Genomic DNA, 72,089 nt, shown 5'->3' with positions numbered 1-72,089 from the left:
TGCTGCGAAGCAAATCAGCCTGAATTGGGCTAGATTTGATTAAAATTGTGTTTGGTACAAGGTGTTCAGTGATAGATTTCTAATGATTCCTGAACTGATTTTCGTTGGATTGGTGGCAAAAGAATCAGCTCAGCACCTACTTTCTAATGAGTATAAAATGAAGTGTTGATTATTTAAGATGAATTTACAATCTTGATTGAAGTCACATGAACTGATAAATTTTTAACGCATTTTAAACCTGAAAATTACAAGCTGCGTTAAATCAGTGTAACATAGGCAAACACAGTTGGAATAGATTTAAAGATGGAATAGCAAAATTCTGCCAGTATATAATGCTTGTAGCTTACTGATCCAGCAAAAGAGGTATTTCATTAAATACGGTGTGTCAGAAACCAGATTTCACCTCATTCAAAGCCGTCAAGCAATGCTAGCTCTGCAGTGAATGTCGTTAAGTGTCGACAATGAAAATCAGCTTTGTAATTTCTAAATGCCTGATCTATTCTCATCCAAACACTATAATGGTGTGGTTTTAGTTTCCAACAGCAGTCACATACAGAACTGTAGACTGTAGCATTATGTGTGACGAGAAAGACAAAAATGACGTAAGCTTAACGTCAGTTGAAATCTTTACACTGACGAACGATTAAACTAAAATCAAGTATGCTTTTCAGTGATTTAAGTGTGTGTTTAAGCACAACAAATATAATATTACAGTGAACAATACAGAGACTTCATTTAATAAATGTTTAGGAGCAGTTGTTTAAAAAGGGGCTTTGCATTTACAGTTCGAATGGCGTCGTGCATTCTGCGTGAGTCGTTGAAAACCGGTGTGTTAGTTGCAAAAAAAGCGTCTGCTATTCAGCTCGTGCGTGAAGCAGTCATTGAAGCCAGCTGAGCACTTGGTTACAACTAATACAAATATTAATAACATTTGGTATTGTGCTCATAATTATTTACAATGGCTTTGTTTACACCAGCTGACTGGTCAGACATACATTATGAGGAAGAGAAGAAAAGGAGAACAAAGTAACACAAGGGATACAGTATTGTACAATGTAGACATGCCACAAGTGAGTGGGCATTTATCCCAAACGCAAATAGGACAAATTAGGCTTGTTGACTCAGAGAGATGCACCTTGTCTGCCGACTTACATCAGAAAGTGTTCATTATGATGTTCAGAAATACAGTTAGGTGGGTCAACAATCGTTTGTTTGTACTTGTGAATGATGAATGGAATTCAAATGTTGCAGATTGTGACGTTTGACGACTACGGAGTCAGCGGACATGCCAACCACATCACTGTTTCCAAAGCCATCAGGTTTGTGGTCTACTGGCCTTGAAGAGACAGACGTGCTGTGAGTGTTGATGCACAGAGACAGACGTGTTGTGAGTGTTGATGCACAGAGACAGACGTGCTGTGAGTGTTGATGCACAGAGACAGACGTGCTGTGAGTGTTGAAGCACAGAGACAGACGTGTTGTGAGTGTTGATGCACAGAGACAGACGTGTTGTGAGTGTTGACGCACAGAGACAGACGTGCTGTGAGTGTTGAAGCACAGAGACAGATGTGCTGTGAGTGTTGATGCACAGAGACAGACGTGTTGTGAGTGTTTGATGCACAGAGACAGACGTGTTGTGAGTGTTGATGCACAGACATGTTGTGAGTGTTGATGCACAGACGTGTTGTGAGTGTTGATGCAGAGAGACAGACGTGTTGTGAGTGTTGATGCAGAGAGACAGACGTGCTGTGAGTGTTGATGCAGAGAGACAGACATGCTGTGAGTGTTGACACACAGAGACAGACGTGTTGTGAGTGTTGATGCACAGAGACAGACGTGTTGTGAGTGTTGATGCAGAGAGACAGACGTGCTGTGAGTGTTGACGCACAGAGACAGACGTGTTGTGAGTGTTGATGCACAGAGACAGACGTGTTGTGAGTGTTGATGCACAGAGACAGACGTGTTGTGAGTGTTGACGCACAGAGACAGACGTGTTGTGAGTGTTGATGCACAGAGACAGACGTGCTGTGAGTGTTGACGCACAGAGACAGACGTGTTGTGAGTGTTGATGCACAGAGACAGACGTGCTGTGAGTGTTGATGCACAGAGACAGAAGTGCTGTGAGTGTTGATGCACAGAGACAGACGTGCTGTGAGTGTTGATGCACAGAGACAGACGTGTTGTGAGTGTTGATGCAGAGAGACAGACGTGCTGTGAGTGTTGATGCACAGAGACAGACGTGTTGTGAGTGTTGAAGCACAGAGACAGACGTGCTGTGAGTGTTGACGCACAGAGACAGACGTGTTGTGAGTGTTGACGCACAGAGACAGACGTGCTGTGAGTGTTGATGCACAGAGACAGACGTGTTGTGAGTGTTGAAGCACAGAGACAGACGTGTTGTGAGTGTTGATGCACAGAGACAGACATGTTGTGAGTGTTGACACACAGAGACAGATGTGCTGTGAGTGTTGACACACAGAGACAGACGTGCTGTGAGTGTTGATGCACAGAGACAGACGTGTTGTGAGTGTTGACGCACAGAGACAGACGTGTTGTGAGTGTTGACGCACAGAGACAGACGTGTTGTGAGTGTTGATGCACAGAGACAGACGTGTTGTGAGTGTTGATGCACAGAGCAGATGAGACGAAGAGAGACTCAGAGGGTGGATGGAGGGAGAAAAAAAAGAGAGAGTTCAGATGGAGTGGAAGAGAGAGAAAGCATTTGTGCATGGTAGAGGAGAGACAGAAAAGAGAGAGAGAAAGCATTTGTGCATGGTAGAGGAGAGACGGAAAAGAGAGAGAGACACATGTGATTCCAGTATCAGCACCTGGCTGAATTAAGAGTGGGGAGTTTTCTGATCTTCCATGTCAGCATTATGCCTTACGTTCCATCCCATATATATGCCTTACGTTCCATCCCATATATATGCCTTATGTTCCATCCCATATATATGCCTTACGTTCCATCCCATATATATGCCTTATGTTCCATCCCATATATATGCCTTACGTTCCATCCCATATATATATGCCTTACGTTCCATCCCATATATATTGCCTTATGTTCCGTCCCATATATATATATGCCTTACGTTCCATCCCATATATATATGCCTTATGTTCCATCCCATATATATGCCTTACGTTCCATCCCATATATATGCCTTATGTTCCATCCCATATATATATGCCTTATTTTCCATCCCGTATATATGCCTTACGTTCCATCCCATATATATATGCCTTACATTCCATCCCATATATATGCCTTACGTTCCATCCCATATATATTGCCTTATGTTCCGTCCCATATATATATATATATATATGCCTTATGTTCCATCCTATATATATGCCTTACGTTCCATCCCATATATATATGCCTTATGTTCCGTCCCATATATATATATGCCTTACGTTCCATCCCATATATATATGCCTTACGTTCCATCCCATATATATGCCTTACGTTCCATCCCATATATATATGCCTTACGTTCCATCCCATATATATGCCTTACATTCCATCCCATATATATGCCTTACGTTCCATCCCATTCATTGCGATCAATTACTGACGCATGCGTTTTCTGTATCGCACATTGTAAAAAGAAATTACAAGGACAGTGGGTCTTTTCATACCTTGGTCCTGTCACCTGCAGTAAACTTCCCTTCCAAATCATGCTGAAACAAAATCTTCATTCAAATCTGGCCTCAAAACTCATCTATACCAATCTGTTTTTATAGTAACATGTGTGATAATAGTGTGTGTGTGTGTGTGTGTGCGCGCGTGTGTGTGTGTGCGCATGCATGCGTGTGTGTGTGTGTGTGTGTGTGTGTGTGTGTGTGTGACACATTTCATTTCCTTGCACATAAGTCGTTGATTATAATAGTGGCTTGTGTTGTTGATTTTTGTGACCAGTTTTTTCCCTTATTGATGTGTATTTTTAGAGCTGTGAGCCCCTTAACTAAGGAGGTAGAACATGTCATATAAAAGCATTGTGATCATTGATTATGGTGATGATGGTGATGATGGATATCATTACATGATTTTATCACAAGAAAAAACTTACTGGGTTGATGATTTTACTCCTCTTCTGTCCCTGGATCTTGTTCTAACACTGATTAATTGTGATCATAATGCTGTACAGAAGGCAAGGAAAATACATAATTAATCTTTTTGTTGTTCTTGAATTTCAGAAACATCTTCCGGGATGGGAAAAATTTTAAAGGTGAGCATTTTATTCTGTGAGTGTGTGTGTGTGTGTGTGTGGTGGTGGTGGTGGTGGTGGTGGGTGGGTGGGTGGGTGTGTGTGTGTGTGTGTGTGTGTGTGTGATAGTCTTCTTCTTGTCTTCATTGTTGTGGACCATTTTTAAGAATGAATGAATACAGATGAAAGAGGAAGATCAGAGAGGAAGGACATTACTGACGTGGCTTGCACAGCCATCAGACAGGTCCACACACCCAGCACGACTATCAGAAAGAGACTAGCATCAGCCAGCTAATGTATGATAGTCAGTTGTGTCCGACTATGACCATCAGAAAAGCAGAGGTGGCAGCTGCTGTCCAGACTATGTGGGCTAGAATTTGATCATAATGGAGAGTGTCTTGCCCAAGTTACATCCCCACTCTCTCGGTCAAGAGGGTTTTAGGACAGTCAGCATTGGGGATGCTTCCCAAAGGCCAACTAGCCCCAAGGCTGCAGCACTAAGAGCCAATGCAATCTTGCTTCCTAGTTTGAGAGTCACAGTCCTTCATAAAAGACTAAGCTGTAAATGATGGAGAAACCATTGATCATACAGCTCTTACTTTGCTGTTGGCCCAACTGTAAGCTTATGTCAATCTGTGGTATAAACTAAGTGTTGGGTCAACATCACCAACTATCCTAGCAGAATGAATGTATTTGACAAAGACATGGGATGGTGGCTTGGTGTCCCTTCATCTTTTCTCCATTTACCTGTCAGTGGAACTCATGCAGTGCATGTACAACAGACAGACTGACAGACATGTGAACATGGAACTGATGCAGTGCATGTACAACAGACAGACAGACAGACATGTGAACATGGAACTGATGCAGTGCATGTACAACAGACAGACAGACAGACATGTGAACATGGAACTGATGCAGTGCATGCACAACAGACAGACTGACAGACATGTGAACATGGAACTGATGCAGTGCATGTACAACAGACAGACTGACAGACATGTGAACATGGAACTGATGCAGTGCATGTACAACAGACAGACTGACAGACATGTGAACATGGAACTGATGCAGTGCATGTACAACAGACAGACTGACAGACATGTGAACATGGAACTGATGCAGTGCATGCACAACAGACAGACTGACAGACATGTGAACATGGAACTGATGCAGTGCATGTACAACAGACAGACAGACAGACATGTGAACATGGAACTGATGCAGTGCATGTACAACAGACAGACAGACAGACATGTGAACATGGAACTGATGCAGTGCATGTACAACAGACAGACAGACAGGTCAGAGTATGGTTAACTGACAGAACAAGTCGGCACAACTGGCAAGACGCTGGCAGGCTGAAGTAGTGGTCCTCCGAACCGAACGTAGAAACGTTGGTGCACCTGTCGCTGGTACCATGAGGCAGGTGGTCTAAAATAACGTGAGCTGGAGACCAGCGGAAGATCCAACGCCACGAAGACGAACACTGGACACAGCCTCTTGGTTAGAACAGCATCCAGGAAAACTTTGATCAGACAACAACAACAAAAGAAAAAAAATGCAACCACTGGCCTACGCACAGCGAGTTGTGTGAAAAAACAACAACTAAAGGTGCCTAACATAGAAACGAAGATACACTGAATGCTGATATTCCCATCTGGCGGACACTTGGTCATCTACAGAGGGAAACAGAACAAAAAAAACCAAACAACCCAACAACTGCAGCCGCCTAACGCCGCTCTCCTCACGACCTTCTCCAAGGACACTCTCCCCGAGATCCATTAGACACCTCTGTCATTCTACAAATACGTCATACACCAAAACTTTAAGAAAAACGTCACACATAAATTGTGTCACACAAAACATTGTTACACAACCATGGCACGCCTCTGGCCCTACAACCAGCTACAAAGAGAAACATGCATGATAAAAAGCCTGTGCACAAAACAACAGTAACACACCCGCCTCAAAATTAAATCCCTGCGGTACACTGCATCCTCCAACTTCGCCTGCTGAAAAGGGGACGATATGGATTCAAACCCCCATCTGAACAAAAATATATAATAAAATACTGCAACCACTGGGTCGTCCGTGGCAGTAACCTGTAAGGGGGAGGTAACTAGCTGCAACTACTTTCATTGTCTCCCCTTCAGCAGGGCAGTGGTTTTCACAGGACGGGGAATCCGACCCCTGCCGCAGTCTGCGCAGTGGGTCACGGTATAGTTTGTGTAATTAAAAGGAGAATTTGTTTTCCTGAAATTACGTTTAATCTTACATACTTACCATGACCCACAGTACTGTATTGTACTGTGTGACTCCTTTTGTCACAACAGATTTCTGGGTGTAAAATTCAGGCTGCCCTCCCCAGGGAGAGTGCATCACTACACTGAGAGCGCCACCCATTTTTTGGTATTTTTTCTGCCTGCAATTTTATTAGTTTTCCTGTCAGAGTGGATTATGCCTGGCACAGACCTTTTGTTGCCTTGGGTTCTTTTACATTCGCTAAGTGCATGCTTAGTTTGTCATCTTATCCGAATGACTAGTGTCCAGACCACCACTCAAGATCTAGTGGAGGGGGTGAAAAATACTGGCGACAGTAAGATTCTAACCAATGCGCTCAGATTCTCTCACTCCTTAGGCGGACTGGCTACCTCTAGGCCATCATTCCACTTTGGCAGGGTAGATTAAACATGGTTTTAGGAGAAAAAAGTTCTTTTTATTGTGTTAATGTTGTTTCTGTGTGTGTGTGTGTGTGTGTGTGATTCTTGTCGAGCATGACGATCCGTGTTCGTGGTGATCGGCAGGTGTGGAGTCTGTGTTGTACCTGGAGAGCATCAGTGTGTGGCGGAAGTACCTGGGCATTCTGGACCTTCCCTTCACCTTCCTCCTCTCCTCACACACCTGTCTCCTCTCACCTGCCCATGTTTTGCGAGGCCAGGTGGGTGAATACTTTAGTAATTTCTTCTTCTTCCTCTTCTTCCTTTGTGGGCTGCAACTCTCACCTTCACTGCTATGTTCATGAGTGGGCTTTTACGTGTATGACCGTTTTTACCCCGCCATGTAGGCAGCCATACTCCATTTTCGGGGGTGTGTGCATGCTGGGTATGTTCTTGTTTCCGTAACCCACCGAACACTGACATGGCTTACAGGATCTTTAACATGCATATTTTGATCTTCTGCTTGCGTATACACACGGAGGGGGTTCAGGCACAAGCAGGTCTGCCCATATGTTGACCTGGGAGATAGAAAAATCTCCACTCTTTACCCACCAAGCTTTGTTACCGAGATTCAAACCCGGGACTCTCAGATTGAAAGTCCAACACTTTAACCACTCAGTTATAGCACCTGTCACTTAGTAAACTAATAACTGTAATGATAATGTGCTTTTCTTTGAGTGTTTACCCTGCGGCCTCTAATGCACTTAACCAACATGTGATATGAATAAGATTCAGAATTTTTTTTTTTTTCTAAAAAGGTTAAGATATAGACTCATTTATTTTATTTTATTTTTATTTTATTTTAAGTATAACGTCACTTACAACTCGCACCTTCCGCTTCCTTTGATTAATGTAAGCAAGCACTAAAAGGAACTGTTCTGAGAGTCTGCCAGGCTGCAGAGATAAAGGCTGCTGCAGTGATGGTCATGACACTGGAGCAAGCTTTCCAGTGGAGAATACATGACTGTGACCGTGTGGGGTCCCTGCACACAGTTCCCTCCCATGTTAGCCCACAACAGGCACAGCTCTGCTTCGGAGCCACCCAGGGCAACCACATTCATGTGCCTGTCAGAGGGTTCTTCTTCTTCTTCTGCGTTCACTCGTATGCACACGAGTGGGCTTTTACGTGTATGACCGTTTTTACCCCGCCATGTAGGCAGCCATACTCCATTTTCGGGGGGGTGTGCATGCTGGGTATGTTCTTGTCTCCATAACCCACCGAACGCTGACATGGATTACAGGATCTTTAACGTGCGTATTTGATCTTCTGCTTGCATATGCACATAAAGGGGATTCAGGCACTAGCAGGTCTGCACATATGTTGACCTGGGAGATCGTAAAAATCTCCACCCTTTACCCACCAGGCGCCGTCACCATGATTCGAACCCAGGACCCTAAGATTGACAGTCCAACGCTTTAACCACTCAGCTATTGCGACCGTCGTCACAGGGTTCAAACCCAGACTGTGATGCTAACCACTTGGCCAAAGTGGCTGTACAACACTATGGACACAGCTAAACCCGGCTACATTCATCAGGTTCTACCTGAGTGATGTTTTTACGGAGGAAGGTGGCAGAATGGTTAAGACACTCAGCTGCCAATACAGTGAGTCCATGAGGGTGTGGGGTTCGAATCCAGCTCTCACCCTTTCTCCCAAGATAGATTGGAAAATCAAACTGAGCATCTAGTCTTTCAGATGAGACGATAAACCAAGGTCTCATGTGCAGTACGCACTTGGCGCACTGAAAAAGAACCCATGGTAGCAAAAGTGTTGTCTTCTGGCAAAATTATGTAAAAAAAGAAGTATAGGGACAGCCATTTTTGGACCACCTGGGTTTTTTTTCTCTTTACTACTGGGGAAAAAAAATCCTTTTGTGTGTGCAGAGAGCAATGGTGGCCCACAGGAGTCAGCTGGAGTGGTTCCGGATGGTGTACATCGTGCTGTCACGCTACATGGTCGTCAACTCCTTCACTGCAGAGCACCGCACAGTGCCCTTACCTGTGGAGAGATAATAATGATAATAGTCATGATGTATGTTAGTCATGTCCGACTACCACCATCAGAGCAGCAGAGCACCGCACAGTGCCCTTACCTGTTGAGAGATAATAATGATAATAGTCATGATATACATTGTGCTGTCACGCTACATGGTCGTCAACTCCTTCACTGCAGAGTACCGCACAGTGCCCTTACCTGTGGAGAGATAATAATGATAATAGTCATGATATACATCGTGCTGTGTTTTTCTTCAGTGTGTGTGTGAGTGTGGTGATGTGACAGATGTTTTTCTTCAGTGTGTGTGTGAGTGTGGTGATGTGACTGATGTTTTTCTTCAGTGTGTGTGTGAGTGTGGTGATGTGAAAAATGTTTTTCTTCAGTGTGTGTGTGTGAGTGTGGTGATGTGAAAAATGTTTTTCTTCAGTGTGTGTGTGTGTGGTGACGTGACAAATGTTTTTCTTTAATGTGAGTGTGGTGATGTGACAGATGTTTTTCTTCAGTGTGTGTGAGTGCGGTGATGTGACTGATGTTTTTCTTCAATGTGTGTGTGTGAGTGTGGTGATGTGACAGATGTTTTTCTTTAATGCGAGTGTGGTGATGTGACAGATGTTTTTCTTTAATGTGAGTGTGGTGATGTGACAGATGTTTTTCTTCAGTGTGTGTGAGTGTGGTGATGTGACTGATGTTTTTCTTCAATGTGTGTGTGTGAGTGTGGTGATGTGACAGATGTTTTTCTTTAATGTGAGTGTGAGTGTGGTGATGTGACAGATGTTTTTCTTTAATGTGAGTGTGGTGATGTGACTGATGTTTTTCTTCAGTGTGTGTGAGTGTGGTGATGTGACAAATGTTTTTCTTCAGTGTGTGTGAGTGTGGTGATGTGACAGATGTTTTTCCTCAGTGTGAGTGTGGTGATGTGACTGATGTTTGTCTTAAGTGTGTGTGAGTGTGGAAGCACCATGGTGGAATTGGTCAGGTGTTGGACTGCAGTTTTTTGGTGTTTTGTTGTTCTTTTCTATCAAAGTGGATTTTTCTGTAGAATTTTGCCAGGGAAAACCCTTTTATTGCCATTGGTTCTTTTATGTGCGGTAAGTGCATGCTGCACACGGGACCTCGGTTTATCGTCTCATCCGAATGACTACAGCCCAGACAACCACTCAAAGTCTAGTAGAGGGGGAGAAAATACTGGTGACTGTGCTGGGATTTGAACCAGTACGCTCAGATTCTCTCGCGGGCGCTTTACCTCTAGGCCATCACTCTACATGTCCCTTGTGTCCTTGGGAAAGGCACTTTACTCCTGATTGCCCTCACTCCTGTCCTTGGGAAAGGCACTTTACTCCTGATTGCCCTCACTCCTGTCCTTGGGAAAGGCACTTTACTCCTGATTGCCCTCACTCCTGTTCTTGGGGAAGGCACTTTACTCCTGATTGCCCTCACTCCTGTCCTTGGGAAAGGCACTTCTGATTGCCCTCACCCCTGTCCTTGGGAAAGGCACTTTACTCCTGATTGCCCTCACCCCTTTCCTTGGGAAAGGCACTTTACTCCTGATTGCCCTCACTCCTGTCCTTGGGAAAGGCACTTTACTCCTGATTGCCCTCACTCCTGTCCTTGGGAAAGGCACTTTACTCCTGATTGCCCTCACCCCTGTCCTTGGGAAAGGCACTTTACTCCTGATTGCCCTCACCCCTGTCCTTGGGAAAGGCACTTTACTCCTGATTGCCCTCACTCCTGTCCTTGGGAAAGGCACTTTACTCCTGATTGCCCTCACCCCTGTCCTTGGGAAAGGCACTTTACTCCTGATTGCCCTCACTCCTGCCAAATGGCAGTTCTGTTGGGGAAGGTTAAAACTGCAGATGGGGAGGAGTAGGCCCCGCCTTCCTGTGACCAGCCCTGGACACTGTGGGTGTGAATTCACTGCCTCCCTGTGTGCAGCCCTGGACACTGTGGGTATGAATTCACTGCCTTCCTGTGTGCAGCCCTGGACACTGTGGGTATGAATTCACTGCCTTCCTATGTCCAGCCCTGGACACTGTGGCTATGAATTCACTGCCTTCCTATGTCCAGCCCTGGACACTGTGGGTGTGAATTCACTGCCTCCCTGTGTGCAGCCCTGGACACTGGGTGTGAATTCACTGCCTTCCTGTGTCCAGCCCTGGACACTGTGGGTATGAATTCACTGCCTTCCTGTGTGCAGCCCTGGACACTGGATATGAGTTCACTGTCTTCCTATGTCCAGCCCTGGACACTGTGGGTATGAGTTCACTGCCTTCCTGTGTCCAGCCCTGGACACTGTGGGTGTGAATTCACTGCCTTCCTATGTGCAGCCCTGGACACTGTGGGTGTGAATTCACTGCCTTCCTGTGACCAGCCCTGGACACTGTGGGTGTGAATTCACTGCCTTCCTATGTCCAGCCCTGGACACTGTGGGTATGAATTCACTGCCTTCCTATGTCCAGCCCTGGACACTGTGGATATGAATTCACTGCCTTCCTGTGACCAGCCCTGGACACTGTGGGTGTGAATTCACTGCCTCCCTGTGTGCAGCCCTGGACACTGTGGGTATGAATTCACTGCCTTCCTGTGTGCAGCCCTGGACACTGTGTGTGAATTCACTGCTTCCTGTGTCCAGCCCTGGACACTGTGGATATGAGTTCACTGCCTTCCTGTGTGCAGCCCTGGACACTGGACTGCCTTCCTATGTCCAGCCCTGGACACTGTGTGTGAATTCACTGCTTCCTGTGTCCAGCCCTGGACACTGTGGATATGAGTTCACTGCCTTCTTATGTCCAGCCCTGGACACAGTGGATATGAATTCACTGCTTCCTGTGTTCAGCCCTGGACACAGTGGATATGAATTCACTGCTTCCTGTGTTCAGCCCTGGCGTCTTGTGCATGAAACCTTACTACTGTAGTTGAGAACTTCGCCATAGTTGGCAACTACATAGTTCCCAACTTCTGGGGGGGGTTTTTTGTTTTTGTTTTTAATAAATATTTTGAATTAAAATAATGAATTTATATACAAAATAAAACGGTGGTCGACCCAAGAAAGTCCGGGTAAAAAACAAAAAAAACTTCTGTTGTCGGAACGTCGGTATGCTTGAAATTTTACAAGAAGCTTACAACAAAGTCAGGTGCACTATTTTTATCTTTGGGAATACACAAAACTGTCAGCCAACAGACATGCGCACAGATAGTTTTTCCAGTCATTTCCTGCTTGCAGATGAAGAAACTCAAGACAACGAAAATCATTAAAAAAATAATTATATATTGCATCAAAATGCAGTAAGTTTGGAAGTGCTGCATACAGAATACAGGATGACACAAACAGCAAAGACTGCAAACGTTTGAGGAAGAAAATGTGGGCACAGATGCCGTGAATGCTGTTGACTGACAGGCAAAACTGGCAAGCTGGCAAGTTAAACTTTCAAAATCAATGATGAGTTGTCTTTACAACATGTCTTAAATTTGAAAATAGCCTAATTAATGTGTGCTTGTTTCACAACAGCAGGGGTGGTAATATAAGAGCTTCTCGTAGTGATTTGAATGACACAAAGTATGGAGTATGGATTAAAATGTCATGGAAACATCAAACAAAATCATTATGACTCAGATCAGTGAATTGGAATAAACGAACTTGAGGAAACTGAAATCTGAACAGAAGATCATTTTAGAAACAACCATGAATCTTTGACAGAAATAAGATGCTTTGTAATGGGATCAGTGGGAGGAGGGGCAGTTTGATTATATGAAAAGGTAATCCTTCTCCGTGTGAAAAAAAACCAGCCACCATCACTTGCAGTTGCACACTGATAAATTCTCACAAGTGATCTACAGGAACTAAGAGTTGAACCTGCTGGAAAAAAAAAAAAGTTTACAAACTCGTCCAGCTCAAAACAAAAATGACTTAAGAAATAAAACAGAACAGAGCACAGTTTCTATATAAAATTTTGTGTTTGATGATACTTTGTTGGTTTGGGTTTTTTTTTGTTTTTGTTTTTTGTTGTTGTTTTTTTTGCTGTTGACTATCCAAAATATTAAATAACTTATGACTTCTTCCTCTTCCTCATTCGCCTCCCATTGGATAAGCAGCCCGGTGTCCTCGATGAAGGCTGCCATCCGTCGCAGTTCCTCCAGGGTGCTGTACAGTTTGGCTTCCACTGCTGTCAGTATTGGCCAGTACTTCCTCCTGGATGCTGCATGCGTCCTACAGTTTTGAAGGATGTGGTCGGTTGTCATTGGTCCCTCACCACAAGGGCACTCTCCACTCTGTCCAATGCCAAATATTGTGTGCATGTGGTGGAGCAGGCGGCTGTGTCCAGTCCTCAGGCAGAAGATCTTGACCTGTTCCTGTCGTTCCAGCAAATGGTATCTGTCTTCTGGGGTTATATTTGGGGTGCTGGAGGCGCCACTTTATTCCTTGCTGTGCCTTGATGATTGTCTTGATTTCATCGTATGACACCAGTTTGTTGGCCTGCTCCTTCTGTGCACCGTCTTTTGCCAGAATGTCCACTTTTTCGTTGCCTCTGATGACAGTGTGCTGGTACCCATTGTATCACCACTTTCTCCACTCTGGTACTCAGGGCAACAAGGGTTGAAGTGAGATGGTTCTGTTCTTTGCAGCGGGAGTTCTTCAGGGCTTGGAGTACGAAGAGAGTGTCTGAGAACACCACCACCTGCCCTGTTGTTCTTGTGGAGTTCTGTGAGACTGTTGTGGCTGCCTCACAGAGGGCTTCTCGCTCAGCTCGGAAGTTGGTGGAGTATTTTGCTGTTGGGATTGCAATTTCTTCATCTCCGTCTTTGTATCGGAGGAAGATTCCAGCTCCACCATCCTTCGTTGCTTCTATGGCAGAGCCATCTGTAGACATGGGTCCAGTCTTCCTGGGGGTACTGGTTGCAGATGTACTCCATGGCCAGGGCTTTCGTTTGAGTGTCTGACTGTGTTCCTTTCTTTTCCACTCCGGGAATGCTGGTGACGACTGTTGGGAACACCTGTCTCTTCCAAGATGGGTGGGTGACATTTGCCGGGATAGGCTTTGCTTCGTGTTCCATCAAGACTGGGGTTTGTCTTTCAAGGCGTCTTGACTGGTGGATGAAGCTACCTCTTTTCAGCCAGCTCTTGGTGGGTCTGCTCATTCTGTTGTTCATTGGATGGTTTTCAAGGTGTTTGAATTTTGCTGCCTGGATGAGGATCTTTGTGTCCCTTCTGTCCTCCAATGACTGCAGCCCAGTGGTCTCCTCCATCTTCAGGATTGGGGTGGATCTCATGGCGCCAGTTATGACACACTGAGCTTGGTTCTGTATCTTGTTGAGATGGTCGAGGTTAGACTTTGCAGCTGATGCCCATGCTGATGTCCCGTACTCAACTACAGGTCGGACTCTCCCCGTATAGAGTCTCTTTAGGATACGTTCATCAGCCCCCCAGTCCGTCCCTGCAAGTTTCTTCATGATCGCCAGTCTCAGCTTGGCCCTGCTACAGCATCTGGTGATCTGCTGTTTCCAAGTAAGCCTGTGGTCAAAGGTCACTTCCAGGTAGGTAGGTGTGGGTTCCTCTGCAAGCCTTTGGTTGTTCAGTGTCAGTTTCGCCTCTTGCTTCTTGTTGGATAGGCTGAAGACTGTGCAGGTTGTTTTGCTTGAGTTGACAGAGACAAGCCATTCCTTGGTCCTGTTGCTGATCTTGTTGAGCATAGTCTGGAGGCGTACCTGTGCTGTAGTGGTGTACTCTTCAGAGTACCAGGTCATCTGCATAGATCGCTCCTCTGACCCCTCTTGGCAGTTCTCTGATGGTGTCATCTATGAAGATAAGGAACAGCGTTGGTGAAAGGACTCCTCCTTGTGGTACTCCCTGTCTCAGCACCTTCTTCTTGCTCTTCTGGCTCTGAATCTTGACTCGGGCTTGGCGGTTGTGTAGGTACTGGCTGATCCAGGTGTACATCCGCCCAGACACACCACATTGCCGTAGTTTGAGCCTGAGTCTATCATTCCAGACTTTGTCGAACACCTTCTCCATGTCAATCCAGACAGCAAGCGTGTTCTTTTCTTGGAATGCGTCCTCAATTCTTTGAACGATGAATGTGATCTGGTCTTCTGTTGATCTGTGTTGGCGGAAGCCTGCCTGTTCAGGGTTCAGCAGCTGATACTTTTCAAGGTGCCAGACAAGCCTAGTGTTGACAAGTCTCTCCATCAGCTTTCCTAAGCAGCTTGTAATGGGTTCACTGTATTGGCAACAGTGGAGTCCCCATAATGTTGATGCATGATATGTTGAGGACTGGATATGTGCTTGAAAAAATAATTTCCGTGGAAATCAAGAAAATGTTTGATTTTGGTCAGTTGATAGTGGTTGGTTTGTTTCGTGGGTTTTTTTGTGAAGGATTCTGGGCATCACGTGGCAAGGCCGTGTACCAAACAAGAAAGTCCTTGACCAGGCAGGTATCTCCAGCATGTTTGCACTCCTGACCCGGCGCCGTCTGCGGTGGCTCGGCCACGTCAGGCAAATGGATGACGGGCGAATCCCCAAGGACATCCTTTATGGCGAGCTCGCCGCTGGTTCCAGACCTGCAGGAAGACCTGTCCTACGCTACAGGGATGTCTGCAAACGAGACATGAGGGCAGGCGACACGGACCCAGCAGGTTGGGAGGTGGTGGCTGAAGACCGCTGACAGCTCGAGAAGGACCGTAAAGGAATGTGTCCAGAGGTGCAAGGAGAAGAGAGAACAGCACTAGGAACAGGGGAGAGAGTCGTAGACGGCAGAGGGCAGAATCCTCTGAGCCAGGCGTGATTTTCACCTGCGGCAACTACAACAGAGCCTGCCGATCCAGAATTGGACTGTACAGCCACAGCAGGCGTTGCAGCTCAACAACTTGACTGAACCAGGCGCAGAGTTCCATTGTCTCCCGAGACAGACAGACACCAACAAGGATGTGTGCTTGAAAAAAGCAATTTCCGTAAGTGGAGATCAAGAAAATGTTTGATTTTGGTCAGCTGCCTTTTTGTAGAGGAATTTATGTGAGGGTTCCAAGAGAGATTAATGTCATTTATAACTCCCAGAACTTCACTCATCTGTTCAAATAGTTCACTTTAAGTTGGATGGAAGGCAAAGAGAGAAGGGCAGGGAGACAGGCAGACACAGACGTACGTTATGACAGATGATTCGACAGTCAGTGGGAAATGATCACACATTCTATGAATTAAATGAAATCACACACTCCCCCCCCACCCCACATCTTTCCTCTTTCCATCTCTATGTTTGTCTGTCTTTCTTTTAGTGCCTGTCTCCACCCCTTCCCTCTTTTTCCTGTTTTTCTAGGGGAACGAAATGTTTTATCCCACTTCATTTTTATCAGTTTTTTCTCCCCCCCCCCACCTCCTTTTTTTTCTCCTCGAGACATGTTTTTAAATTCTACAAAGTGATAGGAGTTTTCTGTAATATTCTTCCCCCAACCTGAGAAAGATTTAGATTTTTGGTTTCGGGTTTTTTTTTCAATTTTTACTGGAAATGTTGGGTTTTTTTACGTTTTAAGAAATGACGTTAATTTCTTTTTTTTTTTTTTGTTGTTGTTGTTGTTGGTTTAGTTGAGTTTTGTTTTACGTCTTTCTCCTCCACCTCATCCTCCTTCTGTTCTTCATGTTAAAGTTTTTGTGTCTGTTTTTTGTGACGGCATGGTCAAAAGACGCTTGTAGCTTATCCTTTTATCGTCAATAAAACAAAGTTTGAGTTCTATCAGTGAACAGATCCATGTCAGTCTTGACTATTTCACTTAAACCGTATTTTTTGTGTGAAAGGGTTAATGCTTCGTTCATTGCAAAATCAAAAATAGAAGCAGCGCAACTATTGTCTGAAAACTTCCAGGGTTTCGAGTACTGTTGTGCAAGTGTCAAATTTTGGGCTTGACATTTCACTCCCACTCCGTGCCATGTTCCTTTATTGCCTGAAAATGTTCTCCCTGTGAATTGTGCATGCATGAGCATTGTTTGACTGTGTTGGCAACATCCCCTGGGTTGTTGCCTTTTTTATTTGAATTATATTTGATTGGAACCCTTTTGATGATTATTTTCATTTCAAGATTTGGAACCCCTTTTGGAAGACTTGATTTGGAATCCTTTAGAAGACTTGATTTGGAATCCTTTAGAAGACTTGATTTGGAATCCTTTAGAAGACTTGTTTTGATCACTTTGATCTGGAACCCTTTTGGAAGACTTGATTTGGAATCCTTTAGAAGACTTGTTTTGATCACTTTGATCTGGAACCCTTTTGGAAGACTTGATTTGGAATCCTTTAGAAGACTTGATTTGGAATCCTTTAGAAGACTTGTGATGATTACTTCGATCTGGAACCCTTTTTGGAAGACTTGATTTGGAACCCTTTTAGGAGGCTTGTGATGATTACTTTGATTTGGAACCCTTGATTTTGGAACCCTTTTGGAAGACTTGATTTGGAATCCTTTAGAAGACTTGTTATGATCACTTTGATTTGGAACCCTTTTGGAAGGCTTGTGATGAATACTTTGATTTGGAACCCTTTTGGAAGGCTTGTGATGAATACTTTGATTTGGAACCCTTTTGGAAGGCTTGTGATGAATACTTTGATTTGGAACCCTTTCGGAAGATTATGGTTGATTGCCATGTGCTACCTGAGAGGTAGGTGAGGTGTGTATGTGGGTGACGTGCTTCAACAGAAATAAAACATCAACACCAAAACAGTTTCTCAGTTTTACGCAGAAGTGAAAAAGTGATCAATTCATTTTTAACACTTGCTGAAATGAGTGCAACAGTCCACAAGATGGACAGACAGACACACACCTCACACACTAACTGACAAAAATACAAATCATAACCTTTCTTCCATTTCAGAACTGGAAACAAAAACAGCAAAAGCAAAAATACAACTGTTACACATTTTATTGAAAGTACTTTACTGAAGATGTTACACATTTGCTTGAAAGTACCGTACCCTACATGATGAAGAACCATGGTTTCCTCCTCTCACATTCCTGGCATGCACACACATCTTCCAGCCTTTTCCCTGTCTGGAAAGAAAGCAGGAGAAAGACACAAGCGCACAGTAATCACATTGTACCCATGGCGTAAAGCCACCTCCTGCTTCCACCGCAACTGTTCTTTAACACTTACTGCTTCCACCACAACTGTTCTTTAACACTTACTGCTTGTCCCAAAACTGTTCTTTAACACTTACTGCTTTTCCCACAACTGTTCTTTAACACTTACTGCTTGTCCCACAAGTGTTCTTTAACACTTACTGCTTTTCCCACAAGTGTTCTTTAGCTCTTACTGCTTGTCCTACAAGTGTTCTTTAACACTTACTGCTTTTCCCACAAGTGTTCTTTAGCTCTTACTGCTTGTCCCACAACTGTTCTTTAACACTAACTGCTTGTCCCACAAGTGTTCTTTAACACTTACCACTTGTCCCACAACTGTTCTTTAACACTTACTGCTTTTCCCACAAGTGTTCTTTAACACTTACTGCTTTTCCCACAACTGTTCTTTAACACTAACTGCTTTTCCCACAAGTGTTGTTGAACTTTCTGACTGACAGGCCTGAAGAAAGAGAATGGACAGTGTAACAGCCACGGGATGAAGCAGATATGACAGTGAAAATATCAGAGTATGAGAAAATGTTACATCAACATTCTTAAAGGGTTGAAAAAAACAACTACTGAAAACAGAAGATTAATCACTGAGTAAGACTGAATCTTCCCCAACCAGAACAAAGATGTAAAGAATGTTTTAAAAAATTACATTTATTATCTATATTAATAATTACACTTATCACCAGAACAAAGATGTAAAGAATTAAAAAAAAAACACAAAAAAACAAACAAAAAAAACAACCAATACACTTATTGTCAATGAAATGGTGTTGTCTTCTTTTTTCTCCTTTTATAACATGTGGAGCACAAAAATAATATATCACGCGATACAGCTACACAAAACCTTTTTAACTTAAATCTGCCTGGATAGTTGAACAAGAAAATATAGAATAACGATAAATGAGTAAAAACCTGTACATATTCGCTTGCTATAGATAGTGATATACTATAAACTCCTTTCAGAAAATACAGACAATTCCAAAATTATGAGCCCAAACTTATGATGCTCACGACACCTGAATGCCAACACAAAACCACCACAGTAAAGTCCTGACAGATTGATACACTGAGGATTTATTTGACTACCACAGTGTCACTACAAATATCATAATAAAATGACGTGGAGCTGATGACCAAATCACAAACAGCTGCACAATAATAACATTCACAAAGCTTCCACCTCTTTTCTCCTTTTTCAAGTTTCACAAAACACAACATAGAAAAATTCTGAAGGTGTTTTTATATCTGACCTGCTGCATGCTCTTTCATGCACACAAATATGATTCTATGGAATTTGGAACATGTTCTATACCTTGACAAAGTGACCTATGACCTACCTTCGCTGTGCATGTTTTTTTTTGTTTTTTTTAATTATATATTGATCTTTTTCTTCTTTTGTCTTCCTCTGGCACTCTTTTCTGATCCTCATCACAAATATACAGCAGAATTTCCCCGGAGGGAACCACGATAACACATCACAGTTTCTCTCTCACTCTCTCTCTCTCTCCTTGCAGAAAACATGCAGGTGAATGTATTGTGGGTGGTGCTCCATACGTGCTGCAGCATGGAACAGGCCAAAGACTGGAGGAACCGGAGCCTAGTAGCCTGGTGCTGACAAGCTCTTGTCCATGAACTTCCGCTTGGCAAAGCACAGCCACCACTGCAAGATAATGAAGAAAAACAGAGGATAAGAAACTTTCTCTTTCACCACCAAGTTTCTGTAAGAAAAACACTCCCTGGTGCCAAACATTTCAAACTTGATGCTGTCAGTCACACAGTTTGGTTCATGTCACAACACCACAGTCCTTATTGTTCACTTCAAACTTGATGCTGTCGGTCACACAGTTTGGTTCATGTCACAACACCACAGTTCTTATTGTTCATTTCAAACTTGATGCTGTCATCACACAGTTTGGTTCATGTCACAACACCACAGTCCTTATTGTTCATTTCAAACTTGATGCTGTCATCACACAGTTTGGTTCATGTCACAACACCACAGTCCTTATTGTTCACTTTAAACTGATGCTGTCAGTCACACAGTTTGGTTCATGTCACAACACCACAGTCCTTATTGTTCATTTCAAACTTGATGCTGTCAGTCACACAGTTTGGTTCATGTCACAACACCACAGTCCTTATTGTTCACTTTAAACTGATGCTGTCAGTCACACAGTTTGGTTCATGTCACAACACCACAGTCCTTATTGTTCATTTCAAACTTGATGCTGTCAGTCACACAGTTTGGTTCATGTCACAACACCACAGTTCGTATTATTCACTTCAAACTTGATGCTGTCAGTCACACAGTTTGGTTCATGTCACAACACCACAGTCCTTATTGTTTATTTCAAACTTGATGCTGTCAGTCACACAGTTTGGTTCATGTCACAACACCACAGTCCTTATTGTTCATTTCAAACTTGATGCTGTCGGTCACACAGTTTGGTTCATGTCACAACACCACAGTCCTTATTGTTCATTTCAAACTTGATGCTGTCAGTCACACAGTTTGGTTCATGTCACAACACCACAGTCCTTATTGTTCATTTCAAACTTAATGCTGTCGGTCACACAGTTTGGTTCATGTCACAACACCACAGTCCTTATTGTTCATTTCAAACTTGATGCTGTCAGTCACACAGTTTGGTTCATGTCACAACACCACAGTCCTTATTGTTCACTTTAAACTGATGCTGTCAGTCACACAGTTTGGTTCATGTCACAACACCACAGTCCTTATTGTTCATTTCAAACTTGATGCTGTCAGTCACACAGTTTGGTTCATGTCACAACACCACAGTTCGTATTATTCACTTCAAACTTGATGCTGTCAGTCACACAGTTTGGTTCATGTCACAACACCACAGTCCTTATTGTTCAATTCAAACTTGATGCTGTCAGTCACACAGTTTGGTTCATGTCACAACACCACAGTCCTTATTGTTCATTTCAAACTTGATGCTGTCAGTCACACAGTTTGGTTCATGTCACAACACCACAGTCCTTATTGTTCACTTCAAACTTGATGCTGTCAGTCACACAGTTTGGTTCATGTCACAACACCACAGTCCTTACTGTTCACTTCAAACTGATGCTGTAATCACACAGTTTGGTTCATGTCACAACACCACAGTCCTCTTATTGTTCATTTCAAACTTGACGCTGTCATCACACAGTTTGGTTCATGTCACAACACCACAGTCCTTATTGTTCATTTCAAACTTGACGCTGTCATCACACAGTTTGGTTCATGTCACAACACCACAGTCCTTATTGTTCACTTCAAACGTGATGCTGTCGGTCACACAGTTTGGTTCATGTCACAACACCACAGTCCTTATTGTTCACTTCAAACTTGATGCTGTTGGTCACACAGTTTGGTTCATGTCACAACACCACAGTTCTTATTGTTCACTTCAAATTGATGCTGTCAGTCACACATTTTGGTTCATGTCACAACACCACAGTTCTTATTGTTCACTTCAAACTGATGCTGTCAGTCACACAGTTTGGTTCATGTCACAACACCACTGTCCTTATTGTTCATTTCAAACTTGATGCTGTCAGTCACACAGTTTGGTTCATGTCACAACACCACAGTCCTTATTGTTCATTTCAAACTTGATGCTGTCAGTCACAGTTTGGTTCATGTCACAACACCACAGTTCATATTGTTCACTTCAAACTTGATGCTGTCAGTCACACAGTTTGGTTCATGTCACAACACCACAGTCCTTATTGTTCATTTAAAACTTGATGCTGTCGGTTACACAGTTTGGTTCATGTCACAACACCACAGTTCGTATTGTTCACTTCAAACTTGATGCTGTCGGTCACACAGTTTGGTTCATGTCACAACATCACAGTCCTTATTGTTCATTTCAAACTTGATGCTGTCAGTCACACAGTTTGGTTCATGTCACAACACCACAGTCCTTATTGTTCATTTCAAACTTGATGCTGTCGGTCACACAGTTTGATTCATGTCACAACACCACAGTTCTTATTGTTCATTTCAAACTTGATGCTGTCAGTCACGCAGTTTGGTTCATGTCACAACACCACAGTTCTTATTGTTCACTTCAAACTTGATGCTGTCAGTCACACAGTTTGGTTCATGTCACAACGCCACAGTCCTTATTGTTCATTTCAAACTTGATGCTGTCAGTCACACAGTTTGGTTCATGTCACAACACCACAGTCCTTATTGTTCACTTCAAACTTGATGCTGTCGGTCACACAGTTTGGTTCATGTCACAACACCATAGTCCTTATTGTTCATTTCAAACTGATGCTGTCAGTCACACAGTTTGGTTCATGTCACAACACCACAGTCCTTATTGTTCATTTCAAACTTGATGCTGTCAGTCACAGTTTGGTTCATGTCACAACACCACAGTCCTTATTGTTCATTTCAAACTTGATGCTGTCGGTCACACAGTTTGGTTCATGTCACAACACCACAGTCCTTATTGTTCATTTCAAACTTGATGCTGTCGGTCACACAGTTTGGTTCATGTCACAACATCACAGTCCTTATTGTTCATTTCAAACTTGATGCTGTCAGTCACACAGTTTGGTTCATGTCACAACACCACAGTCCTTATTGTTCATTTCAAACTTGATGCTGTAATCACACAGTTTGGTTCATGTCACAACACCACAGTTCTTATTGTTCATTTCAAACTTGATGCTGTCGGTCACACAGTTTGGTTCATGTCACAACACCACAGTCCTTATTGTTCATTTCAAACTTGATGCTGTCAGTCACACAGTTTGGTTCATGTCACAACACCACAGTCCTTATTGTTCACTTCAAACTTGATGCTGTCGGTCACACAGTTTGGTTCATGTCACAACACCACAGTTCTTATTGTTCATTTCAAACTTGATGCTGTCAGTCACACAGTTTGTTTCATGTCACAACACCACAGTCCTTTTTGTTCATTTCAAACTTGATGCTGTCATCACACAGTTTGGTTCATGTCACAACACCACAGTCCTTATTGTTCATTTCAAACTTGATGCTGTCATCACACAGTTTGGTTCATGTCACAACACCACAGTCCTTATTGTTCATTTCAAACTTGATGCTGTCATCACAGTTTGGTTCATGTCACAACACCACAGTCCTTATTGTTCATTTCAAACTTGATGCTGTCAGTCACACAATTTGGTTCATGTCACAACACCACAGTCCAATTGTTCACTTCAAACTCGGTCAAGGGGGGAGGCTGGTCACTGATGTCCACCTCAACTAAATCTCATTCCACTCAGTCTTGAAGTCACTGTCTTCCATGTGTACAAGACACACACACACACACATACACACACAAGAAACATGCACCCACAACACTCGCTCACATCGACACACACACAACACAAACTGACGTACCCATAACACACATGCACAAACATCATTCTCTCTCTCTCTTACACACACACACACCCTTTACTGATGTGTCTATGAACCTTTCATTTAGTTTTCATGACAAATAAATCTGATTCTGATGACAATTCACACATCCACAGTACACACACACACACACACACACCTTGCTAGGTTTGTCTGTCTGAGAGTCAAACACTTTACACCCAAAGCACACACACACACCTTGCTAGGTTTGTCTGTCTGAGAGTCAAACACTTTACACCCACACACACACACACCTTGCTAGGTTTGTCTGTCTGAGAGTCAAACACTTTACACTCACAGCACCCCCCCCCCCCCCCCCACCTTGCTAGGTTTGTCTGTCTGAGAGTCAAACACTTTACACCCACAGCACACACACACACCCACCTTGCTAGGTTTGTCTGTCTGAGAGTCAAACACTTTACACCCACAGCACACACACCCACCCACCTTGCTAGGTTTGTCTGTCTGAGAGTCAAACACTTTACACCCACAGCACACCCCCCCCCCCCCACCTTGCTAGGTTTGTCTGTCTGAGAGTCAAACGCTTTACACCCACAGCACACACACACACCCACCTTGCTAGGTTTGTCTGTCTGAGAGTCAAACACTTTACATTCACAGCACCACCATCCCCCCACCTTACTAGGTTTGTCTGTCTGAGAGTCAAACACTTTACACCCACAGCACCCCCCCCCCCCCCCACCTTGCTGGGTTTGTCTGTCTGAGAGTCAAACACTTTACATTCACAGCACCACCATCCCCCCACCTTACTAGGTTTGTCTGTCTGAGAGTCAAACACTTTACACCCACAGCACACACACACACACCTCCCCCACCTTGCTGGGTTTGTCTGTCTGAGAGTCAAACACTTTACATTCACAGCACCACCATCCCCCCACCTTACTAGGTTTGTCTGTCTGAGAGTCAAACGCTTTACACCCACAGCACACACACACACACACCCACCTTGCTGGGTTTGTCTGTCTGAGAGTCAAACACTTTACATTCACAGCACCACCATCCCCCCACCTTACTAGGTTTGTCTGTCTGAGAGTCAAACACTTTACACCCACAGTACACACACACACCCACCTTGCTAGGTTTGTCTGTCTGAGAGTCAAACGCTTTACACCCACAGCACACACACACACCCACCTTGCTAGGTTTGTCTGTCTGAGAGTCAAACACTTTGTCCAACAGACGGTTCCCCGTCTCCTGCCTCAGCTGCTGCAGGTAAGACCTCATCGTGTCTGCTCACCAACAAACACTTCAGTTAATCACAGCATAACCAAGAGTATCAGGAAAAAACAACAAAAAAACATGCAAAAAATCATATGGATATCTAAAAAAAAAAATGAATGAGCAGTGAACAGATTAGTGAGTCTACTGAAAAAAACAACAAAAATTCACACAGCAGTACAAAAAAGCCATTATACTATGGCAGTGAAGGGGTTAAACATGATCATGCAACAAGATTTCTTTTTATCGATTTCAACAATTAGAAAGCAGGCTCTAAAAGAAAAAAAAAAAAAACAACAACAAAAAAACAAAACCCAACTAAAAGACAGCACAGGTTGAAGTCCCCAAGGCACCTACCATCTTCAGCCCTGTTGGCAGGTTTGGAGTACATGGCGTTGAGGGGGAACCCCGACTCCCCAGGAATTGGGAAGTTGGAAATGCCCAGCGTGTACATCTCCTTCTCCCCCTGGTTACGGGAGGAGCACTGCAACACAAAGACCACAAACCGTTCAAACCTGTCTAGTCCTGGATTCACTCACCTTGACAACCATTCTTTTATTTCTTCTTCTTCTGCATTTGTGGGCTGCAACTCCTATGTTCACTCATGTAGTGAGCTGTTGTGTGTATGACCATTTTTACACCAACATATAGGCAGCTATACTCCATTTCTGGGGGTGTGCATGCTGGGCATGTTCTTGCTTCCATAACCCATTGAACGCTGACCTAGATTACAGGATCTTTAACAAGCTACCTAGCCCTGACTGGCGAGAACCTTGCCACTCTTGCTGCAAGGTGGAAACAAGTGTGCCTCATGAGAAGCTTGCTAAACTAGCGTGTAAGAAATGTGCTTCTGTCTAGTCCTTGGTGAGTGACTTAACTAGCGTGTAATAAACGTGCTTCTGTCTAGTCCTTGGTGAGTGACTTAACTAGCGTGTAATAAACATGCTTCTGTCTAGTCCTTGGTGAGTGACTTAACTGGCGTGTAATAAACGTGCTTCTGTCTAGTCCTTGGTGAGTGGCTTAACTAGTGTGTTAAGAAACGTGCTTCTGTCTAGTTGTTGGTGAGTGACTTAACTAGCGTGTAAGAAACGTGCTTCTGTCTAGTCCTTGGTGAGTGGCTTAACTAGTGTGTAAGAAACGTGCTTCTGTCTAGTTGTTGGTGAGTGACTTAACTAGCGTGTAAGAAACGTGCTTCTGTCTAGTCCTTGGTGAGTGGCTTAACTAGCGTGTAAGAAACATGCTTCTGTCTAGCCCTTGGTGAGTGGCTTAACTAGCGTGTAAGAAACATGCTTCTGTCTAGTCCTTGGTGAGTGACTTAACTAGCGTGTAAGAAACGTGCTTCTGTCTAGTCCTTGGTGAGTTACTTAACTAGCGTGTAAGAAACGTGCTTCTGTCTAGTCCTTGGTGAGTAACTTAACTAGCGTGTAATAAATGTGCTTCTGTCTAGTCCTTGGTGAGTTACTTAACTAGCATGTAATAAACATGCTTCTGTCTAGTCCTTGGTGAGTGGCTTAACTAGCGTGTAATAAACATGCTTCTGTCTAGTCCTTGGTGAGTGACTTGACTAGCGTGTAATAAACATGCTTCTGTCTAGTCCTTGGTGAGTGACTTAACTAGTGTGTAAGAAACGTGCTTCTGTCTAGTCCTTGGTGAGTGGCTTAACTGGCGTGTAATAAACATGCTTCTGTCTAGTCCTTGGTGAGTGGCTTAACTAGTGTGTTAAGAAACGTGCTTCTGTCTAGTTGTTGGTGAGTGACTTAACTAGCGTGTAAGAAACGTGCTTCTGTCTAGTCCTTGGTGAGTGGCTTAACTAGTGTGTAAGAAACGTGCTTCTGTCTAGTTGTTGGTGAGTGACTTAACTAGTGTGTAAGAAACGTGCTTCTGTCTAGTCCTTGGTGAGTGACTTAACTAGCGTGTAATAAACATGCTTCTGTCTAGTCCTTGGTGAGTGACTTAACTAGCGTGTAAGAAACATGCTTCTGTCTAGTCCTTGGTGAGTGACTTAACTAGTGTGTAAGAAACATGCTTCTGTCTAGCCCTTGGTGAGTGGCTTAACTAGCGTGTAAGAAACGTGCTTCTGTCTAGTCCTTGGTTTACTCACCAGACACCTAGACAACCATTCATTTATTTCTTCTTCTTCATTTGAGGGCTGCAGCTCATACGTTCACTCATGTATGATGTATGTGTATGAGTGTTTCTACTCTGGGTTCAATTCACGCTCTCGCCCTTTCTCCCAAGTTTGACTGGAAAAATTGTCTAGTCATTCAGATGAGATGATAAACTGAAGTCCTGTGCTTATAAAAACAAATCACAGCTCGTGCAGACATGTAAGTAAATCACTGTCCCAACAATGACAAAGGTGGGTAAAGTCAACGTAAAAGGTCAATCACAGTCTCAGAAACTGAGCTGGCAAGCTTTTTGACAGCAAAGAGCGTTTGCAAGTGAGAGAGTGAAGTTCTTTGATGACGTTCACTCCTTTCAAATTGCACGTGGGCCAATTAAAGTGTCTGCTGTGCATCCGGCTTGCCACTTCTTCAAACAAGTCAACCAGCTGATTCAGCGTGAAAAACAAAAAGCACGTGTTTCACGTCCAGTGCAGGTTCCACCCTGCCTTTTGTGAAAATCGTGGAGCATTGGCGGTTGTCGATTTCCAACAGTCCGCACTGAAATGTGAGAACACTCATTCCTAAAAGCCACGCCCCCTTCATGAACTCAGGCTGGCATTCGACCTATCGTCTTACATCACTCCTCTCCCTCTCCTCCCCTTCTTCCAACGCTCGCTGCACATATTCTGTCAGTCATAGCCACTTGTTAAAAAATGCTATCTGATTGGATAGATGGACTAAATCAACATCAAATGGGCTGTCAATTTTGTCACTGTCGTCAATCACCTTCGTTTTCAAACCAATCATCAGACAAGAGATCCTTCTCCATCGTGAAAGCTGTCCATAATCACAAGCAGAGCTTTCAGAACTGTGGAAATCTGCTGACTGTGACCACCTCCTTTACTGAACATAGTTTTCAATGCCTTTTTTTGCACATGATTCAACCCCCTTTTCCACGCACGTATCACGTGGTTAGTTAGCAAATTATTATCGAGTAGAAAGGGGTCTTCCACCTGATTATGTTCATTTAAATATGATTTATATAATCCAGACACATCAAACTAACTGATCAGACTCTGTTCATGTGAACTGAGCCCAACTCCAATGAAGGAAAAATCGGAACATATGCAGGACGTCAGTGGACGTCTATCAGGTACTATGGCAATACTTTTTGTAGGATGTCAGCTGACATCTTATAGGCACTCGACTGGTTAAAAAAATTTATATGCAGTAACACGTCATTGACTATTTAAGAAATTCTTTTAATTCGGCAGTAATAGAGATGTTGCCATCACATCAGGCTTTCCCACATGTTTAGTCAAGACCTGCACTGACCAGTGCCGAGTAGACAAAGTGAAACAGTCGATTCAGATTTTCTTTTCTGTTCATTCTAGCTAATCCAGTGTCCACTGTAGAATATTCATGTGCACTAAACACGTCAATAATGTAGTTAGTGTCACTGTAGGTGTTCTGTCCATGATTTGTATTTCTTTGCTTTTAATTGCGAACAAGAAAAACGTGGTAATGGTGTCTCATTACAAGACGTTCGGACAGCTGCAAAGGGATAACAGCATTTTTGGAATCCAGAACCAGCATCAACAAAATAAGCCATTAATGATTCGGAAATACTGTTAAAATTGGGAGAAGTACAAACTATTATTGGTATGGCTATGAAGATTTTTTTCCTACGATGTTTAAGCCAAATTTGGTATTGGCAATTCCTGAGAAAATGGCAATGTTAAAGTTTACCATGGACACACAGACACACACACACATACACACACAGACAACCGAACACCCGGTTATAACATACACACTTTGTTTGCACAAGTGAGTCAAAAACCTGATAACAAAGGAAATGCACCCTGCATGCAAAACCCACTGAAAACCTATCAACAGCAACATCACTGCACATTCTGTCACCTTGACAAGAACCACACCCACAGCAAGCAAGGATTAATAATCTGTATGACGTCAGTTGCAATTATGTCATCATGTCAGCTTTCTTCTTCCTGTCTGTTGCTGCTGCGATGTTAAATGAAATGGTCGCCAGCATGACATATATTGTCAAGAAATGGATGCACATTTGCTCTCTCTCTCTGTGTTCTGTATTATCTTGGGAGGTGGGGGAGGAATTCCTTACTGAACTCAAAGTTTCTGTATAGTTTCAAGAGTGGTATAGTCTACCTACCGTTTTCAGATCGTGGGTGAAAAACTTCTGTGGAAATTAAGGCTTTGGGCCCAGGCGTTAAGAATCTAGCCTGCAAAAAGACAGAAATTAAAAAACAGGAACCACACCCACCTTCTGCAGCTTCTTCAGGCACTCGCTGATGTACAGGGTGATGTAGATCAGAGTTCTGTCAGCCTCACTCTGAAAGCAAGCACACCAAGGGGGGTAACGCCAATAAAATGCGTAAAAGTTGAAACAGCAGCGACGGGCACTATAGCCGAATGGTTAAAGTGTTGGACTTTCAATCTGAGGGTCCCAGGTTCGTATCTCGATAACAGCGCCTGGTGGGTAAAAGGTGGAAACTTTTCCGATCTCCCAGGTCAACATATGTGCAGACCTGCTTGTGCCTGAAACCCCTTCATGTGTATACGCAAGCAGAAGATCAAATACGCACGTTACAGATCCTGTAATCCATGTCAGCGTTCAGTGGTTTATGGAAACAAGAACATACCCAGCATGCACACCTCCGAAAACCGAGTATGGCTGCCTACATGGAGGGGTAAAAACGGTCACACATGTAAAAGCCCACTCGTATACATAGGAGCGAACATGGGAGCTGCAGCCCACAAATGCAGAAGAAGGAACAGTAGCTAACATGCTAAAAAACCAACAAATGGTTATTACATTCCCTCACATTGTTCACACACACTGGGTCCATGCTGGTCTTTAACTGCAGTATATAAAAGCTTACAAAAAAAAAAAAAAAAAAAAAATCTTTGAAACACCAAAGGCCAATTGTGTCAGGAACCCACATGAAAGCCAAGTTATTCTGAGTGCCGGCTTACGCCCCTTGCTCGAATCATCATCTGCTAGAAAGATGAGAACTGAGTTTTCAGTCTGGCAAAAATCCTTTCATGATCAGTCAAAAATACCTTTCTCGAAATTTGTTTTTAACAAAAAATTCTTGTGTGTGCATGTGTGTGTGTGTGTGTGTGTGTGCTTGGCATAGAACTTACTCTGTGTGTGTGTGTGTGTGTGTGTGTGTGTGTGTGTGTGTGTGTACACAAGCTTTTATATAATATATATCACCATTGGTAATGACTGTTTTTTTTCTTTGGTTCATAATCCAAATTATTTTTGACATGTTTTATGTTGAATTTAGTCTTTCACACTCTCACATTGTCTGTTCTAGAAGCATGATGCTTTACATTAGATTTGTTTGCTATATCTGTATCAGTGGTGACCAAAGAGATTTTTCTTTTCTGGTTTTAATAATGATGATAATGGATACTTGATGAGGCCTGGCTTTAATGATGATGATAATGGATACTTGTTGAGGCCTGGCTTTAATGATGATGATAATGGATACTTGATGAGGCCTGGCTTTAATGATGATGATAATGGATACTTGTTGAGGCCTGGTTTTAATGATGATGATAATGGATACTTGTTGAGGCCTGGTTTTAATGATGATGATAATGGATACTGGTTGAGGCCTGGTTTTAATAATGATGATAATGGATACTTGTTGAGGCCTGGTTTTAATGATGATGATAATGGATACTTGTTGAGGCTTGGTTTTAATAATGATGATAATGGATACTTGTTGAGGCCTGGTTTTAATGATGATGATAATGGATACTTGTTGAGGCCTGGTTTTAATGATGATGATAATGGATACTTGTTGAGGCCTGGTTTTAATAATGATGACAATGGATACTTGTTGAGGTCTGGTTTTAATGATGATGATAATGGATACTTGTTTAGGCCTTTCTTCCCAAGGGGGAGCCCAAAGTGCTTTACAATGATCATTAAACACACACACACACACACACACACACTCACACACATACACACACACACACTCACACACATACACACACATGAAATTATTTACAAAAGGAAGAAAATGACAATCATTTAACACATAAAACCTAAAACATATTCAAAGACTATGCACTATTACATTATTTAATTACAAATACACAGACAGACACATATTACATTATTTAATTACACACACAGACACAGGCGAACACAGATACACAGAGTTTGCATGGCTTAAAATAACTGTCATTACAAAAGTACAGACATGTGTTCTCAGACCAGATTTAGAAGACTGAAATGAGAGAGGCAAAGATCATGAGGTCAACTGTTCCAGACAGATGGAGCTGAATGGGAAAAGGAACAAACTGGAACAACACAGACATTGCTGCTATTCTTCGTCTGAGAACAGCTCCCCAGAACAACACTGACACTGCTGCTATTCTTCGTCTGAGAACAGCTCCCCAGAACAACACAGACACTGCTGCTATTCTTCGTCTGAGAACAGCTCCCCAGAACAACACTGACACTGCTGCTAACAGCTCCCCAGAACAACACAGACACTGCTGCTAACAGCTCCCCAGAACAACACAGACACTGCTGCTATTCTTCGTCTGAGAACAGCTCCCCAGAACAACACAGACACTGCTGCTATTCTTCGTCTGAGAACAGATCCCCAGAACAACACAGACACTGCTGCTAACAGCTCCCCAGAACAACACAGACACTGCTGCTAACAGCTCCCCAGAACAACACAAGACACTGCTGCTATTCTTCGTCTGAGAACAGCTCCCCAGAACAACACAAGACACTGCTGCTATTCTTCGTCTGAGAACAGCTCCCCAGAACAACACAAGACACTGCTGCTAACAGCTCCCCAGAACAACACAGACACTGCTGCTAACAGCTCCCCAGAACAACACAGACACTGCTGCTATTCTTCGTCTGAGAACAGATCCCCAGAACAACACAGACACTGCTGCTAACAGCTCCCCAGAACAACACAGACACTGCTGCTATTCTTCGTCTGAGAACAGTTTCAGTTTCAGTAGCTCAAGGAGGTGTCACTGCGTTCGGACAAATCCATATACGCTACACCACATCTGCCAAGCAGATGCCTGACCAGCAGCGTAACCCAACGCGCTTAGTCAGGCCTTGAGTGAAAAAAAAAGGTGAATAAATAATAGATAAGCTTACATAAATAAATAAATAATAATTATGATATAAAAAAGGAACAGCTCCCCAGAACAACACAGACACTGCTGCTATTCTTCATCTGAGAACAGCTCCCAGAATGCCTCACCTTGATCTCATAGTTACGGAAGAAGATGTTGGCCTTGAAGTAGTAGATAGCTTCATCAATGATGTCGGAGTCACCCACTGAAAGTGAAGTGCACCATGACATCACATGTTTCAATGACATATGTCACTACACGTTTTATTGACACACGTCATTACATATGTTTTAAGGACACACATCACTACTACTGTTTTAGTGACATGTCACTACACATATCTTAATGACATACATCACTACACATATCTTAATGACACACATCACTACACATATCTTAATGACACACATCCCTATACTTGTTTTAGTGACATGTCACTACACATATCTTAATGACATACATCACTACACATATCTTAATGACACACATCACTACACATATCTCAATGACATACATCACTACACATATCTTAATGACATGCATCACTACACATATCTTAATGACACACATCACTACTCATGTTCTAATGACACACGTCACTACTCATGTCCTAATGACACACGTCACTACTCATGTCCTAATGACACACGTCACTACTCATGTCCTAATGACACACATCACTACTCATGTGCACCCTTCTTACTCAGCTTATTCTTGTTAGCGTCGCAGATCCTGAAAGGAACTAGTTCTTCAATGTTAAGTTATTTCTTAAATTTCTGTAATAAATGATATACTAATATTAGCACAGTTGCAGTGAAAAATTTCATTAAAAAATTACTATCAAATTACAGAATGCTCAGGAAAAAAAAAAAAAAAAAAAAACCCCAACAACAAAGCCCCTCCCCCCCCAACCCCCCTCACCCCCCCAAAAGCCCTGTCAAAAAACAAGGACTAAAAAGAACCCACACCCAGATCAACCAGCATAATAATGTGTTAATGTGTAGTGTGTACATGTGTGCATGCCCTAACCTGCACCCAGATCAACCAGCATAATAATGTGTTACTGTTAGTGTGTACATGTATGCATGCCCTAACCTGCACCCAGATCAACCAGCATAATAATGCGTTAGTGTGTACATGTATGCATGCCCTAACCTGCACCCAGATCAACCAGCATAATAATGCGTTAGTGTGTACATGTGTGCATGCCCTAACCCACACCCAGATCAACCAGCATAATAATGCGTTAGTGTGTACATGTGTGCATGCCCTAACCTGCACCCAGATCAACCAGCATAATATTGTGTTAGTGTGTACATGTGTGCATGCCCTAACCCACACCCAGATCAAACAGCATAATAATGTGTTACTGTTAGTGTGTACATGTGTGCATGCCCTAACCCACACCAATATCAACCAGCATAATAATGCGTTAGTGTGTACATGTGTGCATGCCCTAACCCACACCCAGATCAACCAGCATAATAATGCGTTAGTGTGTACATGTGTGCATGCCCTAACCTGCACCCAGATCAACCAGCATAATATTGTGTTAGTGTGTACATGTGTGCATGCTCTAACCTTCACCCAGATCAACCAGCATAATAATGCGTTAGTGTGTACATGTGTGCATGCCCTAACCTGCACCCAGATCAACCAGCATAATATTGTGTTAGTGTGTACATGTGTGCATGCTCTAACCTGCACCCAGATCAACCAGCATAATGTGTTAGTGTGTACATGTGTGCATGCCCTAACCCATACTCAAAACAACCAGCATAATAATGCGTTAGTGTGTACATGTGTGCATGCCCTAACCCACACCCAGATCAACCAGCATAATATTGTGTTAGTGTGTACATGTGTGCATGCCCTAACCCACACCCAGATCAACCAGCATAATAATGCGTTAGTGTGTACATGTGTGCATGTCCTAACCCACACCCAGATCAACCAGCATAATAATGTGTTAGTGTGTACATGTGTGCATGTCCTAACCCACACCCAGATCAACCAGCATAATAATGTGTTAGTGTGTACATGTGTGCATGTCCTAACCCACACCCAGATCAACCAGCATAATATTGTGTTAGTGTGTACATGTGTGCATGCCCTAAACTGCACCCAGATCAACCAGCATAATATTGTGTTAGTGTGTACATGTGTGCATGTCCTAACCCACACCCAGATCAACCAGCATAATAATGCGTTAGTGTGTACATGTGTGCATGCCCTAACCTGCACCCAGATCAACCAGCATAATAATGTGTTAGTTTGTACATGTGTGCATGCCCTAACCCACACCCAAAACAACCAGCATAATAATGCGTTAGTGTGTACATGTGTGCATGCCCTAAACCACACCCAGATCAACCAGCAAAATAATGCGTTAGTGTGTATATGTGTGCATTAGGTGTGCGTGTAAACAAAAATTTCATTTATATATATAAATATTTTTTTTATGGCAAATGTTACTAATTGTTGAAAAGTGAAAATAAAAGGACAGATGAACTATATAAATCAATCCCCCCCCCCCCCCCCCCGTTTTGTATGAATATTGTTTGTTTCTTTTCTCTTTTTTTTTTCTGCCTCTCATTTTGAAATTTTTTTTTTGCCACAATGGTTATCTTACTGTTCAAATGTGCTTATCTGGTTGTTAAACACTAAATATGAAAATCATATCTGTGTTAATAAACACAACAACAACAAAAAACCCTGATCTGAATAAAAACAACAACAAAAGTTAATAAAAACCTTTTTGGTGGTAGATGAATCCTCTTTGTTTAGTGGGATACGACGTTTGGAACCATAGGCCCATTGCCTGTTGACATCACTTGACAACGGGCCTATGGTTCGAAACTTTGTATCCCACTAAACAAAGAGGATTCATCTACCACCAAAAAGGTTTTTATAAACTTTTGTTTTTTTGTTTTGAAGAATCCTGCAGTCAATTTTGTCTTCTTCTTCCTTGATCTGAATCTTTTCACCGTACAAGAAACGTTTTATAGCATATAAACAGAGAATGCATTTTGTTTATTTTGTAAAAGAAACATTTTTAAAACAGTATCTAAGTCTTTAATTATCTATAAACAGTATAATATAAAAATCAAAATCACCATCAGCTTATGATTTCTGCAATAATCAAACCACACCAATGTATCATCAACATTACATTACTATTCCACACAAATCTCATTATCATAATTCACAAACAGTGACCTCCCCAACCTCATCCCTGCCCAAACAGCAAGCACATTATATCATACATGTAGTACAAACAATGCCCTGTATGTCACAAGCCATCAAACGGTTATTTAACAAAAACCACCACCACCACCACCAAAAAAAGCCAGTGATTTTGGAACTTACTCTCTTTGGGTGCAGGGCCCTTGTAAGAGGTCTTCAGGGGCAGAAGAGCCATGTTACCCACCAGCTTTGGGGGGTTGGTGTACTGGGAATGGTAGGCCTGTTTGAAAGAGAGAGGAAGAAAAAAAAAAAAAAAAAGAAAGAAAGAAAGCAAAGAAAGAAAGAAAGAAAAAACAATTAATATGACAAATTCAGCCATGCACCCAAGCATTGCTGAAGCAGTGAAATTCTTTCATTAGGATTAGAACAGTTTCCACGTTCCTACATATATCAATGCATGCACTGCTAGCAAAGGGAACTATGTTGTACAGCATTTCCCTACATATATATCAATGCATACATTGCTAGTAAAGGGAACTATGTAGTAGTACTAGTACAGCATTTCCCTACACATATATCAATGTATACATTGCCAGCAAAGGGAACTATGTAGTACAGCATTTCATAGAGGAGGGGAATCTTATGCCCGAAACAGCATGCCCCCGATTCTAGCCCCAACATCACCCAGTCGTCGCGTCTCACTTCACACAACTGTTGTGTGTGGGAGAAAAGCCCTACTTGCCGGGGCTGAGCGACTGGAGGATCTGAAATGTGTCCGAGTCATCGGGGGTGTGCAGGGGACAAAGACCCAAGAGTGCTGCTGGGTGGGAATTGACCACGAGGCAGCCTTTTCTTCTCCTGAACAGAGAATAAAGGGCTGAATCACGCCCCATTGTGACATCATGTCTAGCCTATAACATGAGTATAATATTGGCTGTGAGAGAGAGAAATATATATATATGAATATCCACAGTAGTGGCATATCCCTTAACAAAACTATCCTCCACTTGGGATAACTTTGGGTCCAGCCTGAACTCCAATCCCCCACAGTCCCCTTCCTGACTGTGTTAGAGTTCGAGCTGTTCCACCTCAATGTGTCAACAAAGATGAACTGGCCTGATCGCAAATGGGAGAACCCACGCGTCCCGTGACCTGAGATAGTCTCCTGTGAGAGCACTATCCCAACCTCACGGGTTCGGCAATCGCCGGAGTGGTTAGCGATGCTCCATGATGGGCACAGGTTATTCCCAAGTATTGCGGCAAGTCCACACTTAACAAAGTCAGGAATGATCAGCAACAACCAAAGGAGAGCAGAGAGCGAGACCAAGTGCACAAAACAAAACAATGAATAAAACGTCACAAACAGATGCAAACGATGTAAGATATATGAATCCTAAGACGAAAACGTCCTGGAAAGCCGCAACAAACAATAAACATGCATGAAAATATCATTTCAATAATGTCACTTATCTGAAAAATGGCTGCCACTGAGAATGACTGTTTATCTCGTGCCAGAAATGACATTTCATTGGCTAGCAGACGGTGGTCTAATACTAATGGCAAGATGTCGTATCACTGAGTTGCCGCGATAAATTTTGGCCAAGAAGAGCAAACAGATAGGCCTGGTTTGCATTAGTTTGACATGGTACAGTATATCACTATATGACACCAAATTTTTGTTTACCTTGTAGCACGCATGATCTGCGTTACTGTGTAAGTCAAAATGCTAATACTATTACTTTATCAAGGAGGTCTATATTCATGTGGCTTGTAGCCCTTGAAGCCAAAGACAGATGAAGCCCATGCCACAACTTCTTCGCTTGGAAAGAAAGTCTGATTTCATATCAAAGGAATCTACCATGACATTGACAAGGAAGTAATAAAATGAAGTGCATTCTATCTTCCTGTGTATTTGTGTGTGTGAAGTGCAACACAAACTCTATTCATAGGAAATATCAAATGAAAAACATTAATAATAATAAAATAAACTGAGATGAACAATAGAATAAACCCCAGGGCAGAAACAGCTGCTGTGTTGCAGCTGTGCACACCATGGACTGACTGGAAATCTACACTTTCAATGTCATATAATAAGAGTGTAATGCATGTTTACAGGGCTTTTCCACCAGATCCAATTCAAGAGAACACAAACTTTCAATACACATCTTTCTCAGCATCACGTTAGCTTCTTAGTTCCTGGATAATACAGCACAACCTGCCATACTCTCCCAAAGTGAAATGGATTCAAATACACATCATCATCACTGTTGCAAAAACTGACATATTCAACTATTACTTCCTTATCCCCCACCCTCTGTTTGAGCAAACTTTCCAACAGCTGAATTACCAATGATAAATAAATAGAAGATTCAGTTTCACAGATCTTCTTTTTTTTTTCCTCATCGCTATTGGTTGGCGAAAGACTGAAAGAGTGACTATATCAAGGCACTTTCAAGATCATCTTCATCATCAAATGAGCATCATGGTGTGACTGATATTTGTGGTAATGACAAACGAGCATCCCCACATCCCCCTCCTAAGACTATTATCCGAATCCCTAACTCTCAAATGTACAATAAGATAAGTGAAATAAAGATATGGGACAACTGTTTAATAAGGAAGGGGCAATTTTTTGCTGAAGGAAACCAGTTAAGTATGAGTCATTCCTTCGGTGTTTTAACTTGCATGCGAACCAATACAAATGTGAACCAAAATTTATGAGAACAAAGAATAGTTAGAATTTCTATCTGGTACTTTAATGTGACACCTGTAACAGCATGCTCGTGCCACTAATGTGTAATAAAAACTTACCGGCATGTTGGTGCGATTTTTCGGTCAGGCAAGCAGACACCCTCTTTTCCAACTTCCGCTGCCTGACTTCCTGGTTGTGTCACGTGATATGCAGGAGGTCTCGTTTAGAGACATTGAATTGAGGATTATTTTCATAGTATTGAATAGTTCACGTAGTTTTGGTTCTTGAATAATAGATACTCGGAAAAACTCGCAAAAGAACATATCTTATATGCATATATATGTGTATAAGTGACTGATACTTTCTTTTTTTTTTAAATATCATACACATTTTCAAGCTTCTCCCTCAACATGGCGATTCTAACAATGCACATGTATAGATGAGGGATCACTGCAGTTTCTCGAACGGGGGCTTCAGTGGATACAAAGTCAGAGGAGGCGACTGTTAGATTTTTCTGACATGCGTTACGGCCAGTTGGTTATGGGACCCGCAGGTTGCGGAAAGGTAAGATCCCCCATGCAGTGGCAGAATAATCAACATTTGTGGTCAGTCAATGGAAGGAAGAAAAGAAGGAAAGAAGAAATACTTTAAATAACTGCATCAGTTTCAGTTGCTCAAGGAGGCGTCACTGCGTTCGGACAAACCATATACGCTACACCACATCTGCCAAGCAGATGCCTGACCAGCAGCGTAACCCAACGCGCTTAGTGAGGCCTTGAGAAAAAAACACAAAAAAACCCAAAAACAAACAAAAAAAACAACAACAAAAAACCAGGGGAATAAATAATAGATAAGCTTACATAAATAAATAAATAAATGAATAATAATTATAATATAGAAAAAGGTAGTTGTAATAATAATAGTAATACTAATAAAATGATTTTTAAAAAAAGAAAAAAAAAGAAAAAGACAACAATGGTGATAAATAAGCGAATAAATGTCAAACATGAAGACACACATTCACACGCACACCCACACATGCACAACAGAAATCCACCAAACATGCAGTTTCACAGATATGAAAGCACAGTCAAATACATATAAACGTACATGAGCTCCAACACACACACACACACACACACACACACACACACACACACACACACACATTACCTTGCACCTCCTCTACCCCCCTCCTCCACACACTCATTTCTAGTCTACGCTCCTCTACCCCCCTCCTCCACACACTCATTTCTAGTCTACGTATCGCAGCTTCCACGGCACACACACACACACACTCACACACACAAACACACACTCACAGAGATGAACACTTACTTGTACAAGCACACACACATACGCCCATATCTCCCACCCCCAACCCCACACACATATATACAAAGATACACACACACACACACACACACACACACACACATATATACGTTCCAATATCCTGTTGCTCCCACAGTGTAGGCATGCATATACTCACATACCTCATCCTCTACCCCACCTCCCCCCGCACTCCCACCTCCTCACACACACACACACACACACACACACACACACACGTACACAGATCTCTCCTGACACTTGTGTACACTTACACTCTCGCGCATTCACAAACGCACTCAAAAGCACAGACCCACACATCCACACAAACACACACGCACAGAGGCTGCCACTGACTGGCCGCAAGAGGGATGGGAAAAGATCTCTGATGCCAAAAACGTGGCGTCTAGTGTGTTGCTCAGTCTATTGTATTTGGAAAGGCCCACAGAGACTCTGTTCCGTTTTGAAGAAATTTGCGCAATGTTGGTTTGGAAATGATGCCGATATTTGTTTGATTTGCAAAGCATCGTGCTCTACCTTTCATGTTAGACTTGCGGCCGCTCCCTCTCTCTGCTTTTATTTCTTTGAGGCGATCGATGGTGTGATGGCCTTGTACCTGTTCTTTTTGGTATTCTTTGATTTTTCTGAGGATTTCCGATTTTCCTAGATGTAGGCCGCTCGTTGGTGTTGCGTTACCAGCAAGTCTGTCAGCTCGCTCATTTCCCTTAACACCTGCATGTCCCGGGCAGTATGACCATGTGAGTTTTTTAATCTGAAAGTTGCGCATTGCCTTATGCCACTCTGGGCTTCCCATTCCGTTTTCAGTTTTCTGTATGAGGTTCATTGAGTCGGTTAGAATCATGGCATGTTGGTTTCCGGGCGTATGGATGGACGATAGCCACTGGAGGGCATGTGTCGCAGCTTCAACTTCCATCGTTAGGCTGGAGGTTGTGACTTTGTAGGCAGCATTCTCTTCCCAAACTGTTTTTCCATTTTGTTTCGCAGTGAATCCCCAACCGGATTGGTCTTTGGTGACTGAGCCATCTGTGTATATGATGATGTCCTGCATCAACTTCGGACTAGTGATAAGTTGTGTGAAAGTGGTGCATAGGGTTCAGTAAAAGCGACTGTGAAGTTGGACTGGTGAATTTAAAACTAAAGACCTATTTAATATTGCCGTTCTCCCGTATGGTCTGTTTCGTCTCTAGTTGGGGCGAGTGAGTGTGACTGCTGATTGGAGTCCTCAGGAGAAGCGGCGATTTTAATTTTGACAAACCACTGACTAATTTGTGAGTGCGTTTGTTCTTAATACTATTAATAGTTTTCCTAAAGTTTCTGTGGTCATTAAAGAAAATCGAACAATGAAGTAACACTGAAAAACTAAAGTGAAACTGAGAAAACATGATAAAATAATATAAGTAGTGCTGTAACTGGTGAGGGAGGGAGAGGGATGGGAAGACAGAAAAATAAAAGGATGAACTGACAACATTTCAGAATGGACAGGAAGACCATTTGCAGAGACCCAGGATTTGACACACAACTGACAGAGGTGGAGGAATCTGGGGAACTGTTTTGTGTAGTCCCCCATTGAGTCTTCACAGAGTTAAGGGTGAAGAAGAAGAAGAAGAAGAGTAGTTCTGAACCTGATTGATTATGCTTTAAAAAAAAAAAAAAAATTGTGTGTGCAGTCCACGTACTGTAGTAACATGGTGAAGCACTGCGAAGTATTGAAACGCACGGTACAAGTTATCAACCTGGACCCTGCTGCTGAGCACTTTGACTATCCTGTTTTTGCAGGTGAGCAACTTCAGTATAAAATAGCATCTCTGTCTTCTGGAAATTCTGTGCTGGAAATTTCCTCTTTTCTATTGCTCTCTTTGTTTCTGCCTTTTTTCTTCTGTCACTGTTGTCTGCTGTTTTTGGCTTCCCAGCCTTTTCTTTTTTTTTTTGAGCAGGCCTTGACACTTTTTTTCTCTCTTTTTTGCAGTCTGTGATGTACAATGATTATCTGAGCTGTTTTGCTCTGGTAACTACGGACTAGGTAGTGAAATTGTAAACACTGGAATGGGCACTAGCTGTCCATTCTGCAGTATCCCATAATATGGCCTTTTTATGTTTTGTTTTTTGTTTGCTTGTTTTGTTTTTTGTTTGGCTCTGAAGAATTTTTTTGTTTTTTTTTAAAATCCTCTTTTACGATTCCTTTGTTATCTGAGGATGATAAATTGAATGGAAGGACTGACGTCCTCTACAGGGCATAGTCTTACGTGCCCTAAGGAGCTGATTGGTTTAGATTGTGTGTCATGAACTGTGTTTTGTGGGTTTGTCTGAGTGATTTTTTATTTTTTTATGTGACAGTTTTGTTTTGATGTGGTTGAGCGTTTGTATGGTTTGGCAGTGTTGATACCTAACAACCCTCTGTAGTCAGCTTGACTATGAGCAACAATTAACAAAAAAATAAGGTGAGCATCAAGTCACTGTAATATTGTTGTGTAATACCAGAATTTTTTTATCCTGTTTTTGGAGGTGAGCAACCATCAGTCACTTTGTTTATATTGTGTAATAACGCAATTTGATTGTCCTGTTTCTGCAATGAGCAAGTCAGCAACCATCACTGTGTTTATATTGTGTAATGCCACAATTTGATTATCCTGTTTTTGCAGGTGAACAACCATCACTGTGTTGTTACTGCACTGCTAGAAGAAAAAATCTGTTGCTTCTTCACAGGGAAAATGAATTTTGGATTGGTCAGTTGTGTCAAAAAATTACCCTGCAGTCGACTTTGATTTATAGGACTGAAGATGAGAAATAAAAATCTCCTTTTGAAGATGAGATCGATCTGAGAAAGTATGTTTATGTTTTAATACTTATCTATATCAATATCTATATCTATCTATCTATCTATCTATCTATCTATCTCTCTCTCTCTCTCTCTCTCTCTCTATATATATATATATATAATATATATATATATATATATATATATATATATATTGTATGTGTGTGTGTGTGCCTGACGAAATCCCTTGGTTGTGAATAGTAAAGAAATTGAATAAATCAGTGACACACACACGCGCGCACGCACACACACACACACACACACACACACACAAGCATACATATGTATATGTAACATGTGTGTGCGTGCCTACACACATACATGCCGTCATATACACATGCACTCACAGTCACACACACGCTGTCATATACTGTTTTATGTAAATATAGGAAATGATAGGTTTACTAGCAGAATGTGACATGATCTTGGTGAGAGAGTGACTCAGTGACTACTACTTCTTTGTTCGTGGGCTGCAACTCCCATGTTCTCTTGTATACATGTACATGAGTGGGCTTTTACCTGTATGACCATTTTTACCCTGCCATGTGGGCAGCCATACTCCGTTTTCAGGAGTGTGCATGCTGGTTGTGTTCAAACTTCTTGATTTCATAGCCCACCGAACACTGACTTGGAAAACGGGATCTTTTACGTGCATATTTGATCTTCTGCTTGTGTATACACACAAACGACAAAGGGGGTTCAGGCACAAGCAGGTCTGCACACATGTTGACATGGGAGATCAGAAAAATCTCCACCCTTTACCCACCAGGTGCCGTTACCGAGATTCAAACTCGGGACCCTCAGATTGAGAGTCCAACGCTTTAACCACTCGGCTGTTAAGCCCGTCTCAATGACACCTAATACCAGTGACTTGGATTTGCAGATATCCGTGAGTTGATTCACATTGATGATGCTATGGAGGATGATGCTCTCCACTTTGGACCCAACGGAGGTCTGATCTTCTGCATGGAGTGAGTATTGTATTGTGTTTTATTGTATTGTAATGTATTGCATTGTACTGATCTTCTGCATGGAGTGAGAATTGTAATGTATCTTATTCAAGTTATTGTATTGTAAGCGTGTTGTGTTATGCCGCTGGTCAGGCAACTGCTTAGCAGATGTGGTGTAGCGTAAATGGATTTGTCCAAATCCGGTGACACTTCCTTGAGCAACTGAACTGAACTGAACTGTATTGTGCTGTATTGGGATGTGTTGTAGATTGTGTTGTTATATTGTATTTAGCTGTTTTATTCTGTGTTTTGTTGTATCATATCAAAACCTACAGAGCTGTTGTGCTGACCACCTTGTACTTCAGTGAAACATTGCGATGTATCGCCGTCACATTCAACAACTTGAGCAGTTTCACCACAGATGCCTACGAAAGATCCTTGGCATAAAGTGGCGAGACAGGGTCTCCAACCTCCATGTCCTAGAGAGGAGTGGCCTGCCCTGCATCGAAAGCCTGCTGATCCAGTGCCAGCTACGCTGGACAGGACACGTCCGCATGACAGACAGCAGGATCCCGAAGATGCTACTGTATGCCCAGCTGAAGGAAGGCCACAGCAAACTTGGAAGACCCTGCAAGCGCTTCTAGGACACCTTGAAGACAAACCTCAAAGCAGGTGACATAGACATCACTTCCTGGGAAACTGATGCCCTTGACTGCCCTTGCTGGATGATGCTGTGCTCTAGTGGCATAAAGACGTTTGAAAACAAGAGAACGCTGGCCATTAAGGAGAAGCATGAGTGAAGGAAGCAGGGCTCAACTTCTGGAGATGTTTTTTCCCTGCAACACCTGTGGGAAGTGCTGCACATCCAGAATCGGCCTCTTCTCCCATATGAGGACACACCGACAGATAAGCCTGCCTGCCTACTCATTTGTCGGTCCGATGGGAGACTCAATCATTGTAATCTGTATTGTTTTGTATCGTATTGTAATGTACTGTGTTGAATTGTATTACTATTATAATTTGTATTGTGTTATATTGTAATATTGTATTGTATCATATTAATAACATTTTTCCCACAACAGATTTCTCTATGTGAAATTTGGGCTATCATTTTTTTTTTTTTCAGTTATGTTTCTGCTTTCCGAAAAAAATATTCTCAATATATGTATACATGTGGTAATAATAGATTTGATTTTGTGTTGATATTGATACAGTAGAATACAATACAATTACAAAACAGTATATCTATATTAATCCATTTGGAAATTAAATTGTCTCCACAGGCTTGTCACTCACCTAACATAATCTCAGCCCTTATTTGTTTGTTTTATTTCTTCATATGCTGTTATGAACAAGTAATTTGATATTAACCCTCTCACTGCCAGGGAAATAAGATTTCACTGAAAGTGAAATCTGTTTGCCAGGGTTTTTAAAAAAACAAAACAAAACAGGTATATATTAAAAAAAATTTTTGTGCTCTTTGTTATTGGAGAAAGACCCATAAAAGTATATATTTCTGAAAGGCAATTGAATGAAGAATACAAAACACACGATGTTTTCCAATTATATATATATATATATATTTTTTTTTTTTTTTTTTTTTTTTTTTTTTTTTTTTCAGTGACATGCTGTTGTTTTGAAATCAGTGTTTTGTTATTTGTCACATTTTCAGCTTGTTCATAACAAACATTAGGAAATTTGCACTAGAATATCATATTTTCTGGAGAAATGGATAATAGTAATACCTGAACTCACAAATTATACTAGGACAAACACAATGAAAAATAGAGACAGATACACAGTGCCTTGTGACATCTCCAAGTGATAACATGGATGTGAAGCCACTCCCCCTCAGCCTCCACCCCCTCTCCTCTTCACCCCTGTCACACGGTCACTTTATCCAGTTCTCATCAGACCGCGTTGGCTGTGTCCTGCTAATTCCGTCATTCTGTCAGCTGCTACAGCTGTACAGCCAGCATCACTCACTGACAGTTGTATCTTGGCCAGTCTCTTCATTACTGCCTTTATTTTCTATCAGATTGTGCGATAAAAGTTCATTTCTGTCTTCTTCGAATTTAGGCTTCAATTCATTCTGAACATCAGCTAAAGAAAGCAATTTTGGCTGATTTAGTGCACCACAATCGCATGTCTTGAGTAAGGTGTCCGACATTTTGTTGAGTGAGCGAGGAGAGGAGCCAGGCTAACACTGCGGCAGTAATCCAACCAAAACGTTCAAATAAAGGACTTCCTCATGACGTAGATGGGTTTCTAGCTATGAATAGAATCTAGAAAGATTCCCCAAGCTATAGCTACCAGTATTTTTGTCAGTGAACTCAATGCAAACCAGGGAAAAGTCAGAATATTTCGATGGCAGTGAAGCGTACATGCTTGCACTGATGAGTTATCTCATCATATAGGCAGCCTAGGGGTTAATGTTAGTGTTGTTCATCAGCTGACAGGCAACATTGTGAGCACATAAGTTTTAAGCTTGTTGATGCTTTTTTGTGTTTGCTTTTATTTGTAATGTGTGTGAACTGCTGAACAAGTTGATTATATTATTTTTTATGATTTTTTTTTTTTTTTCTCATTTGTTGTACTTTTGGCCCCTTAATCCCCAACTACCCCACATTTTTGAATACTTTATTTAAGGCCAGACACGGTAGTACTAGTAGAAAAACGTATGAAATAAACTTGAAGTTTATGGCTTTCTGTGACATGGTATGCAAAGATATTGGACTAAACATGTCAAAAAAGGTCATTTTGTGCAATTTGTCGTGACGGTTTCCATGGAAACGAATCCAAAATCGCCGACAAACCAAAAAATTAAAAGCTAAGAACTTCAGTACCTTTATAGATGTTATTTCTGTTTGTTTTATTTGATTTATTTGTATTTGTTCTTTATTATAGTGCAGTGGTATTTTGGAATTTGAATAAATACATTTTTTTTGTTGTTGTTGAAATGTGTATAAATCCCTTGACATAATTTTTTTTAAATGAGTGTATATTCATTCTTTCACAAGTACTATACAAACCACCGCACTGTAATAAAGATGAATACATAAACAAAGAAAGAAAGTACCAAGTTTGAACATGCTATCTTTTAAAGGTTTTGAGCATTAGCATTTTGAAAAATGGTAATATGAGGACAAAACACAAAACTCAGAAAACAGGAAAAGAAAGAGATGTGCTTGTACTCACAAGAAATCACACATGTTGATGCTGTTTGAAACTTTATTTAAGTGAATATAGTACCCAGGTGAAACGGACTATAAAGATTAGATGTTGAAGAAGCAAATTATGCGAAAAAACAAAAATCACAAAAAATCATGATTTTGGTCAAAATTTCACTACCATGTCTGGCCTTAACTATTATCATATTCTTGTTTTCTTAACTATTATCATATTCTTGTTTTTATTGTATTACTTTGCTGCACTTTCTTTGTTTGCTACTATCTTGTTTTCTTTTATTGTATATTTATGATGTATTATAGTTTAAATTTTAAAAAAATCTGTTTTGTTCTTGTTGCTTTGTCCAGGTACTTGATGCAGAATTTGGACTGGCTGGAGGAACAGTTGGATGAGATAGAAGATGACTACATTCTGTTTGACTTGCCAGGTAATTGCACAGCATATACATAGCAAAATAGTGTAGAATGTTCAGACTGTGTGTGTGTGTGTGTGTGTATGTGTTTGTGTGACTGTGAGTGTGTGTGGGTGTTCATGTGTGCATGTGTATGTGCATGTGTGTGTGCATGCTTGATCGATGAAATTGAAGATGACTACATTTTGTTTGAATTGCCAGTTAGGTGCACAACACATGCACTGCATATTACTGTCAAGTGTGGAATGTTTAGTGTGTGTGTGTACTGTACACTGCTGTCACGGGTCAGATAGAGCTGTCCAGACAGAGCTGTCCACTGCTGTCACGGGTCAGATAGAGTTGTCCAGACAGAGCTGTCCACTGCTGTCACGGGTCAGATAGAGCTGTCCAGACAGAGCTGTCCACTGCTGTCACGGGTCAGATAGAGCTGTCCAGACAGAGCTGTCCACTGCTGTCACGGGTCAGATAGAGTTGTCCAGACAGAGCTGTCCACTGCTGTCATAGGTCAGATAGAGCTGTCCAGACAGAGCTGTCCACTGCTGTCACGGGTCAGATAGAGTTGTCCAGACAGAGCTGTCCACTGCTGTCACGGGTCAGATAGAGTTGTCCAGACAGAGCTGTCCACTGCTGTCACGGGTCAGATAGAGCTGTCCAGACAGAGCTGTCCACTGCTGTCAGGGTCAGATAGAGTTGTCCAGACAGAGCTGTCCACTGCTGTCACTGGTCAGAGAGAGCTGTCCACTGCTGTCAGGGTCAGATAGAGCTGTCCAGACAGAGCTGTCCACTGCTGTCACGGGTCAGATAGAGCTGTCCAGACAGAGCTGTCCACTGCTGTCAGTGTCAGATAGAGTTGTCCAGACAGAGCTGTCCACTGCTGTCACTGGTCAGACAGAGCTGTCCACTGCTGTCAGGGTCAGATAGGGCTGTCCACTGCTGTCACGGGTCAGATAGAGTTGTCCAGACAGAGCTGTCCACTGCTGTCACGGGTCAGATAGAGTTGTCCAGACAGAGCTGTCCACTGCTGTCACGGGTCAGATAGAGCTGTCCAGAGAGAGCTGTCCACTGCTGTCACTGGTCAGACAGAGCTGTCCACTGCTGTCACAGGTCAGACAGAGCTGTCCACTGCTGTCACAGGTCAGATAGAGCTGTCCAGACAGAGCTGTCCACTGCTGTCACGGGTCAGACAGAGCTGTCCACTGTTGTCACAGGTCAGATACAGCTGTCCACTGCTGTCACTGGTCAGAGCTGTCCACTGCTGTCACGGGTCAGACAGAGCTGTCCACTGCTGTCATGGGTCAGATAGAGCGGTACACTGCTGTCCACAGGTCAGACAGAGCTGTATACTGATATCACAGAGCTATATTCTGTTGTCACAGTTCAGACAGAGCTGTCCACTGCTGTCATGGGTCAGATAGAGCAGTACACTGCTGTCCACAGTTCAGACAGAGCTGTACACCGATGTCACAGGTCAGAGAGAGCTGTACACTGATGTCACAGGTCAGATAGAGCTGTACACTGATATCACAGAGATATACACTGCTGTCCACAGGTCAGAAAGAGCTGTACACTGATATCACAAGTCAGAGAGAGCTGTACACTGATATCACAGAGGTATACACTGCTGTGCACAGGTGAGATAGAGCTGTACACTGCTGTCCACAGGTCAGATAGAGCTGTACACTGATATCACAGAGCTATACACTGCTGTCCACAGGTCAGATAGAGCTGTACACTGCTGTCCACAGGTCAGATAGAGCTGTACACTGATATCACAGAGCTATACACTGCTGTCCACAGGTCAGATAGAGCTGTACACTGCTGTCCACAGGTCAGATAGAGCTGTACACTGATATCACAGAGCTATACACTGCTGTCCACAGGTCAGATAGAGCTGTACACTGCTGTCCACAGGTCAGATAGAGCTGTACACTGATATCACAGAGCTATACACTGCTGTCCACAGGTCAGATAGAGCTGTACACTGATACCACAGAGCTATACACTGCTGTCCACAGGTCAGATAGAGCTGTACACTGCTGTTCACAGGTCAGATAGAGCTGTACACTGATATCACAGAGCTATACACTGCTGTCCACAGGTCAGATAGAGCTGTACACTGCTGTCCACAGGTCAGATAGAGCTGTACACTGATATCACAGAGCTGTACACTGCTGTCCACAGGTCAGATAGAGCTGTACACCCACATCCCAGCAATGCGCCAGCTGGTGGAGCGACTGCAGCAGTGGAACTTCCGGCTGTGCGGGGTGTTCCTGCTGGACGCCCAGTTCCTGATCGAGCCGTCCAAGTTTGTGTCGGGCATGATGACTGCCCTGTCAGCCATGGTCAGCCTGGAGGTGCCTCACGTCAATGTCATGTCCAAACTGGACCTGCTGTCCAAGAAGGACAAGAAGGGGCTGGAGAGGTCAGAGGGGTCAGGGGGTCGTTGGGGTTGGGTGGGGTGGGGGTGTGTGATACTGTATTGATAGGGGGTCGGATTTGTGGGTATTTTTTATTTTTATTTTATTTCATTTTATTTTTGTGGGAAGGGGGTGGCGGTTGTCTGTGGGTTTTTTGTTGGTTTTTGTTGTTGTTTTGTTGTTGTTTTTTATGTGTGTTGTTGTTTTTTGGAGGGGGCAGGGGGGGGGGGGTACCAGAATCAGAGACGTTTTGTTTTCTGTGCTTCATTCCTGTAAATGATGGGGTGATGAGTGATGATGGGGGTGATGAGTGATGATGGGTGTGATGATGGGGGTGATGAGTGATGATGGGGGTGATGATGGGGGTGATGAGTGATGATGGGGGTGATGATGGGGGTGATGAGTGATGATGGGGGTGATGGGTGATGATGATGGGGGTGATGATGAGGGTGATGATGGGTGATGATGGGGGTGATGGTGAGGGTGATGATGGGTGATGATGGGGGGGTGATGATGAGGGTGATGAGGGGGGTGATGGGTGATGATGATGGGGGTGATGAGTGATGATAGGGGTGATGATGAGGGTGATGATGGGGGTGATGGGTGATGATAGGTGATGATGGGGGTGATGAGTGATGATGGGGGTGATGGGTGATGATGATGGGGGTGATGATGAGGGTGATGATGGGTGATGATGGGGGTGATGATGGTGGGGGTGATGATGAGGGTGATGATGGGGGTGATGGGTGGGTGATGGGGGGTGATGGGTGATGATGAGGGTGATGATGGGGGTGATGATGAGTGATGATGAGGGTGATGATGGGGGTGATGATGAGTGATGATGAGGGTGATGATGGGGGTGATGATGAGTGATGATGGGGGTGATGGGTGATGATGGGGGTGATGATAGGTGATGATGAGTGATGATGGGGGTGATGAGTGATGATGGGGGTGATGATGGGTGATGATGGGGGTGATGAGTGATGATGGGGGTGATGATGGGTGATGATGGGGGTGATGATGGGTGATGATGGGGGTGATGAGTGATGATGGGGGTGATGAGTGATGATGGGGGTGATGATGGGGGTGATGGGGTGATGATGGGGGTGATGAGTGATGATGGGGGTAATGATGGGTGATGATGGGGGTGATGGGTGATGATGGGGGTGATGAGTGATGATGGGAGTGATGATGGGTGGTGATGGGTGATGATGGGGGTGATGGGTGATGGTGGGGGTGATGATGGGTGATGATGGGGGTGATGGGTGATGATGGGGGTGATGGTTGATGGTGGGGGTGATGATGGGGGTGATGGGTGATGATGGGGGTGATGATGGGTGATGATGGGGGTGATGGGTGATGATGGGGGTGATGAGTGATGGTGGGGGTGATGGGTGATGATGGTGGTGATGGGTGATGACGGGGGTGATGAGTGATGATGGGGGTGACAGAGACTGAAACAAATTGTGTTGCAGGTATCTGGATCCTCCCAGCTGTAAGCTTATGTCAATCTGTGACGTAAGCTGAGCGTTAACCCAGAGACTGAAACAAATTGTGTTGCAGGTATCTGGATCCTGACCTGCACAGTCTGCTTGGGGAGGAGTTTGATGACGCCAAGTTTGGCCACCGCTTCAAGGCCCTTAACCACGCCTTGGCCTCCATGGTAAGGTCTTGCCTGCGTTCACACAAAAGTGAACAAAATTATTCAGATTTAACTCTCTCCATACGAACGGCAAAAGAGAAGACGTTAACAGCGTTTTACCCCAATTACCACCATCAAAATATTGCAAGTGGAAGGCTCTTATACTGAAGAGGTGAATGTTGACAAAGAATACCACAATTCTGACGACGGAAGCTAAAGGTTGGGTCATTGAGACACCCACTGGACATCCGAGGGGTCTGTGTAGAGGAGAAGAGAGGACTGGCCATACTGAGTGAGTTAAACATCGGATACCCAGAATGATAGTGGAGAGTTGGCGATATATATCTATTTTTCTATTCACTGGTTTTCATGATGGGTGCAGTAGCTGAGTAGTTAAAGTACTGGACTTTATAACAGAGGGTGGTGGGTTGAAGGGTTCCATCTTTGTATCGGTGCATTGTGGGTAAACACAGGAAATTGATTCCGATGGATAGTCAATGCGATTAAAGGCGCATATGCAGGTGCAGGGTTGAGACTTTATGCCTTAGCCAGAGCACACGAAGTCAGAGCATGGTCCTCTTCTCTTCTCTTAGCCCACTCAGCACAGCTACAAGACATCATGGATGCTGCCTACTGGAAAAAACCTGCTACATTCATCGACTTCTACCTAAGAGACAACCTTTGACACAAGGCAAGAATGCCCAAGGATCAATAGACAGAAAAGGCAAAAAAACTTAGCCGTATGAAGAGCACAGGAACAGGAGTCAGGATGGCTGACATCAAAAGAGGGCGCTAAGAAGGGTGGCAAAGGGGAGGTAACCTACTTCTGGGAGGTTATCAGCCGTAGTTACTTTCGTTTTCCCCGCATCAGTGGGTAGTAGTTTGCACAGGACAGGAATGTCAGACCCCTGCCGGAGTCTGCACTAGTGGGTCACGGTAAGTATGTCAGATAAACGTAATTTTAGGAAGAAAATTTCCTTTTTGTCAGATCTCCCATTTCCATTATTATTATTGTTGTTGTTATTACTATAAAGCTCCATTTAATGGAGGAAAGTGTAAGTATCCATCATAATTATTATGTTATTACAAAGCTCCATTCAAGGAAGGAAAGTGTAAGTATCCATCATAATTATTATGTTATTACAAAGCTCCATTTAAGGGAGGAAAGAGTAAGTATCCATCATAATTATTATGTTATTACAAAGCTCCATTTAAGGAAGGAAAGTGTAAGTATCCATTATAATTATTATGTTATTACAAAGCTCCATTTAAGGAAAGAAAGTGTAAGTATCCGTCATAATTATTATGTTATTACAAAACTCCATTTAAGGAAGGAAAGTGTAAGTATCCGTTATAATTATTATGTTATTACAAAGCTCCGTTTAAGGAAGGAAAGTGTAAGTATCCATCATAATTATTATGTTATTACAAAGCTCCATTTAAGGAAGGAAAGCACTCGAGTATCCATTATTATTATTATTATTTCAAAGCTCCCTTTAACCAGTTTAAGGGAGGAAAGCGCTCAACAAGTATTTATTATTATCATCATTATTATGATTCTTATTATGTGTCCACCCCCAACCCCCTCTCAGGTGGATGACTACGGACTGGTGCGGTTCCTTCCCCTGGACCCCACGGACGAGGACAGCGTCAATGATGTGTTGGCCCAGGTGGACACTGCCATCCAGTACGGGGAGGACATGGAGCACAGGGAGCAGCGGGTAAGGCACACAGGAGTCTGGGTTCGGTTCTGTTCTCCACAGGGAGCAGGTTGTAAGACTCGCATGGGTCTGGGTTCTGTTCTGTTCTCCCATTGACTGATGCTGACGGGTGTATTTGTCAGTGAAGGTCTGTCACCTCACTGAGATAGCTTTGAGCTTACAGATCAGGGTGTCAGTGAAGGGCTCTCACCTCACTGAGATCAGACATAGTGTTACAGATCAGGGTGTCAGTGAAGGGCTGTCACCTCATTGAGATCAGACACAGCTTACAGGTCAGGATGTCAGTGAAGAGTTGTTACCTCACTGAGATCAGAGTTTACAGGTCAGGATGTCAGCGAAGGGCTGTCAACTCACTTAGATCAGACACAGCTGACAGGTCCGGATGTCAGTGAAGGGCTGTCACCTCACTGAGATCAGACACATCTTACAGGTCAGGATGTCAGTGAAGGGCTGTCACCTCACTGAGATCAGACACAGCTGACAGGTCAGGATGTCTGTCAGTGAAGGGCTGTCACCTCACTGAGATCAGACACATCTTACAGGTCAGGGTGTCAGTCACATTTCAGGAAATCTTCTTGGGAATGGGTTCTGCTCTGTTCAACAGTATTTTATTTACTGCACGGTGCATGTGCATGTACATTCACTCATATGCACATTCACACATGCATGCTCATTCACCCACATGCACGTGTATGCATTTAATTATATGTATGCACATTCACACACACACTCACACATTCACACACATTCACGCACACACACACATTTATGTACACACCAATGGACACACACAAGCACATTCACACATACATGCATATTCACACACTCAAGTACACACACTCATTCTCTCTCATACACACACACACACACACACTCATTCTCTCTCTCTCTTACACACACACTCACACACGCACATGCACGTGTACTTGCACACACAGACACACACACGCACCCTCATAGTCATACACACAACACATACACACACACACTCATTCTCTCTCTCTCTCGCACACACACACACATACATGCACGCGTGCACACACACACACACACCCTCATAGTCATACACACACCACACACACACACACACACACACACACACACACACATCACATACTGTGCTGGCCATATTTCAGGACCCGGAGGAGCCAGACGAACCTGAAATGGACAGCGGCATTGATTGACAGCTGTCACAGCCAGTGGGTGGAGCTGACTTTCCAATGAGCAATGCATGCTGTGGCGAATGGGCAGACTATCAGATGGAATGGACAACTGGGAAAAGTGATCTGAGTGAAAGATGGAAAGATTGGTCGCTGAAACAGTGTACAGATTTGTGAGACTTGGTTGTGAATTTGGGTTCTGTATGAAATGAAAATAAATGAGAGATTTTTTTTTGTGTGTGTTTTGTGTGTAGTTATGCTGTGTTCTTGTTCCTGAGATCTAATTTCTATGTTCTCTTTGTTCCAGTCACTGGTTGACATGTTTTGTTTATTTATGTTCCTATTTTCTTCCTTTTTTGTTGTTGAAGTTTTTGTATTTTGTTGTATGGACTCTTTGTCACAACATATTTCTGCGTGTGAAATTCAGATAACAAAGTATAATGGGCATATAGCAAAAAAAAAAAAAAAAGTATATACACACACATACAAAAAAGCAAAATGAAAGTAAGTTTTCAGGCGATTATTATTTCCAATCTCTGTAATTTTTGAAGAGGACATTCTCTTGTCACAATCAAATTTGTAAATGATTTTTTTGTTTGTTAATCATTTGTTGCCATTTTTCTATTTGGTCACCTTGTCAATATACCATGAAACAGGCACAGTATCTGAGTGGTTAGAGAACTGGACTTTTAATCCTCGGGTGCTGGGTTCAAATCCCAGCCATGTCTGGTGGACTAAGGATGGCAGTTTTTCCAGTTTCTCAGGTCATCATAAGTGCCAACCTGCTGGAGCCTGACCTCTCTTATGCATATATGTATGCACAACATCTCATACAGTTGTTAAAGATCACATGTTCCAGTGTTTGGAGGGGTATGGAAAGGTGAACATACCCAGCATGCACTGCCCCCAAAACAGAGTATGGCTGTCTAAATTATGGGGTATAAATGGCTGCACATGCAAAAGCCCACTCTTAGAATATACTGTATGTGTTAACTGCCCAGGAACAGGAAAAAAACAAACACAAAAAACAACTACAACACATATTTTTGTGTGTGAACAACTTTGTTTTCTTGGCAACTTAGGTAGTAGGTAGTCCTTCCCCCATAATTTGTGTGTGTGTGTGTGTGTGTGTGTGTGTGTGTTTTCTTTACATAGGACTGAAAGAACAAGTGAAAGAGAAAAAGAGAAAGACATTCTTCAAACACACACACACACTTTTTCTTTCTGTGATTTGTTTACTCATTTATTATACTGGAAGCAAGCAGTATTTCAATCGTTTCTTTTCTTCAGCAGACTCAGGGCTTGTTCCCACAGGGAACATCACATCACATCATTTTTGTTCATCTCCCACACAGCTTTCTGGAACTCTATAAATACAATCACAATATCCACAACAACCATCTAACAGTGAAAACAGAAAACAATTTCTTGAACAAATGGACATTATAAACTTAAACTTTCAAACAACATATTACAATAACAGCTACAGAAAATGCACAGGAAAACAAGGTCATCCCTGAAAAACAACAGACGTAATTCAAGAACAGCAATATACACATACACATACACTATCTCGAATATTTTATCTTAACAATCCATGTCATGTAGTGTTGGAATAACTCTCACAAATTTAAATCTTTTGTGGAAAAAAGTTTTGTTTTTGCTATGTAAAATAATGTGTAAACACTGTGTTAATGGAAACATCACAGAGTGACCGTTAGCATTTTATGCAAACATCCTTTTTTATAAAAAAATATAAGCTTTGAAGTTATATATCATGGTTTGTACTCTGCATGTCAAAAGTTTGTGAATGATCATTTTGAGCATTATGTTATTACTTATGAATGAAAATGTGTTAATACACAGACAGACACACACACACACACACACACACACATACACTGAATGATGCAGCTGTGTTGATTCCAGCACATTAAAACAACTCCAGAGATTCACACACACGCACGCACGCATGCGCGCATGCACACGCACACACAAATACAGAGAGAAACCATGCAACTGGGTTGGTTCATGCACATTAAAACTTCAAAAGGCTTTGTTAAATGAAGAGGTTTACACAATTACTGTCCTAGCAGATTATCAAAAAACAACAAAATATATGAATATACTAGCATCTCCTGTCTGTGTCTTTCTCAACTGGAAACACATGCTGCTACTTTCTACTGTCTACCAGAGACAGATGAGATGATGTCTACATTGACCAAACAAATACACACACATTTCCTGACCCAGTAAAACACACACACACACACACACACACACATTTCCTGACCCAGTAAAACACACACACACACACACATTCCCTGACCCAGTAACACACACACACACACACACAATTTCCTGACCCAGTAAAACAAACACACACACATACACACACACACACTCCCTGACCCAGTAAAACAAATACACACACACACACACACATTCTCTGACCCAGTAAAAATAATACACACACACACACTCCCTGACCCAGTAAAACAAATACACACACACACTCCCTGACCCAGTAAAACAAATACACACACACATTCCCTGACCCAGTAACACACACACACACATTTCCTGACCCAGTAAAACAAATACACACACACACATTCCCTGACCCAGTAACACACACACACACACTCCCTGATCCAGTAAAACAAATACACACACACACACACACACACACACACATTCTCTGACCCAGTAAAAATAACACACACACACACACTCCCTGACCCAGTAAAACAAATACACACACACATACACACACACACTCCCTGACCCAGTAAAACAAATACACACACACACACACATTCCCTGACCCAGTAAAACAAATACACACACACACACATTCTCTGACCCAGTAAAAATAATACACACACACACACACTCCCTGACCCAGTAAAACAAATACACACACACACTCCCTGACCCAGTAAAACAAATACACACACACACTCCCTGACCCAGTAAAACAAATACACACACACACTCCCTGACCCAGTAAAACAAATACACACACACACACACACATTCCCTGACCCAGTAACACACACACACATTTCCTGACCCAGTAAAACAAATACACACACACACACACACACACATTCCCTGACCCAGTAACACACACACACACACACACACACACACTCCCTGGTCCAGTAAAACAAATACACACACACACACACACACACACACACACACACACACACACTCCCTGACCCAGTAAAACAAATACACACACACACACATTCCCTGACCCAGTAAAACAAATACACACACATACACACTCCCTGACCCAGTAAAACACACACACACATTCCCTGACCCAGTAAAACACACACACGTACACACACACACTCCCTGACCCAGTAAAACACACACACACACACACTCCCTGACCCAGTAAAACACACACACACACACTCTCCCTGACCTAGTAAAACAAATACACACACATTCCCTGACCCAATAAAGCACACACACACACACACACACACACACACACTCCCTGACCCAGTAAAACATACACACACACACACACACACACACACACTCCCTGACCCAGTAAAACACACACACACATACACACACATTCCCTGACCCAATAAAGCACACACACACACACACACACACACACACCCTGACCCAGTAAAACACACACACACACACACACACACACACACACACTCCCTGACCCAGTAAAACACACACACACACACACTCCCTGACTCAGTAAAACAAACACACACACACAAACACACACATTCCCTGACCCAGTAAAAACACACACACACACACACACTCCCTGACCCAGTAAAACAAACACACACACACACACACACACTCCCTGATCCAGTAAAACAAATACACACACACACACACACACACACACACACACACACACACATTCCCTGACCAAGTAAAACAAATACACACACACACACACACACACACACTCCCTGACCAAGTAAAACAAATACACACACATTCGTTGACCCAGTAAAACACACACACACACACACACACACTCCCTGACCCAGTCTGAACGATGCAGCCTGCACGTTGGAGTCCTTTTCTGATGCAGTCTGAGTTTCAGTTTCAGTTTCAGTTGCTCAAGGAGGCGTCACTGCGCTCGGACAAACCATATACGCTACACCACATCTGCCAAGCAGATGCCTGACCAGCAGCGTAACCCAACGCGCTTAGTCAGGCCTTGAGAAAAAAAAAAAAAAAAAAAAAAAAGGGGGGGGGGGAATAAATAATAGATAAGCTTACATAAATAAATAAATAAATAAATAAATAATAATTATAATATAGAAAAAGGTAGTAGTAATAATAATAGTAATACTAATAAAATGATAATAATAAAAAATTGCTCGGGTGATGCAGTCTGAACGATGCAGTCCTCTTGTAGTCTGCACGTCTTCTTCCCCTTGGGTCTAACCTTGGGTCACCACTTTGCAGTCTTCTAGTGTCTTCTTCTTCAAGTGTCTTCAGCTCCTTAAGTACTGCTGTGTCATACTGGTTTGTCGCTGGCTTCTTTATGACTGCCCGAGCAAACATTGCAGTCTTTCCGTCTAATGGGTGTTGGCCAATCATTGAACACCTCATCCTGGTCACATGACTCACGGCTCACGGAAAATAGAAAAAACACGTGCGGTTCACAAGCATGACATGCTGACAAGACACAAACTGAACTGTTGCCGTCGGTGTCGCTGTCGGCATTGTGTTGTGTGCCAGTAAACAGTGTGTACATGACAGGAGAATTCAGTGATGATCAGAGTCCAGCTGGTGCCAGCAGTTTGAGGACACCTTCAGGAAACCTTGTGGAAGCTTGGTGTGGGAGCAGGAAATGGTTACAAAAAGGTCTCGATAGCTGCTGTCCATTTTTCATTGACCTTTCCAGTTCCAAAACTGCCTGGATATGTTGACCAGGGACGGCGGTCAGTGCCAGTCCTGGAACTGGTATCTCCTGGAATTTTGAGCTGCTCTCGAGCGGGGATGTTTCTGATGACTTTCTCAATGTTCTCGTTGATCTCATCTTTTATATATAATTCAGCACCAAACGTTGGAGTGTACGAACTGACAAAGTTCGAGAAACCCTCAACAGTGTGGATGTGGATGGTGAGCAGTCCATCAGATCAATTCTCACCTGATTCAATCATTTTCAACAGAGAATTTCTTACGGCAACGCCAAGTCCATGCCCTCTGGGTTGTGTGGGGCCTTTTTCCCTGCCAGAAGGTGTTGTCTTTCTTCCACGGTTTGATGATAACCTGAACCAAACTAGTAATGCGATCTGCTTCTTCAGCGAGAAGAATGGCCACAAGAAGCCTGAGTGTGTGCAGTTGAGGAGGGAGAAAGAGAGGTTAGGCGTGAGGGCTGTGGTGAGCACCATGCAGTTTGGTCAAGTGTAGTCGGAGCGAAGATGAGGACATAATAATAATAATAATGGTATTTTTATATAGCGCTGAACCTTGTGCAGAGACAAACCAAAGCGCTTTCGCACAAGTCATTCACACGCATGCCTAACTCAAAAACTGGAGAGGCAGGGAAGGGAGGCTATTTTGGGAAGAGGTGGGTTTTAAGGCCGGACTTGAAAGAGCTGAGTGTGGAGACTTGACGAAGCGAAAGAGGAAGTTCATTCCAAGTGCAAGGTCCAGAGACAGAGAAAGAACGGCGGCCAACAGTCGAGTGTTTGAATCTGGGTATGCGTAAACAGAGTGGATCCGAAGCCGATCGTAGTGAGCGAGATGGAGTGTAGAGGTGAAGGCAGCCACAGAGATAGGAAGGGGCTGATTTGTGAATACATTTATAACATAGAGTGCTGATCTTGTGCATTATTCTGAGTGAAACAGGGAGCCAGTGGAGATGTTGCAAAAGAGGAGTGATGTGCTCAGATCCTTTTTTTCTGAGGACGAGTCGGGCAGCAGAGTTTTGTATGCGCTGAAGGGACTCAATGGATGAAGCAGGCAAACCAGACAATAGAGAGTCACAGTAGTCAAGGCGAGAGAGAATGAGAGAAACGACATGTCCAGATGTTGCGTCAATGGACAGATATTTCCGGATGGAACTGATTACACAAGATTGTAACAGAAGATAGTCTAGCCAAGATACCATTTTTCCCTATTGCTTATCAACTTTTCTGTTAATAAAATGTAGACATGGGTAGCATTTCAGCCGTGTCATTGAACTGACATGGTCAAGGCAATGTTCAGAAGAGACGTGATGTGTTCCACCACTGAAAGAAAAAAAATTCTTTTTTCCATTTATTGCATACAAGACCCGCATTTCGATAGAAAACTTGAGCCTGTAGTTGCAGGAGAATGGGGCTATGAATGTTTCTTCTCTTCAAATTGATCAAGATCCAGGCGAATGTCAATACTTTTTCATAATGATAATTTTGAATTCAAAATAAAGAAAGTTCATCATGATCAAAATGGAAATTCTCTGATTATTCTAAAAAGATAAATGGAATATGGCCTACTTCTTGTTAAAGTTTATGGACTGAATAGAGATAACCTGGAATATTATGACTATCTAAAGAAAGTTATCCAGAGTTTTAAAACCTATTACACAACATAACAGCAGTAGGAGACTGGAATCTTGAACATGATCCTTCTTTTGATTATGATAAGAGTACATGCATAACGATAACTAGAGAGAGAGAGAGAGAGAGAGAGAGAGAGAGAGAGAGAGAGTGTGTGTTCTAACAGAGTAATCAAACACAGTCAAGAATAAACAAATTACAGAATACATTATTAACTCCAACAAAAAGAGACATTCATATGCGCACATTAACCTCAGTGAACTAATCGTTGTATCGATCAGTCATACCTCAGAGCGGTCCACAACCCGTATCACCATGGCGAAACAGACAAAAGAATGAATCACGGATTGAAATCGCCAGGAGACTTCACAGTGAACCAACTGTGACCAGCATGATACCACAGTGGTTTGACACCAGTGATTTCACTGCTGACACATGTTAACCCTGCACTGCTGGAGTCACCGTGAAGGAAGACCTGGGGGCGACGACAACGGCGATGCTGCTGCTGCTGCTGATGATTCTGTTTGTGAAAACGTTGACGGTGATGACAGTGAAACCAACGTTTTCGAAACAAAAAGGAATGACACATGTTAACCCTGCACTGCTGAAGAAACGATGAAGGAAGGTACCGTGCACTGCTTCATCTGGAGTGGCCAGCTGGTAGGCCTACCTCACTCAGACTTGCAGACACACACCCAGGTGGATAGTTAATTAAAATTTCTGATAGTGAAGTGCTGCCTTAGAGGCAACACGTATGCATAGGAATCGAGAGAGGCAATGTCCACATTTCTTCCCCTGTGCTTTTCTGTTTATAAGACGGAAAAAAACTTGTAAATGGTTGATAACATTATAATTATATACTCCACATTTCTTCCCCTCTACTCTTTTTGACTGGCCTTCTTTACGTCTCTTGACAGGGGAAGACATGTAGAGTATATATTACAATGTTATTTAAACAAATTTACGATTTTTTTCCGTCTGTGGAACAAAACTGAATGGAAAGAACACAGGGAAAGCAATGTGGATATCGCCGGTGGGAGAATGTGAGCGCAATGGATCGAATCACACACTCGCCAGCACTTCCGCTCTGCATCAGATCTCTTTCTTTTTTTTTCTTTCCATTACACAACCAACATCGACTTGCCGATGACTCTGTCGTGGCTGATGTATGCTGGGTATTTTCGTGTCTCCATAACCCACCGAACACTGACATAGATTACAGGATCTTTAACGTGCGTATTTGATCTTCTGCTTGCGCATACACATGATGGGGGTTCAGACAATAGCAGGTCTGTACATATGTTGACCTGGGGGATCGTAAAAATCCCCACCCCTTTACCCACCAGGCGCCGTTACCGAGAATCGAACCCGGACCCTCAGATTGAAAGTCCAACCCTTTAACCACTCGGCTATTGCGCCCGTCTCTCTCGCAGCTGATGAAATCTTATTCATCTGCCTCTCAGTCATTCGCTGTTTTTATGCCTCTTCAACCACCCCATTTGCTCATAAAGAACAGCAGTGAAAAGTGTCTGTTACATCTGATCCTAGGTTCTAGGAAATAAACGAAACATCAGGATTTTTTCCCCCCTTTAAATCAGAGGCACTTCAACGAAACAATGTTGTACCCCCTTACCAAATGCTTCTTTCCATTTGATTGTGTATCAGTATCAGTAACTCAAGGAGGCGTCACTGCGTTCGGACAAATCCATACACGTTACGCCACATCTGCTAAGCAGATGCCTAACCAGCGGTGGACACCTTGGTTTTTGGAAGGTATCGAAAACATGAGTGTCCACAACAGGTTATAAGAGTGTGCTGTGCAACGTAAAGTGAACTGCGCCACGTGAGCATGATTCATCTTTTCCTCTCTTCAGATACAAGCTAACTTCAGTCTGCGTATTTGTTTCTTTTTTTCTTGTGTGCCTGTGTGTGTTTATTTTACAATCAGATAAATTGTGACCCGCTCGTTCTGGGCTGCTCCAGTTAGTATCCAGACAAACTCCGTGAAGTTCAAAATTCCACTGTAAGACGTATGTTTCTTCAAGTTAACTCTGATTTACACAAGTCAGTCTGTTTGCACTCAAAGTTTGCTGATTATTTCATGCATGAAGCAAGACCTAGTTTGGTTGATACTGGTTGATGAATTGAAGCTAAGTGTGATCCTCTATATCATTAAGGAGTCCTTGTAACTAGTCACAAGACCAGGTTTGATTAGAATTGAAAGGAAGATACACTCTCTATCAAGATTTTGTTGTTGTTGTTGTTTTGGAAAAGCAGTGACCTTCAACTTAGACCTCTGGCATAGCTTAACACATCATTAGAAGGGGTATGCTTTTAAAGGATTTAATCGTACGATCATGCCAGCTTTGGTTCTTATGTCGCTTGTAGTCGTCAAGAAAATGCTAACATTAAAGTTTAACACACACACACAAACACACCAGAAAACAGGTTTATTACATAGACTATGAGCTCTTTGTTTACTTTCGGGGTTGCTACGTGGCGAATGAACGAACATGGAGACGAAGTTACGTGTGCATAACGGCAGGTGTTTTGGCTTTTTTATCCAGTGAGGTGTCAGCGTTTATTATCAGTTTAATCACGTTAGACCGTATGTTGGTGCTTTGCTTTCCATTCAAACCTTACCTGCACCTGAGTGCCAGATCCTCAATGACGCTGTGCTGTGTGGTATGGGGACTGGGTCTGTTCCTGGCTGCTGTGCCTTTCATTGGTCAGCTTGAATTCTGTGGTGATAGCAGTGTTTGTCTCCCTTTGCCTATTACCCGCCATGACTTCTCAGGACAGACGTATGCTTTCGTGGTTTTCATTATTTTGAACTTCGTCCTCTTCTTGTCTATTGGAACAGGACAGCTTGTCATCTACTGGGCAGTACACCGGGCAAAGGCAGCTGTGAAAACCAAACAGCAAGAAGAGCAAAGCACTATTTCTCAGCGTCTGTTTCTGGTTGTCTTCACTTACTTCTGCTGCTGGTTTCCTGTTGGGTTGATGGGCATCCTGGCTTCTTGTGGTGTCCCCATCCATGGAAGTGTCAGTGTCTGGGTTGCAGTTTTTGTGTTACCCCTCAACTCAGTGTTCAACCCCTTCCTCTAAACACTCAGTAGTTTGAAGGAGAGGTGGAACATTGATAGAACTAATCAGAAGTCAAAACGAATCTTGTGCCACCTCAAGGGAGAAATTCCCAAACTTTCCCCACATATTATGGAGGACATAATAGATATATATTTACGCTCCAATAAAGCTGTCAAGTTAAGGAAAGTTTTTAAACTGATGCACTGTAAACAAAAAAATAAAAATGTTATGGAAGAAGGCATAGACACTCTGGCAATGAGCGAGGAGTCTATATATACACTGAAACGTTACGAAAGCAAAGCGTATAAAAAGAAAGGAGAAAAATGACTGACCGATAATAATGTTGACATTATCTGATCAGGACGTGTTGCTCAGGGGGACAGCATATCTTAGTGAGTCTCTTGAAGAGGACGTCTCTGCTGAGGGCTATGAAATAATGTACAGTCTTTCCATGATCCCTGCATTTTTCTTGAAATCGATAGAGATTCATGTCAGCTGTGGATGCCTCAGGTCTGAATCTATACTATGGTTATGGGTCGACCAATTCAGCCAGTAACTGAAGTCTGCTGAGGATGATGCGAGTGAACAACTCACTGACTATGTTGAGGAGAGATGTGCTTCTGTAGTTATTGCAGGTGCTTCTATCTCTTTTCTTTTTTTTGTTAAATGTCACAAATTATGGTTTGAAAGAATGAATTGTTTACACAAAGTTCATGGTACGAGCAGTCCTCTTGATTGCCACTGACCATTATCATTAACCATGCCAATACCAAACCTTCCTCAACATTTTGGCCAGGAATCGTGATCAGCAACAAACCTGAAACTGAAACCTCCCAGAGGGATAAGCACATTTGGTTTGAGAATAAGTAGACTTACTTACAAGCTTACAAATGTACGTTTTTTGCGTCATAAATCGATTACAGCATTCGAGGTGATAACGCCGTTTAAATCATGAAATTTTGGTACATCTCGATTATCTAAGATATTCTTTAAGTCCACGATAAAGGAGTCGTTGCCATCGCCTCAGGCACACTGCAACATGTAGCCATTTTCTTTAGATCTGCGTGTTCGACAGGTCCATTCAATTTCTCTCTCTTGTTCATTCTAGTTGATTCAGTATCCCTTTTGAAATATTCCTGTACAGTAAACACGTGTCGTTAGTGTCACAGTATGCATTCTGTCCAGAATTAGTATTGCTTTTCTTTTAACTGCGAACAAGAAAAACGAGGCCAGGCCATCTTGAAACCAAACCACAAATTGTGATTTTTTTGGATTCAGATCCTCAAGAAAATAAACTGTCCATGATCCGGAAATACAGCTTAATCCGAAAGACTTGCATGACTGAAGATTTTTCCCACTATGTTTAATCCAAATTTGGTATTGGCAGACAAAGTATTTCTAGAGAAAATGGCAATGTTAAAATTTACCACACACACACACACACTCACTCACACACACACTCTCTCTCTCTCTCGAACACCGGGTTATTACACAGACTCACATTCAAGTGAGTCAAAATTATAATAAAATAAAGAAAATGATAAATGATATGATAATACCTGTCAGTGAAGCTGGAGTGGCGTCTCCAGGCTACAGTCCTGGCCCTGATGGTATGGAGGAAACGCTGTTGTCCGTGCAGTACGTCCCTGCCATCCTCGTTCCGTGCGGATCCAGAGTAGTGGCAGAGGCCAGTATGATGTGACACCAGCAACACTGCAGGAGTTGTCAGATGGATACTGAAGTCAATATCAAACTGCTTTGGGAACTCCACCTCCATTGGATGGGTATCACCACAAGGCAGTGGAGAAATTTCAATCTCTTCGATGAGCCGTTGACAAGACTAACGTGCCCCGTCTACTTGAATTATGTAACTGGTTTTATTTACTCAACAACGATCCACATTCGCCCCCCCTTCTCCTGTCAGGAAGATAGCTCTGCTGGGCTTGGAAGACAAGCTACATGAGAAGAACATCGGCTGTTTGAGATGTTCGCTGCAGGGACATTCCATAGGCCTGTCCCCACAACCATTCTCTGTAATAATAAACTATGAAACTTCTTACACACCTCTCCCCCCTCTCTCTCCCCCTCTCTTTCCCACAATCATAACATAGAACCTTACCTTATGATTAATCTAAATAGATATGTAAGGTATATGCTAACAAGATTTCGATCTGGAATTTCTGATATTGCTGTACATAGTTTCAGATACAAGGAACACAACGTAAATATGATGAATTTTTTTTTTTAAATGTCCTTTATGCAGAAATGCCACTGAGACTGAGGTTCATTTTGAACCTCTGTTGTGCTGCCTTGAGGATCTTAGATTTCAGGTCATACCAGCCAAGTATTACAAAAACCCTAGTGACTTTAAACTTTGATTACGTCTGGCTGTTAGAAATGAACTTATAAAAAACAATGTTGCTATATTCTTATACCAAGTATTCAAAAGAAGAGAAATTGTTAGCTCATGACCAGGGACGTAGTGTTACTGTTATACTGTGTAATATTGATAACCACTGCTGTTGTATCCAGTTCGGCACTTATATTTTCATGTTTATATCCTGGTTTATATATACTATTTTATTCCTTGATAAAAAGAAAAAAGATAGATGTTGTTATGTTCATACCCTTTCATGTGGGGGCTTTGGCTTTAATGAATAAATTCTAATTCCAATTTTTGCAATTCCAATTCCTCTCCCCCCCCCCCTTCCCTCTCTCTCTCCTCACACACACACACACATGCACACGCATAAGCCAAAAAGACAAAGAGAGACATACAGAAACAGACAGAGATTCTATAATAAATCCAGTCTCTGATGTCATCAGTTGTTGTTGGTTTTTTGTTGTTGTTTTTTTTAACGAGGGGTAAGAAACTTAAAAAAAAAAATCGCTCATGGTTTAACTTTGACCTAAAAGAAACTAATCAACACTGAAAGAATGGAAGTTGGGGTTGAAGTTAAACATTCCTCAACAAGTACTCTTTTCAGTCATTTTGTTCCTCCACAGATGCGGTTAGCATGGACAGCAAGCAACACCTGAATCTCACTGTGGGCTGCTCATCAGACTGGCTACTTGCTTTTGGCTGCCAGCCAATGTGAAGCGTCCTCTTTGAATACAGCATGGAGTAACTCTCCATTCACACACACACACACACACACACACACACACACACACACACACGTGTATTGACAAAGAAATCCACACACAAAAAAACCCAACAAAAGACCCCTTTCAAATTTACCCTTTCTGTCAACATTACTTGAAAGAGTCGTTCTTCGCCAACTCTTCAGTAATTTGTCATCTAGCGACCTCCTTGAGGTCTTTCAGTCTGCACACAGACAGAATCACAATACAGAGGCAGCCCTCTTACACATGTCCAACAAATTATTGTCCTGCGCAGACAACAGAGATGTCTCAGTTCTGTGTCTGCTTGACCTCTCTGCAGCCTTCAACACAATAGATCACGATAATCTTCTCAACCGTCTTCATCACACTTTTAGAATCTCTACCACAGCTCTCGATTGGTTTAGATCTTACCTCTCCAGTCGCAATCAAAAGGTGTTCATTTCCAGTTCTCATTTTGAACCAGGCCTCTTCCTGTTTGATATAGTGTTCCCCTAGGCTCAGTGTTTGGTCCAGTATCATTTTGTCTGACCAGCCGCCGTGGCGAAGTGGTTAGCGTCGCTGACTGACGGCTGGGAGGACGCTGGTTAGAATCCCAGCGGAGGTGGGTTTTTCGGCTGGCTCTAACCCAGAGTTGAGTGTGCTACGGGCTTAAATGGGAAGATTGGGATCACACAGTCGAGTATCATCCACTTCACGGATGCGTCTTTGGGTGTGTTTCTCCAATTTCCTTACCAACACTGCAAGTGCCTGTATCTCTCGGGCCTGGTTGACGCCGGGATATCATTATGACAGGAACTGTAGAGTACAGCCTTGTCACGTAGTCCCAATCCTCGTCATCATCATCGTCATCTTCCTCCCTCTTCACCATCACTATATGAAATTTTTTTTTTAAAGGCCCAAATTATGTTGCCTTTCAGGCCCTGCTCTCATGGTGACCTCAGTCTCGGTATCAGTCTTGTTAAGGTTAAGGTTTTCAGTGTTGGCAGATTCATGGGGGACTGCCGATGGAGGGAAGTGGTGATGGTCTCCACTCTGGGGGAGATGCTCACTCAGTCTGGCTCCACGACTAACCGTTATTGTCGAAAGTCGGGGGCTTAGTAGGTGGTGTCCTAAGTACATTAACTCGGAACAGGCACTACCGAACACCACCGCAGAGACTCAGCAGCAATGCAGGGTCCCCTCTAGTATGTGGATTCCTGTTGACCTAACATCAATGGTTCCGTGTGGACTGCCGGCACTGGGATTGAGACAGATGATCCCGGGTGTGGCTGTGCATAAGGGACTCAGAATAAGCAGCATGGGAGTAATGGCACTGAAACGGTGCAGATGATCGGGCATTAAAAAAAAAAAAAAAAAAAATCAGTCTGTACATTCAACCACTATCCGATCAGCTGCCAATACAGAGAGTCCTTGAGGTGTGGGTTCGAATCTGGCTCTCGCCCTTTTCTCCCAGGTTTGACTGGAAAATCAAACCGATCATCTAGCCTTTCAGATGATTCTCCCAGGTTTGACTGGAAAATCAAACCGATCATCTAGCCTTTCAGATGATTCTCCCAGGTTTGACTGGAAAATCAAACCGATCATCTAGCCTTTCAGGTGATTCTCCCAGGTTTGACTGGAAGATTAAATCGATCATCTAGCCTTTCAGATGATTCTCCCAGGTTTGACTGGAAAATCAAACCGATCATCTAGCCTTTCAGGTGATTCTCCCAGGTTTGACTGGAAGATTAAACCGATCATCTAGCCTTTCAGATGAGACGATAAACCAATGTCCCGTGTGCAGCACGCACTTGGCACACTGAAAAAGAAACCATGGCAATAAGAGTGTTGTCCCCTGGCAAAATTATGTTTAAAAAATCCACTCTGATAAAACGCAAATATATAAGCATGGACTCAAAACCCGACAAGCGCGTTGGGTTATGTTGCTGTCAGGCATCTGCTTAGCAGATGTGGCGTGCAGATTTGCCCAAACGCAGTGACGCCTCCTTGAGAAACTGAAACTGATACCCCACTATCCGACATCATCAGACAACATCAATGTGATTTTCACAATTTTGCAGATGACACCCAACGCACTAAAGCTTCTTCCCCAAATTCTGTTGGCATCCTCCGCAAAAACATAGAGATGTGCATAGCGCATTGTTGCTGTTAATGAGTGGATGCTGACAAACAAGCTTAAACTTAATGACGTCAAGACAGAAGCCATACTTATAGGTTCTAAGTCTGCATTAAGTCACATTTCCGACCATACCTTGACTGTCTGCAGTGCTAATACCAACTTTCAAAATTCTGTCGGAAACCTAGCTAGGTGCTTTATATATATGTCCATGCACGACCATATCAGTAATTTATGCAAAACTGCAAACTTCCAGCTGAGGAAAACCCGTACCATTCGACCGTATCTAACCATTGAAGCAACCACTCAGCTTGTTTGTTCTTTGATCCAAAGTTGCATTCACAACTGCAATTCACTAATTGCTGGTCTGCCTTCTGATTTGTCATCACGCCGTCAGACGATTTTGAACAATGCTGCAAGATTCAATTTGGGAAGTCAAAAAGGGTCATGTTAATGTTACCCCACCTTTACGTAAACTTCATTGGTTACCCATCCAGAACAGAATTCAATACAAAATTGCCATATTGGCTTATCGCCACTTTGAAGGATCCCCCCCCCCCCTTCTTACATATCTACTGTCCTTTATACTTACACCCCTTCCCGTTGTCTTAAGTCTTCTGCTGAAAATCTCCTTTGAAACCCCAAACCTCTTCAAAGACATTTGGCCAAAGAGCCTTTCAGTATCAAGCACCTTCTGTCTGGAATTATCTTCCTGTGGATCTTTCAAAACAAATTTGAAAACTCATCTATTAAACAGACCTTCAGGTGTGATGAAACATAGCTAATTGTCTGCATTCTTCCTCTTTTGTCCTCTACTGAAGTCTTCATGTTGTGTGTGTGTGCGTGTCTGTGGGTGGATGTTTATGTGTGCGCGGGCGTGTGTGCGCGCGTGTTAGGTATTTTTTGTCTTGTGCAGAAGTATGTATTGTTTCCTGTATGGCGCTTAGAACCATATAAGCACTATCTGTTATTATTATCATTGATATTACTATTATTATCATGCGCGCGCACACACATACACACGTACACGCAGACTTAGAAACACATGCGCACACACAGTTCTAATGATAAAACTGTGTGTATATCTGTATATATTGTGTGTAAGTGTGTGTGTAATGTATGCACACACACACACGTATATATATATATATATATATATATATATATCTGTGTGTGTGTGTGTGTGTGTGTGTGTGTGTGCGTGTATGTATGTACATTGATATACACACACATGTATGTACATGTAGATAGATGTGTGTGTGTGTGTGTGTGTGTGTGTGCTCACTATACTAACAGAATGATGTGAGAGCTGTCAAATGCTAAACAAAATACAGAATAAACGACTAAACTCAATAAGCATTTATATGCACTCACAACCTGCACTGATTGCCTCTGCCTACATCCCATGTCGGCCTGGCAAAACAAAAAGAACAGTCGGTGATTGAACTTGCCAGTGGACTCCAGTCAAGACTTCAGACCAGACCAGCAGGACATTACAGTGGACCAACACCAGTGATGTCACTGCTGTCCCGCGTGAACCCTGCACTACTGAAGTTACCGTGAAGGAAGATTGTGTACTGTGTGATCTGGCCAGCTGGTAAATCTACCCCGGACTTGTAAACATACTCTTAGCTGGAGAATTAAAGCCTTTGATAATGGATATGCCTTGTTATTCTCTTATGGATTGGGTGAGACTTTAAACCGAGGTACCATGTGCAGCATTTACATAGCACACGTGAGTGATCCCACAGCAACAAGGAGGTTGTCCCTGGCAAAATCTGCAGAAAATTCCGCTTTGATATGAAAGCAAATTGCACTTGCAGACACTGAAAAGGAAAACTGGGGGTGCTGCACTGTAGCGATATGCTGAACCTGAAGAAGAGCTGCCCTGATTTCAATTAGCTCAAGGAGGCGTCACTGCGTTCGGTCAAATCCATATACGCTACTCCACATCTGCCAAGCAGATGCCTGACCAGCAGCGTAACCCAACGCGCTTAATACAATACAATCTTTATTCATCATACATGAAAGACAACGGAGATGTGTGGGTATAAGTGAAGAGAGAAAATAAATTATGCAGATTGTGTGTGTGTGTGTGTGTGTGTGTGTGTGTGAGCTTTGACCTTTCTCTGCCATGAACGTAGTGATGTCCCTCTTTCATGCACATCAAGCCAAGTCAAAATCGGGAGACTAACACAGCTAAGCACCAGTCTGCACAGTGAATGGCCGTCACATGTCCGAGCTGGCGACATCTGTGCAAAAACACATGGCGCATTAATACAGAGACAATGGAGGTGCACCATTTCAAAATTCAAACCAGGCCCATTCATATAAACAATCTTCTTCTTCTTCTTCTTCTGCGTTCACTCGTATGCACAAGAGTGGGCTTTTACGTGTATGACCGTTTTTACCCCGCCATGTAGGCAGCCATACTCCGTTTTCGGGGGTGTGCATGCTGGGTATGTTCTTGTTTCCATAACCCACCGAGCGCTGACATGGATTACAGGATCTTTAACGTGCGTATTTGATCTTCTGCTTGCATATACACACGAAGGGGGTTCAGGCACTAGCAGGTTTGCACATAAGTTGACCTGGGAGATCGTAAAAATCTCCACCCTTTACCCACCAGGCGCCGTCACCGTGATTCGAACCCGGGACCCTCAGATTGACAGTCCAACGCTTTAACCACTCGGCTATTGCGCCCGTCATATAAACAATCAAAACAGCTTACAAAACCAATTCTATATACGATTCACTGCCAGTAAGAATCTCATAAGATTTTGTCAAATCAGTTTGCTGGCTATGGGATTTCCTCATGGTGATCAAATCTATGTCATTTCATCTCTTTGACACATATTTCTGAATTATAATTGTTGACATGTGATCACTTGCTGTTTAACATAAAAACCACACTGTAATGGGATACGGACAGAAACAGATCAAGTATCTAAATGATACAGATCTGTTTGGCAGACGTAACGGCATGCAAATGACTTGTGTGGTGCCGTTAACCTCGAACATAGCAGTTATCCCCGAAAAAACGTTGAAGTGCACGAATTGTATCTCTAATTAATGAGGAATCAATGTAGAACTGACCGACACGTCTTTTTTGTTATCAAAATTAAGGTAATCCTGCAGTTTAGAATACTAAACTCAGGGGGCCGTTCAAATGAAAAAATAGAGGTTGTTTTAGACTGACCTTGATGCGCTGAGTCGAATGCAACCCTCAGCTAAGCTCTACGGCCACTCCTTGTCAATGAAACAGAGACATAATAAATAGTAAACTCAGTCGGTCACTTCCCGAGCAACTATCGGCGAGCCATTTTGATTGCTGGTGACGTGGTGTTTACGTCAAAATGGCGTGCAGGTCGGGAAGGAGTTTACTACTTACGTGGTCAACCGTAGCACCGCAGGAGCGTCAGCGGCGGGCTGTGCAAAACTGGTAAGCATGGAGTGCCCTTCAAATCAAACCAGCCATCTTAACATCTTCTTCTCTTCTCTGCGTCTCGTGACACGAGTGGCTTTTAGTGTAGACGTTTACCGCCTAGGAGCCATACTCGTTTCGGTGTGCATGGTTTTGTTCCTACCACGAGCTACATGTAGCTACGATCTCGTTGATATGACAAAAGGGTGGTCTTAGCAGGTTTGCAGGTTGACCTTGGAGTCAGTAACAATCGTCTCACTTAACCCTCAGCTCTTCAT

The 72,089-nt window shown here is 42.8% G+C and overlaps 3 protein-coding genes across 4 annotated transcripts in view; 2 read left to right on the top strand and 1 right to left on the bottom strand.

Annotated features, from left to right (window-relative positions):
* LOC143274594 (N-acetylglucosaminyl-phosphatidylinositol de-N-acetylase-like) overlaps positions 1–9,133 on the top strand; it is a 16,339-nt gene extending 7,206 nt beyond the window's left edge. For both annotated transcript variants that reach the window (XM_076578453.1, XM_076578455.1), the window contains 4 exons: positions 1,252–1,319; positions 4,201–4,232; positions 7,019–7,152; positions 8,816–9,133. In XM_076578453.1, the coding sequence (XP_076434568.1) occupies positions 1,252–1,319; positions 4,201–4,232; positions 7,019–7,152; positions 8,816–8,944 (363 nt within the window). In that variant the 3' untranslated portion in view covers positions 8,945–9,133. The remainder of the gene's footprint in view (positions 1–1,251; positions 1,320–4,200; positions 4,233–7,018; positions 7,153–8,815) is intronic.
* An 8,672-nt stretch (positions 9,134–17,805) lies between these two features.
* LOC143274994 (actin-related protein 2/3 complex subunit 3-A-like) lies at positions 17,806–38,053 on the bottom strand. The gene is made up of 7 exons (XM_076579041.1): positions 37,962–38,053; positions 35,334–35,430; positions 32,093–32,169; positions 29,098–29,166; positions 25,048–25,174; positions 24,607–24,701; positions 17,806–19,692 (listed from the first exon to the last, which is right to left on the bottom strand). Exons 1-7 carry the CDS (start codon positions 37,965–37,967, stop codon positions 19,630–19,632), a joined length of 534 nt encoding a protein of 177 aa, XP_076435156.1. The 5' UTR covers positions 37,968–38,053; the 3' UTR covers positions 17,806–19,629.
* A 171-nt stretch (positions 38,054–38,224) lies between these two features.
* LOC143274993 (GPN-loop GTPase 3-like) lies at positions 38,225–53,734 on the top strand. The gene is made up of 8 exons (XM_076579040.1): positions 38,225–38,406; positions 40,863–40,971; positions 42,894–42,981; positions 46,497–46,576; positions 48,743–48,983; positions 50,542–50,641; positions 52,213–52,341; positions 53,478–53,734. Exons 1-8 carry the CDS (start codon positions 38,362–38,364, stop codon positions 53,523–53,525), a joined length of 840 nt encoding a protein of 279 aa, XP_076435155.1. The 5' UTR covers positions 38,225–38,361; the 3' UTR covers positions 53,526–53,734.
* Positions 53,735–72,089: the final 18,355 nt, after the last annotated feature.

Source organism: Babylonia areolata, chromosome 29 (assembly GCF_041734735.1).
Source record: "Babylonia areolata isolate BAREFJ2019XMU chromosome 29, ASM4173473v1, whole genome shotgun sequence".
In the NCBI taxonomy this organism is placed as follows: Eukaryota; Metazoa; Mollusca; class Gastropoda; order Neogastropoda; family Buccinidae; genus Babylonia; species Babylonia areolata.
The sequence above is the reverse complement of the archived record's forward strand: the minus strand, read 5'-3'. Positions and strand labels throughout refer to the sequence as shown.

Excerpts from the sequence above, each read along its gene's own strand:
- LOC143274993 (XM_076579040.1), top strand. The coding sequence starts at position 38,362 with ATGCGTTACGGCCAGTTGGTTATGGGACCCGCAGGTTGCGGAAAG. Across the intron at positions 46,577-48,742 it reads CATTCTGTTTGACTTGCCAG|GTCAGATAGAGCTGTACACC; the intron begins GTAATTGCACAG and ends TGCTGTCCACAG. Across the intron at positions 48,984-50,541 it reads GACAAGAAGGGGCTGGAGAG|GTATCTGGATCCTGACCTGC; the intron begins GTCAGAGGGGTC and ends ATTGTGTTGCAG.
- LOC143274994 (XM_076579041.1), bottom strand. Across the intron at positions 32,170-35,333 it reads GGGCCCTGCACCCAAAGAGA|TGGGTGACTCCGACATCATT; the intron begins GTAAGTTCCAAA and ends CTTCACTTTCAG. Across the intron at positions 25,175-29,097 it reads GCCTGAAGAAGCTGCAGAAG|TGCTCCTCCCGTAACCAGGG; the intron begins GTGGGTGTGGTT and ends TTTGTGTTGCAG.